We start from the raw sequence: 72089 nt of genomic DNA on the forward strand, positions 1-72089 counted from the left end.
CTCGGTGCACATAAATTTCGTAACTTTCTCTACTCATTCAACAATTTAGCATATAAAGAAGATATGCAAATAAATTAGGTAAACAACTAAGAAAATCACAACTAGAAATGAAATGACCCGATACAAATAGAAATCATAATACGGCTCTAAGGCGCACGTCAAAATCTTAATAACCGAACCAAAAAACTGATATGCCTTCCCAAGGCCCACATCACCTAGAAACACGTTGGTTTCTCACAATCTGTAAGAGGATGACCCTAGGAGGATGGATCCATATCCACACCATTCACGCCACAGTCACATGCAATAATCATAATTCGCCAGGTAGTCACATGCTCAACACCATAATCTGTCTGATGTGGTCACAAGATCAATAATACAATCTGCCTGGCGTGGTCACAGACACAATAACACAATTCGCCTCGAGTGGTCACATGCACAATATCAAAATTTACCCGGTGTGGTCACAGGTACTAATCCAATCAATATCAAACATAAAATAGATATGCAAAAATACATGTACGTGATCAAATTTCATAGTCCTGGAGTGGTATAAGTGACATGCAAAGGTATATGTATGTGCAAAGTTTGCTATCATAGCTCAATCAAGAATGTACATTATGAAAATAGAAGTTATCAGGTTTAATCATGAGGATAACCTCAATGTAACCTTAAATATGGTACAAATAGCTCACAAAGAGGTACAGATAGGAGGAACATCACAACATGAGTCTTAGCAATGAATAAGAACCCTGGTGCACGCATGTGGGCTCAACCCCTCAAATGTGCGCCACTAATAGCACGTAGCCATCACAAATAACTCAGGAAACTAGTGCCTCAATCAAGTTTAGTTAAAATACTTACCTCAAACAAGCCAAAACAATACTCTAGAAGCACCATCCTGCATGAATGAACCTCCGAACGACTAGAAACTAGCCAAAAATAACTCAAAACTAGCCAAAAGCAACTCAAAACCTTCAAATAATACCATAAGAATCAAACCCAAACGATAAATGCTGACTCTTTAATTAAATATTCAAAGTCAGCCCGGATGTGCATCTCGAACCGGACAAAACTCACAAATTCTTACAGCCCATTCAAATACAAGTCTGAACATACTAATTTCACTCAAATCCGACTTCGAATCGATGTTCAGATCTCAAATATTCACTTCAGGAAAGTTAAGACAAAACCCACCAAATTCTCTTTTAGAATCATTACTCAAATGCCAAGATCAAAGATATAATCATGTAACATAAGCAAATCCGATTAAAAAATACTTACCTAAATCCAAATCATGAAAGTCTCCTAAAACATTTCCTAAATCCGAACTCTATATCTCAAAATGTGATAAAATAACTTAACCAAAAAAAAAAATAAGATCTGCCCAGGAATCTTCGTTTTTGAGGACACAAAATTGCACTTGTATACCCGCACATGTGATTTAAAGCTCGCATCTATGACCTCTACTTACCTGACCCAAAATTGCATATGTGTAAAAGACCATGCATCTACGACAACGAAGAAGTGCAAAACTTCCGCAAGAGCGCATAATCACCTCGGGCCGAAATCCCGCATCTGTGACCAATATTCCATAGATGCGACCCCGCACCTACGACCCTGATCCTGCAAAAGCGGAATTCCTGACCATGCCAAACCTCAGAAAAGCGAATCCGCATCGGCGCTCCAAAATGCATAGATGCAAAACTCCAGAACCTGATCTGCCTAAATACATGAAAATGTTGTGAAGCTCATCTGAAACACACCCGAGGCCCCTGAGAGCCCGTCCAAACATATCGTGCAGTCCCTAAACATAGTACAAACCTACTCGAGATCTCAAATCATACAAAGTAACTTCAAAACCATGAATTGTCAATCAAGATCAATCTCTTGAGTCCCTAAACTTAAAACTTCGAACCATGCATCCGATTCAAACCTAACCAATCCAGAATCAAACCAAACTTTTCGCATGAGTCCCAAATGTCAAAACGAACGTATCCTAACTCCCATAATAATAATATGAATCCAATAACATCAAAGTCAACTTCCGGCCAAACCTTTGAACTCTCCCAACCTTTAAATTACAAACTTTTCCCAAATAGTACCAAAACCTTCTAGAAACATCTAAATGCTAATCCGGGCATATGTTCGAGTCCAAAATTATCATACGGACCTAACAGAACTATCAAAGCTCCGATCTATGGTTAGATACACAAAAGTCAAAGTTGTTCAACTCTTACAATTTAAAGCTTTAAAATTGAGAATCATTCTTTCGAATCAATTCCGACCCACTCGAAAACTAAAACCGACCATACATGCAAGTCATAATTCATCATATGAAGCTATTCCACACCTCAAACCACCAAACTGAATGTAAAATCTAAAAACGATCGGTTGGGTCACTGCATAAATGGACTACATAACCATCTATAGAAAAACCATATAACACCTCCACATCATGTAACGTAATGGTGGCCTCGCTGCTAAGGAAATTGAATGTGGGTGTCTCTGGCCTCTTAACACTCAAGCAATCCTATGATTAGCGCCATTGGAATTGTAATTGGCCCACTTCAACGACATGATAAAGACCAGCGATAGATTAACACTCGACAATATAGGGATATTGAGGGAAGTCCTTAATAAGCTCCCAAAAATCATTGATGCACCGCAGAGGAAAGTTGTGATGCAACAATTCCCATTCCAAATAAAAGAAAATTTATGGCCTGCCTGTAGCCTAAGGACATCATGTGTATATGCTCCAACGTGAACAACCGGACGATCCATAAAGATAATATATCTGAACATGAAACGCAACAAATTAACTTTAGGGTATTGTTACAAGAGGATTTAAAGTTCCTTTTTTGATTATTTCTTAATCGCTTCAAGTATTTTTTGTAATTTCTATTTTGGAAGATAAAGCTTCAACGTGTCTGTTATGGGTATTAAAAAAATATTACGAGTGTTCAATATATGGTGATATTAATTTTGTATTTTAATTTTAAAATCCATCTTTTAGTTTTGAATGTTAATTATTTTAAATTTATTACTAATTATTTTTTGGAGTGTAGAAAATATCATGGTCCTAATTTATGGAGTATTAATTATTTTTGTAATTTATTAGTTTATTTTATACGTTCTTCTATAATTCTTTTACGCTAAAATTTCGGTATAGTCTTCTTTGAATTTAGATCATTCTAATTTTTCAATAGAGTCTCCTTTGTAATTAGGACATTCCAATTATTTTGAACAATCATCAAATTATATCACAAATTATCACAAATCATCCTAACGTATTCACCAAACTTGCCAACTCATCACTTATTCCATAAGAATTTAATACTAACTGCTAAAATAAATATTGGCAGAAATTCAAATAATTTAAAGTTCAATAAAGTTGTATACTAAAAACTAAATTAAATTATATAATTAAGCTATAATAATACATTGTTATACTAAATCAAATAATCTAATTGGTGAACATAAAAATTGGCAGACTATCAAAATTGATAGAAAAATAGAAATCTCAAATTGTGAGAACAAATTACAAATTTGGAATAAATTAAATAAAAAAAAGCAACAAAAATAAAAAAAAAACAAAAAAACAAAAAACTACCGAAAATTCCAAAATTTTCCTGAAAACCTAATTTTTAAAAAATACTAAAACAAATAAGAACAGAAAAATAATGTTAGTATTAGATATATAAAATCTCTAGTTATTATAAGTAAAATCATAGGGATAATACCTAAATTTGAAGTTTTTTTTCCTTATTTTTCAATGTGGACAAACGACTCCATTTTCTCCGAAATTCAAGCAAGATTCTTGTTTATGCCTTGAATATAACTTGAATATTATGTATTATTATAAAAAATTGATTAAGTTTGCATGGTGGGACCTCGGATGCGCTGTTAATGGTGGAATCAATTTTTTTATTTGGGGGGAAGAGGTGGGGGTGGGGTGGGGGGGTGGGGGGGGGTTCTATCGGGAAGAAAATAAAATTTAAAATCAAGACTTATAGCACATGTCATGCATGTGATATACCTCGCTAGGCCGGGTAACAGTCGTTAGCCTAGTCCGTTTGGCCAGAGTGGTATAGTGCATGCATCTCATGCATTATAGGTAACTTTGTTTCCTTTTATTCATGTTAGTTTGGTTCTTCAAGTCCAATTTTACGTTACTTTGATTCCGAATTTGGCTAAAACCTGCAGAGAAAATGGAATGTCGAGCCGCACAATACGATATTCCATGCTAATCGCCAGGCTGCACTGCTGTATATGTTGGCTGGTTTCTCAAAACCTCTCCAAATACCCCTAAAATATACCTAAGTCCTCTTAGACCCCTCTAAACCATATCGACAAGTCTAAATACCCAAAATGGACTTATCCAAAGGCTCAAAATACAATATGAAATGGCAGAAATCAAAACAATAACTCAAGTCAACTTAAGGAATCATTAAAGTTTCAACTTCTATGCAATAACGCTAAAATGCTCCCAAGCCCCTTGGGTCCTAATTCGAACATAAGTTGAAATCCTAATACATCATATAAACTTATTGGTAGCTTCAAAACATGCACCAAAGAAATAATACGAGAAACAAAGGGTAATGCCGATGTTTAAGTTCTTTAACATTACTAATAGCAAGATAATATTCTTTTCCGACCCCTTTGGAACCCGAACCACTCATACCCGTAAATCATAAAATACCAAATAATCTTACGAAATATTTCAAATTAGAGAACGGGTTACTAAACTCAAAACGACTAGTTGGATCGTTACAAGTGAAAAACTAGTTGGACCTGTATTATGAATCAATTTTGCATTAATTAGATTTTTGTGACGACCCGATAGGTTGTTTTGAGTACTAGCCTTTATTTTATGTTTTGAGACCTCTCATAGATTCATTTGATTTTATATGACTTGTGTGTGTGGTCCGTGTTAGTTTTTAAAAAGTTTTTACGTGAAATTTTGAAGAAAAGTGATTTTTGACTTAAAATAAAGCTAGAGCTGACTACGGTTGTGGTAAGCGAGATCAGATCGGTTTAAATTAATTCCGGTTGGTTTGTTTGATATTTTTGGATCTATACGCATATTTGGTTGGGGTCCGGGGAGTCTTAAGAACGTTTTGGCGCATTATGTGAAAGATTGTGAAAAATGAGTTTTCAAGTTAAAAATCTAATGTTTTGATGATCGATTCTTGTTATTTGAAGTTATTTTGATGATTTGAGGTAGTGAGCAAGTTCATATGATGTTAATATACTTATGTGCATGTTCGGGTTGGAGCACGGAGGGCTCGAGTGAGTTTCGGATTGGTTTCAAACCATTTTTGGCCTTGTAAATTTGCTAGTTTTCTGTTGGTGTCTTAGTGCTTAGCAATCGCGAAGGGAAAAAAATGGGTTTGGGGCTGGATACACTACACAAACACTAGGGCTTGGGGGAACTACCCTTCGCAAACGCAAAAATCCTCAGTTAAACGCATGGGATTGGAGAGTGTCTGGGGAGGAGAGGCAATTCTTCATCGCGAACGTGACCCATTGGTCACGAATGCGGAGGCCTGGCTAGGGAATAAGCCATCGCAAACACGATCCGGACTTTGTGAGCATGGCAGGTGCTTCACAAATGCGAAAAACACCTGACGGTCAGTTAAATAAAAGATCTAAGTTGGGATTTCATTATCTTTCACCATTTTTGAAATCTAGAGCTCGGACTAGAGATATTTTTGAAGAGATATGCATCCCAACTTCATTGGTAAGTGATTTTCAACCAGTTTTGATATATTTCCATAATCACCCATTGATTCTTAACTTTAAATTTTGTAATTTCAAAGTAGAAATTGAGGGTTTTGGATTGAATTTAGGAAATTGGTGAAATTGATATTTAGATCTCTAATTGAGGTTACATTTTGAAACAATTCGCATTGCCGGACTCGGGGTGAATGAGTAATCGAAATTTGATCTATGTCTCGGATTTTAACCAAGCGGGCCTCGGATTGACTTTTGTTGACTTTTTCGTAGCTTCTAAAGATTGCTTTGAATCATTTAAACTATATTTGGCTAGATTCCATTGTTTTGAAGGTTTATTCTAAATGAAAAGTCGTGGTTGATTATTGACTTGATTTCTAAAAAGGGTAAGTGGCATGATTAACCTTGACTTGAGAGAATTAGGACTTGATTAGACTATTTTCTATTTGATTTATGTGTGGGGACGGCGTATATGCAAGGTAACGAGTGTATATACATTTTCCTGAATTAAGCATGCAGGGTGGGTCTTTAACTGTTTATTTTAACTACATCATGACTTTTACTCTAGGTTACTACTCATATCATGCCCTCGCTGTTACCTGCCTTTATTTGTTAAATACATGCTTTCTTTGTTACACGCCCTCTTTTGTTACTTGATCAATGCATGCATGTTTTTACTTGTTCGTTTCCATTTGTTATCTGCCTTTATTTTCTTCTATTTTGCTCTGGCTTGCTATGTTGGGTTGCTTTAGAGTATTTACTTGCTTTGGTTCTTTTTTATAGTGTTGAGAGATGCGCGATAGTTGTTTGTAGTATTAAATATTATTGATTAGAATCGGGTTGTGCACCGCAACGGATATTGGTATTATTGTTTGAGATCAGATTGCACGCCACAATTGATATTGGTAATATTATATTGGGTTGCACGCTACAACGGATAACAATATTATTATGTGGGATCTTCTGTACTCTGCAATGTATGTTGGTATTACTATTTGGGATCGGATTGTACGCTGCAACGGTATTTGTATATATATTTGTGGATTGGTTTGAAGGCCGCAACGGAGAAACATATTGATTGTGCTTAACTGTTGGTTCTGTATCCGTGTTGTATTGAGAAAAATGAGCATAAATGTTATTCTAGGGCCCAATATTATGTAGTTTACGTTCCTTTTTTCATGTTAATTCTGTTTTCTCTATTATGCTTTTATTTCATTTATATTCATATTATTGTGAGTTGCTTGTAATACCCTCGTCACTACTTCGTCGATGTTAGCCTCGACACTTACCGAGTACATGGGATCAGTTGTACTCATACTATACTTCTGCACATCTTGTGCAAATTCTATTGGTCCCAGTAGCAGATAGTTGAGGTTTGCTTGGACTATCTTCACAAGGAGACTTAAGGTAGAGCTACACGGCGTTCGCACACCCTGAAGTCCCTTTCTTATTTCTTGCACTATTATTTCATTCAAACGGTTATACTTTTATTCAGAGTATTTTGTTTTAGTAGCTCGTGTATTGTTTACATGAGATTTCCGTAGTTGACTAGATGGCGTATTTAGTATTATTATTTCAATTCTGAAGTTCTACAATTTTGTTTCATAAGCTACTTTTAAATATTGTTAAAAAATTAATAATGTGTGGATAATAATGGCTTGCCTAGAAAGTGAATGTTAAGCGCCATCACGTTCCCACGGTTAGGATTTCGAGTCATGATAAGTTGGTATCAGAGCACTAGTTTGCCTAGGTCTCATGAGTCATGAGAAAGCTTAGTAGAGTCTGGAGGATCGGTACGGAGACGTCTGTACTTATCTTCTAGAAGCTATAAGGCTTTAGGAAATTTTACTTCTCTCTTTCTCTATGAAGCAAATTCTATCATTGAGTTTGAATCATTATATTCTTGTTCTTGTGCAAATGGTGAGGACAAGCATAGCTTCCACGATCAATCAGGATCCGGAACCATAGATTGCAACCAGTACTAGGGGTCGGGACCGGAGTCGAAGTAGGGCCAGAGGCATAGGCAGAGATCAGCCTAGAGCACGTGCACCTGCACCTATTACAGAGCCTCAAATCAAACAGGAGGAGGAATTTTGTGTTCAGACTGTGCTAGTTGGACCAGCTCAGGTCTGGATGGATTCATTGCTACCATAGAACTACAGGACGCTCTAATTCGTTTAGTGGGCCTTATGGAGAGTGTGGCCCAAGCCAGTCTATTTCATATGCCACCAGCCGTGTCTCAGGCTGGGGGAGGAGCTCAGATGCCTTCTACTCACACTCTAGAGCAGATAGCTCACAGATATCATACTCCAGCAGTACCACTAGTTATAGCATTTTAGCCTATTAATACTACACAGTCCGGGGAGGGATCTGCTATATTTTCGAGGGGCTGAAGATATTGGACAAGTTTAGCATTATTTCCTACTCAATTTGGTAGTACACCTTCTGAGGACCCACATGATTTCTCAGACCATTGGCAGAGGTATCAAAACTATTGGGTATAATAGAGTCCAATGGAGTCGACTTTATAGTGTTCCAGATGCATGTCTCCGCCAATAGGTGGTGGCACGAGTATGTTTGAGGAACCCATCTGGTTCACCTCTACTTGCTTGGGATCAGTTCTCACAGCTCTTCTTGGAGAAGTTCATTCCCTTTACTCTATGAGAGGACTACCGCAGTTAGTTTGAGTGCCTCTAGTAGGGTAGCATTATTGTCACACAGTACGAGACCGGATTCATGGATTTATCTCGCCATACAGTTGTCTTGATCCTTACTGAGAGGGAAAGGGTGGGGAGATTTATAGATGTCCTTACTTATGGTATCAGGCTACAGATGTCTAGAATCGAGGAAGATATTTCCTTCAATCGGGTTGTGGAGATCACTAGGTGAATCGAGAAGATTCGTGGTAAAGGTAGAGAGGCTGCATATAAGAAGAGGCCACCTCTTTTGGACGTAGGGGTTCATTGGGTAGAGGCTATCTTATCAGGCCGGTTCAATTTTCACTTCAGGCATCAAACAGTGCTTTATGTAGTCTTGGTTCTTACGGGTCTCGTCCCGAGAAGCTAGCCAATAGTACACCTTTAGCTCCCATTTGTACACCACCGATTAAAAGCTATCATAGTGGTTATCCTGACCGTCAAGGTTAGTTCTAGATTCAGCAGCTATGCCAGTCGAGAGAGTAATTTGAGTGTGGAGGTACAAGTCATATCAAGAAGTATTGTCCTAGACTTCAGAGCAGTGTGCCACAGTAGGGTACTTGTGCCAGGATTCTTGCACTGATTGCTCCACCGCATACTCAACCAGATAGAGGTAGGGGTCAGACAGTCCGGGGTGGTTGTTAGGCCATTAGAGGTGGAGGTCAGCTAGGGAGAGGTTGCCCGATAGGTAGAGGTCAAGGTGGTGGGGCTCAGCCCCGTTTTTATACATTCCTAGCTAGACCTGAGGCAGAGTCGTCTGATGCGATCATTACATGTATTGTTCCGGTTTTCCATAAAGATGAATCAGTTTTATTTGATTCGTGTTCCCCTTATTCGTATATGTCATCCTATTTTGCTCCATATTTGGATATGCCTCGTGATCTGAGTGCTCCTGTCTATGTGTCTATGCTTGTTGGGGATTCAATTGTGGTAGACCGTATTTATCGTTCGTGTGTGGTCTTTATCAGGGGTTATGAGACTAGGTTACACCTTCTTTACTCTATATGGTGGACTCTAATGATATTTTGGGCATGAACTAGTTTTTACCATATCATATTCGGGATTGCCACGCTAAGACCATGACAATGGCGATGTCAAGATTGCTGAGATTGGAGTGGATAGGTTCATTGGGTTATGTCCCCAGTAGGGTGGTGTTTGTTTGAAGGAAAAGCGGATGGTTAAGAAGGGGTGCATGGCATACATAGTGTGAGGGATGTTCGTAATGATACTCCTACCATAGAGTCAGTTTTGATAGAGAGAAATTTCCCAAATGTATTTCTAGCAGATCTACCGAGCATGCTGCCTAATAGGGATATTAATTTTGGTATTGACTTGGTGTCGGACACTCAATCTATATGTATTCTACCATATCGCATAGTGCTAGTGGAATTAAGGAATTAAAGGAATTAAAGTACCATCTTCAGGAATTGCTTGATATGGGTTTCAACAGACCGAGTGTTTCGCCTTGAAGTGCTCTAGTTCTATTTGTAAAGAAGAAAGACTTCATAAAGAGGATGTGTATTGACCACAGACAGCTAAACAAGCGTATAGTCGAGAACAAGCACCCACTATCGTTCGTTGACAATTTGTTTGATCAGGTTCAGGGTGCTAAGGTATTTTAGAAGATTAATTTCAGATCGTGGTATCATTAGTTTAAGATTCGGGCTTCAAATATTCCGAAGACGGCTTTCGGGATCCGCTATGGCCACTATGAGTTTTTGGGGATGTCTTTTGGGCTGACCAATGGCCCAACATCCTTTATGCACTTGATTCTTTCATAATCGTGTTCATTGATAACATTTTGGTGTATTGTCACAGTTGGGAGGATCATGAGTAACACTTGAGGATCGTGCTCCAGACCTTAAGGGAGAAGAAGTTATATGTTAAATTCTCCTAAGTGAAAGTTTTGGCTTGATTTGGTGGCATTCTTGGGCCACGTGGTATCTAGTGAGAGAACTAAGGTGGATCCAAAGAAGATTGAGGTAGTTTAGAACTAGCCTAGACCTATATCAGCTACAACAATCCAGAGTTTCCTTGGGTTGACTAGGTATTATTGGTATTTTATAGAAGGTTTTTCATCAATCGCAGCTTATTTGACTAGATTGATCCAGAAGGGTGCTCTTTCTTTTCAGATGGTCCGACAAGTGTGAGGTGAGCTTTCAGAAGCTCAAGACTGCATTGACTACAACTTTAGTGTTGGTGTTGTCTACAGGTTTTGGATCTTGAATCGGGTATTGATAATACATCACGTATTGGGCTTGGCGCGGTGTTGATGTAGGACGTAGGGTTATAGCCTACGCGTCTCGTCAGTTAAAGGTTCATGAGAAGAATTACCCTGCATATGATTTAGCATTGGCAGCCATTGTTCACATATTGAGGATTTGGAGGCTCTATCTATACGGCGCATGTGAGGTCTATATTGATTATCGGAGTCTCCAGCATCTGTTCAAGCAAAAAGACCTTAATTTGCAGCAGTGGAGATGGTTAGAGTTGATGGAAGACAATGCTGTCACCATATTATATCATCCGAGAAAGGACAACGTAGTGGCCGATGCTTTGAGTAGGAAAGCTGTGAGCATGGGCAATTTATTTACCAGTAGTGGAGAGGGTACTAGTTATGTATGTTCAGGCTTTGGCCAATCGGTTCGTGGGGCTGGATGTTTCGGAGCCTAGTCGGGTTCTTTCTTATGATGTGGCATAGTCATCGTTGTTGGAGCGTATGAAGGCTTGCCAGTTTGATGATTGTCAGTTGTTGGTGTTGAGGGACACGATGTAGTGGGGATGTGCTAAGGAGGCTGTGATTAAAATTTATGGGGTTTGACAGCTTCAAGGCCGGATTTGCGTTTCAAATGTTGATGGGCTGAGAGAGTTGATCATCGAGGAGGTTCACAGTTCGCACTATTCCATTTACACAGGTGTCACAAAGATGTACTGTGACTTGAAATAGAACTATTGGTGGCAGAGAATGAAGACAATTTTTTTTGCTTGTGTATCTCAGTGTTTGAATTATCAACAGGTGAACTACGAGAATTAGAAACCGGGTGGGTTGACTCAGAGATTGGAGATAGAAGAGCGGAAGTGGGAGCACATCACTATAGATTTTTTTGGTACGCTTACCACAGACCTTGATGAAATATGATGTGGTCTGGGTTATTGTGGACTGGCTGACTAAGTCCACACACTTCATACTGGTAATGACTTCCTAATCTTCAGAGCGTTTGGTTCATATTTACATGCAGGAGATAATCCGCATGTACGACGTGACCATTTCCATCATTTCTAACCAAGGCACGCAATTTACATCGCATTTTTGGAGAGCCGTGCAACATGAGTTTGGCGTGTAGTCGAGCTGAGTATCGTGTTTCATCCTTAGATGGACAGACAGTCCGAGTGCACTTTTCAGATATTAGAGGACATGTTGCGGGCATGCTTTATAGATTTCTGGGGTAAGTGGGACCAATTTTTACCTCTAGCGGAGTTTGCCTACAACAATAGCTATTAGTCGAGCATCCAGATGGCTTTGTACAAGGCCTTTTATAGGAGGCGATGTCGGTTGGTTTGAGCCTAGAGAGGCTAGATTATTCGGCACTGATTTGGTTTGTGATTCTATGGAGAAGGTTAAGGTGATTCAGGCACGACTTTGTACAGCTTAGTCCAGGTAGAAGTGTTATGCATACCAGAAGGTTTGAGATATGGCTTACATGGTGGATGAGAAGTTTCTTCTCTGAGCATCACCTATGAAGGTCATTATGTGATTTGGGAAGAAGAGAAAGTTGATGTCACGACCCAGATTTCCCACCCTCGAGAGTCGTGATGGCACCTACTAATGTGAGCTAGACAATCCAATCATTTAACTACTTATTTCATTACGCAACTATTTCTTTAGAACAAATATAAGGCGATAACATGAAAACAGCAGAACTTAAATAACTAAGCGGAAGATAACAATTAAATATCTGAAAGCTGCATTTATTACAACTCTTAAAACTTAAAGCACCTAAAACCCGGTGTCACAGACGGCCTAAGATTTACTACATACAAAGTATGAAGAAATAATAATACACTTTTCCGGAATATATGGAAAAAGAAACAGGAAAATAGGTATAAAGGGAGACGCCAGGGCTGCGGACGCCTGCAGGTCTACCTTGGATCTCCGCGTGGACTGAAGGTAGCCTCCACACTACGGTCCAAAAGCTACTCCGGCATCTGCACATAGTGCAGAGTGTAGTATCAGCACAACCGACCCCATATGCTGGTAAGTGTCTAACCTAACCTCGGTGAAGTAGTGACGAGGCTAGGACTAGACTACCAAATAACCTATGCAGTTCAAATACATATACAACAATAACAAAAACAACAACGACCCAGTATAATCCCACAAGTGGGGTCTGGGGAGGGTAATATGTACGCAGACCTTACCTCTACCCCGAAGGGTAGAGAGGCTGTTTCCAGGAGACCCTCGGCTCAAAAAAGCAATAGGAGATGATATATTAGTACCATAAAAATGCGTAATAAAAATAACAACAATATATAAGAGATATGAAATATGAAATACAGAATACGAAATACGAAATACGAAATAGATGGCTGGTATAGTACAACTAGAAGGTAAAGCCCTACATCAATAGACGACCAATGACATTCCTAGTCTAACTCCTAACTGGATAGTCTCACTCTATTTTACTGTAGAAATATTCACACTCTCCCCAAACCTACAACCTTAATGCTCGACCTCCATAATTCTCTATCAGGGGCCATGTCCTTAGTAATCATAAGTCGCGCCATGTCCTGTCTGATCACCTCTCCCCAATACTTCTTAGGTCTTCCTCTACCTCTCCGCGTGCCCACTACAGCCAGTCGCTCACACCTCCTCACCGGTGCATCAGTGCTCCTCCTCTGAATGTGCCCGAACCATCTGAGTCTTACTTCCCGCATCTTGTCCTCCATGGGGGCCACACCCACCTTCTCTCGAATATCTTCATTCCTAATCTTATCCATCCTTGTATGCCCGCACATCCACCTCAACATCCTCATCTCTGCTACTTTCATCTTCTGGATGTGTGAGTTCTTTACCGGCCAACATTCAGTTCCATACAACATGGCAGGCCTAACCACTGCTCTATAAAACTTACCTTTTAGTAACGGTGGCACTTTCTTGTCACACAAGACTCCCGACGCTAACCTCCACTTCATCCACCCCACCCCTATACGGTGTGTGACATCCTCGTCAATCTCCCCGATCCCCTGAATAACCGATCCAAGGTACTTGAAACTACCCCTCTTGGGAATGACTTGAGAGTCAAGCCTCACTTCAACTCCCGCTTCCGTCGGCTCAACTCCAAATTTGCACTCGAGGTATTCCGTCTTCGTCCTACTCAACTTGAAACCTTTAGACTCAAGAGCATGTCTCCAAATCTCTAGCCTCTCGTTGACGCCGCCTCTTGTCTCGTCAATTAGAATAATGTCATCAGCAAATAGCATGCACCATGGAACCTCCCCTTGAATATGATGAGTCAGTGCATCCATCACCAGGGCAAATAGGAATGGGCTGAGCGCAGACCCTTGGTGCAACCCCGTAATAACTGGAAAGTGTTCAGAGTCGCCTCCTACTGTCCTAACCCGAGTCTTAGCTCCATCATACATGTCTTTAATCACCCTAATATAGTTACTCGGGACCCCTTTATCCTCTAAGCAGCTCCATAAGACCTTCCTAGGAACCTTATCGTACGCTTTCTCCAGATCAATAAACACCATGTGGAGATCCTTCTTCTTATCTCTGTACTGTTCCACCATCCTCCTAATAAGGTGGATAGCTTCTGTGGTAGATCGTCCCGGCATGAACCCGAACTGGTTGTCTGAAATAGACACCGTCCTTCGCACTCTCATTTCTACCACTCTCTCCCAAACTTTCATGGTATGACTTAGTAATTTGATGCCCCTATAGTTGTTACAGCTCTGGACATCACCTTTGTTCTTATACAACGGGACCATTGTACTCCACCTCCACTCTTCAGGCATTCTATTAGTCTTGAATATAACACTAAACAATGCAGTAAGCCATTCCAAGCCTGCTCTACCCACACACCTCCACAGTTCAACCGGAATTTCGTCTGGCCCGGTAGCTCTGCCCCTTCTCATCTTACGCATTGCCTCCATGACTTCATCGATCTCAATGTCCCTACAATTACTTACTTCATGGTGACTGTCGGCATTCCTCGATTCCCCAAGTATAATATCCTGATCCCCTTCTTCACTTAGAAGTTTATGAAAGTAGGTCTGCCACCTCCTCTTAATCTGGTCATCTCCCATCAAAACTTTGCCGTCATCATCTTTTATGCACCTCACTTGGTCCAGATCCCGAGTTGTCCTCTCTCTCGCCTTAGCGAGTCGGAATAACTTCTTCTCCCCACCTTTGTTCCTTAGTTCCTCATACAGACGAGCAAAAGCTGTCGTCTTAGCCTCCGTCACTGCCATCTTCGCCTCCTTCCTAGCTACCTTATACCTTTGACTGTTCTCTCTCTTCTCCTCCTCGTCAGTGCTCCCTACTAACCTTAGGTAAGCCGCCTTCTTAGCTTCCACTTTACCTTGGACAACTGCATTCCACCACCAATCTCCTTTGTGTCCACCATAGTGGCCCGTAGATATCCCTAACACCTCTCTCGCCGCCTTTCTTATACAGTCCGCCGTCGTCGACCACATTGTGTTTGCGTCCCCACTACTTCTCCAAGCTCCCATTGCCGATAACCTTCCTTCCAACTCTTTAGCTTTATCCTTAGTTAAGGCGCCCCACCTAATCCTGGGGCGTCCTTGTACTGACCTCTTCTTCCTCCTTATCCTAATACAAATGTCCATCACCAAAAGCCTATGCTGCGTTGAGAGGGTCTCACCTGGGATAACCTTGCAGTCCTCGCACAACCTTCTGTCGCATCTCCTGAGGAGGAGATAGTCAATCTGAGTCTTCGCCACCGAACTTTGGTAAGTAACCAAGTGTTCATCCCGCTTCGTAAAACTCGAGTTTGCAATGACTAGATCGAAAGCCTTGGCAAAGTCCAACAGTGCAATGCCCCCTCCATTCCGCTCTCCGAAACCACATCCGCCATGCACCTCAGTGTACCCACCTGCAGATAACCCAATATGACCATTGAAATCTCCTCCTATGAATAACCTCTCGGAAGGCGGTATACTACGAACAATCTCATCCAACCCCTCCCAAAATTGCCTTTTAATATCCTCATCCAAGCCTGCTTGTGGTGCGTACACGCTAACGACATTTAAAGTACCCTCACCCACCACCAACTTAATAGTCATTAGCCTATCATTCACCCGCCTGACCTCTACGACTGACTCCCTAAGATGGCTATCTACCAGGATACCCACTCCATTCTTACCCCTCAGAACACCAGAGTACCACAACTTATACCCATCCACATTTTTCGCCCTTGATCCGACCCATCTAGTCTCCTGGACACACGCTATATTAATCTTCCTCTTCTGCAGGATTTTCGCCAGCTCTATGGATTTACTCGTTAGTGAACCTATGTTCCATGACCCGATTCTCAACCTATAGGCTCCCTTGCCCCCTCTACCTCCCCTGCTACCCGACCCACCCCCTGAACCCCGCCCCACACTCTGCCCCACCCGGGGACATGCCCTTACTCTATCATCCTAGACTGCAGCCACTACACCTACAACAATCTAGAGAAGACTCGCTAGTGCACAACGTACACAAATCAAACTAGAAGGAAACACGTGGTAACTAGTATCCTAGTTGAAAGGTTTAACTATTGCGAAGTAAAGTAACCGCAATTTAGCTAACACCAAAAGGGAAACAGTAAAACAGGAGGTACCAACTACCGATAACAAAACCTGTGGCTGATTTGCTGTGCTCGATGTAGTTGTACGCTCCCACCCACTTCCTACCACCCTTGCTGACACTCGCCCAGGTTGCTCTCCTTTGCTAGTGCTCGTGCGCCCAACTTGTATCCAATACTCCGAGAATTCCTAAAAACACAGAAAATATCACGACCCAAAAACCAGAAGGAGCTATCACCGCTACCACTAGTAAGCAAAGAAGCAGAGCAAAACAATTGCTCTTTTTCAATTGAAACAGATGCACCACTGCAGAAACGTTGCTCTCTTTCAATTTCAACGGAAACAGAGAACAAATATTGCTCTTTTCAAAACGTATAGCGGCGGGTGGCTGTTATGGGTTCCAGAAAACCAGATCCCTTTTACAGAAGCGAACTGTAATGATAAGCAAAACCCAGAAAAATCTTGAACAGAAACAAGAAATGGAAGCCTAAGAATCACAGAACAAGAGCGATTTTCAGGGGAAAAAGAACTTGGGTTTAGCTACTATAAGACCTGTTAGCTAATGTTAACCTTCTCCTCTTAGTCAACGTAAGTCAGTTCAAATTCAAATATGAGAAAAGTAAAATGCAAGAAGTGTATGTGTGTGTATACTTGCAGACACTGAAGTAGTTACCGGCCGTTGAGAGCTTCGAATATTTTGGCAATGGCGAATGTTCTAGAGAGCTAACTTCCTAGATCTATGCTAATAAAACCTTTGTCAGTACAGCTAAAAGAGGAACCCAAAACCCAGCTGCTAATGTCGGCGTGTGTCTAGCAATCTCGAAACCGACGATTCGCCGGTAAGGAAAATGAGAGATAAAGTTGCTAATGAAACGCAAATACAGAGAAAAAATATATAGGATTTCTTTCAATTTAGCTCCACTGACTATGTAAAAACGTTGTAGGTCAAGTGTTCTTCAGATCAGTAAAGGCGATCTTTTCCAAAAATGATTCTATAAACAAATCTTCAGATCAGTTGAAGATACGGACGATTAACCAAATAAAAGGCGAGGAAAATAGGCTTACCACCAAATAATTATGCTGTAGAGATATTGTCAGGGTATTATGCGGAAGAGTAGAAAGCCCAAAAATTGAAGCAAAAATGGACAAACTACTGAAACCAGAAGTCGGTATAAGGGGCTATTGAATCGTATTTCTTTTCCACCTGGGAGAGTACCTCTTCGACAATAATTGCGGCCCAATAATAGTATCAAGAGTAAGCTAAAAAAGAGATTTTTAGGACAAAATCAAGATAATGGCTTACTCACCTCTAATCTTAAAAACTGACCCTTTATTCAAAATTACAAAATCAACAATTAAAAGGAGAAAGATAAAGATGGGTAATTGCGGAAGAGACCAGCAAGGGAACAAATAAATGGGGGAGAGGGAACAAAGAAACTGATACATATACAGCGGAAAGAAATACAAAAATAACCAGTCATTATGGGAGAGGGAGCAATCTGTGGGGGAGATAACAATTCCGAATAGAAAGACATCAAGTAACAAAAGAAACAGTATAACTCGGATATCAACAAAGAATCAGAAATCAACAAATGCACGGCATCACCCTTTGTGCTTTTACTCTCTTTCCTCACCATATAATCAATATAATCGGCACGGAATGGTACATCGTGCGGCACGACATCATCCTTCGTGCTTTACACTCTTTCCTCACAATTATACACGGTATCACCCTTCGTGCTTTACACTCTTTCTTCACAAAACAAACATTGCATGGCACCACCCTTCGTGCTTTAACTCTCTTCCTCACCCAAACAAAAATCACAAACAAAAGGGCAAGGGAACAAATGAAATTGAAATAAAAATTCCGGCAAGGGAACAACAATTCAACAATTTAATCCCAGCAAGGGAACAACATCAATAACATTAACATCCCGGCAAGGAAGATAACAAATAAATAAACAATAGCCCAGCAAGGGTGACAACATAATGATCTCTTCTCTTTCTCACTTTTGCTTCACTATTCACTTCACAACACGAGCCAATGCTCTAGAGGTTCAATTATGACTTATACCTTCACAATTCATTATACAACTTGAGCCAACGTTCCTCAAAGTTCATAGATCACAATTCCTTCCACAAACATTATACCACAAATAGAAACCACCACTAAGGCATGAAAGATACAACGAAGGCATGATAATCACAAAATAATGACTCACGGGCATGCTAGACACCAACGTATAGATACTTGTCACCATGCCTATACGTCGTACTCCACAATTACCACATAGCAAATAGGACTCAACTCCTAATCCCTCAAGTTAAGGTTAGACCAAACACTTACCTCGATGCCACAAACACAATTCATGATTAAATTATAGCTTTACCCCTTGTTTCCACCACCAATTCGCTCGTATCTAGTCACAAGTCACTTAATTACATCAATAAACGCCAAATAAATCAATTTAAATGCATAAAAATGAGTTTTCCAAAGTTTTTTCCAAAAAGTCAAAAATCGCCCCGGGCCCACATGGTCAAAACCCAAGGTTCGAACCAAAAAACCTGATTACCCATTCCCCCACGAACCCAAATATATAATTTATTATGAAATCGGACCTCAAATTGAGGTCCAAATCCCCAATTTTTGATAAACCTAGGTTCTACCCAACACCTAATTTCCCCCATGAAGACCATTGATTTAAAGTTGAAATCATGTTCAGAGGTTAATTATTGAAGGAAATAAGTTAATACAATCGATTTGGAAGAAGAGTTGTTCTTGAAAAATCGCCCAAAGGAGTTTGTGTTTTGAAAAGATGTGAAAAATGGGTTTAAAATCGTCTAAGTATAAAAGTTGTAGGTCTCAAATGTGGGAATTACGAATAGGGGTTCGCAATTGCGAACCCTGACCACTGCTGGCTTGGGAATTGCGAAGTGAAGCTCGCATTTGCAAATCCTTAGGAAATATAGGCTTTTTCGCATTTGCGAACAAATAGTCGCATTTGCGACTTCAAGCCTTCCCAGCATAAGTCGCATTTGCGAAGGGGATCCTCTCATTTGCGATCATAGAGGATTTAGGCGGGCGTCGCATTTGCGACATATACTTCGCATTTGCGAAGAAGGATGCCCAGGCCACCTCTCGCATTGCGATTCAAGGCTCGCATTTGCCAGCTCGCAAATGCGAAGCCCGCAGGTCTGAAACACCAGCAATTAAAACCTGCAATTTCTATGTTCAAAATGCACCCCGTAGCCTATCCAAAACTAACTCGAGCCCTCGGGGCTCCAAACCAAATATACACACAACCTCAAAAACATTCTACGGACTTGTTCGTGTACTCAAATCACCAAAATAACATCACGAACATCGAATTAAGCCTCAAGATCAATGAAATTTCTCAAAACTCCTTTAAACATCAATTTTTGCAATTTAGGTCCGAATAACCTCAAATGACATCCGTTTCTCACCAAATTTCACAGGATCATCTTAAATAATATATAAGACCTGTACCGGACGCCGAAACCAAAATATGGGCCCGATACCAACATGTTCTAATCAGATTTCATTTCAAATTCCTTTAAACAATTTTAAAAAATAATTTTCTTTAAAAATTCATTTCTCGGGCTTGGGACCTCGGAATTCGATTCCAGGCACATGCCCAAGTCCCATATTTTCCTATAGACCCTCTGAGACCGTCAAATCACGGGTCCGGGTCCGTTTACCCAAAACGTTGACCGAAGTCAAATTAACACATTTTATAGTTAAAATTTATTATTTTTCACAGATTTTCATATTTAGGCTTTCCGGCTATGCGACCGGACTGTGCACACAAATCGAGGTGATGCTAAAAGAGGTTTTTAAGGCCTCAGAATGCAGAATCTCGTTTTAAAACATTCTACACCTCTAAAACAACCATTCGTCCTCGAATGGACAAAAGAAGGAAGTACCTGAGTCGGGGAAAAAGATGGGGATAACGGCTTCGCATGTCGGACTTAGACTCCCAGGTTGATGCCTCAGGAGGCTAACCTCTCCACTGAACACGAACAGAAGGAAAACTCTTCGATCTCAACTGACGAACCTATCGATATAGAATAGCTACTGGCTCCTCCTCATAAGACAAGTCCTTGTCCAACTGGACAGTGCTGAAATCTAACATGTGGGATAGATCTCCGTGATATTTCTGAAGCACGGACACATGAAACACTGGATGCACAGTTGATAAGCTCGGCGGCAATGCAAGTCTATAAGCCACCTTTCCCACTCGATCAAGAATCTCAAACGGGCCAATGAACCTAGGGTTAAGCTTGCCCTTATTCCCAAATCTCATCACACCCTTCATAGGCGATACACGAAGTAATACCCGCTCACCGACCATGAATGCCAAATCACGAACCTTGCAGTCGGCATAACTCTTTTGCCTGGACTGAGCTATACGAAGCCTATACTGAATGATCCTAACCTTTTCCAAGGCATCCCGAACTAGATCTGTACCCAACAACCGAACCTCTCCCGGCTCAAACCATCCAATCGGAGACCGACACCACCTACCATATAAAGCCTCATAAAGATCCATCTGAATACTCGACTGTTAGCTGTTGTTGTAGGAAAACTCTTCTAAAAGCAAAAACTGATCCCACGAGCCTCTAAAATCAATGACACATGCTAGGAGCATGTCCTCCAAAATTTGAATAGTCCGCTCGGACTGCCCGTCCTTATGAGGATGAAATGTTGTGCTCAACTCGACACGTGTGCCCAACTCTCGTTGAACTGCCCTCCAGAAATGTGAGGTAAACTACGTACCTCGGTCTGAAATAATAGACCCAGGCACACCATGAAGGCGACCAATCTCCGGGATATAGATCTCAGCTAACCTCTTAGAAGAATAAGAGATTGCCACAGGAATGAAATGCGCTGACTTGGTCAGCCTATCAATAATAACCCACACTGCATCGAACTTCCTCTGAGTCCGTGGAAGGCCAACAACAAAGTCCATAGTGATACGCTCCCATTTCCACAAGGGAATCTCAATCTTTTGAAATGAACAACCGGGCCTCTGATGCTCGTACTTAACCTGCTGAAAATTCAAACACCGAGCCACATATGCAACGATATCCTTCTTCATTCTCCGCCACCAATAATGCTGCCACAAATCGTGATACATCTTCGTGGTGCCCGGATGAATGGAGTACTTGGAACTATGGGCCTCCTCTAAAATCAACTCTCGAAGCCCATCCACATTAGGCACACAAACTCCATCCTACGATCTCAAAACTCCACCATCACCTAAGGTAACCTGCTTGGCATTGTGAGCACGTGATTTTTGCCTCACGAAAAACTACTCCAAAATAAATCAAAAATAAAATAAATTTCTTTTACTATACAATTTTTGAATTTTTGCGTGATGTTTGTTAAAAATTTGTCTTATATCCGTAAATATTTACTTTGTCATAACAAAATGAAAATAAAATAAAAATATATGTTTCATGCATATCTAGGATTTAATTATGCATTTAATAATTGATTCAAAATAAAATCACAAAAATATGCATTTTTATTTTTATTTTCCGTCATACTAATTGTGTCATTGTGTGATTAATGTTTTATCTACGTGTTAATGGTTATTAAAAGGTAATAGTATTATTGTAATGATAATTTTTTTTGTTTTTATAATTTTGATTAGGATTTTATTAATTAAGAATAAATTTAGGAAATAAAAAATAGGTTGAAAACATAAAAAATATCGGACCTGGATTAAAATCCAAGCCCAAACCAAGTTACCCCCCCCACACAGCCCAAATCAAACGAGCCCAGATCCGGTCCAGTCCAAAGGAGTCAAAACGACAGCGTTTGGTCATAGTTTATCATGGACCGTTGGATCAAATCCAATCAACGGATGAGATCTCATCACCCTAACCCATAATCCTTACCCGATCCAATACCCGGCTCAACCCGTCCCCCCAAACTTAAGCCAAACGACGTCGTTTGGTTAAGTGAGTAGATCCTGGACTTTCATTTTGATTGATCGGACGGTCAATATCAATCCACCATTCCCCTATATAAACCCATAATCCTTACCCCGGCCCCCCTAGCTAAACACCCCCCTCCTCTCCTGTTCATCGTCTTCCCAAACAGACCCCTAACCCTAGCCACCCCTATTCCCCATCACCTGAAACCCGGTGGCATCAATGCCGCTGGTCACCAAAATAACACCCTAGACTCCTCACCACTTCCTCTACACAGATCTGACCTTAGTTTCCTTCGAATCAGACCCCAACTCTTAGAATATTAAATCGAAGGTGGGTCTGAAAACTCAAACCTTTCCAATGGCTTCCAAAATAACGCCACAACATCCCCTAGCCTACCTCGTTATGGATCTAGTGTTGGTTTGGTTCGAATCCCCTCAGAACTCTTCGAATCTTCTTTTGAAGATTCGAATGAAACCTAACCCTACTCAGATTCCTCCCAAATTAACACCAAATGACCTTTAGGCTTCCCTCACCCTTGTGCCATCTTTGGTTTCCCTCGAATCTACCCAGAAGTGTTCGGATTTAAAATCCAAGATCTGAAACCCTAAATTTTCCAATATTGGAATCTTTTTCACTTCAGACGAGAGATTGAGGTTTAATTGACCTTAGTCAAAGTATTTTCAGTAGAAAATACTTCGACTAAGGTCTGTTTGATTTCAAAAAAAGCCCGAACCCAAGTTGAGTTTGAGTCCGGTTGAATTTGAAGGTTCAGAGGTAATTTTTCTGTTTTCTTATGTGTATTCTACATGTATTCTATGTTTGTTTCATTAGTCTGATTAATTTTTCATAATTTTCTAGTCAATTCTGTTATACTGTCTCATACCCGTCTATATGATCAAAATATGAAACTGTTTCTGTTGGTTGTGATTATTTACAATGTGAGTAATCGACTCGATTAAGTTCGTCGATTAGTTATATTATGAATTCTCATTTATGATAATGCTGATTGAAACAGTCTGTTTCTTTTGTTTTAGACTGATTATGGACAAATGTTGTAAATAGTCAACTGATTAATACTCGTCAATTAAATCATGTTTGTTTGCAAATCAGTAAATTCAAATGAATGTTGTGTATATATTGTTTTCTGAACAGGGCATTGTCAGTATATTGACAATGCTCCTGTGTGTGTTGGATCTTGGTTCAATGTTTAAGTCCAGTCTGAATTGTTATAATAATTTCAGTGATATGTTGTTATGATGTTAGTTCTGAATTCAGTATGATTTTTCAAACATTGATTAGATGTAATTATGTTAGAAGGTTACATTCTTAGTTAGGATTCAGTTCAAAACTTTAGGATTGGTTGTAGCTGTCTTAAATCAGATTAATAATCAGGTTTGAACAGATTTTAAAAATCTGTATTGTTAGATTTTATGTTTGACTGCAGTAATAATAGTAATCACAGTAGGATTTCTGAGGGTATTTCTGGGAAAGAATAGTGAGGGTAATATGATAGCATAGTGGGCTGAAAGTGAAATGTTAATGGCTATAGTTTAACATAATAATGGGGAACAAAGGGTAATGGGGCTGCTTAAAATCAGGATAGGATCATTTAAATTATTCAAAAGCAGTTTTTAATGGAACTTTTTGATTTTAAAAGAAGAAGGGGGTCCAAGAAGCACTAAAAGAGTATAGGACCAAACCTGTATAAATACAGGGAGCTGGACAGACCTTAAAGGAGGAGATTTTAAGAGAGAAGAAAAAAGAGAGAGCTTTCAGACAGAAAGAAAGGAAAGAGAGAAAGAAAAAATCTGATCTGGAGGACATATTTTAAAACTGAAGAGAGGAAAAATCAAAAGGAAATTAGGAGAAAAGATCTGATTTTAAGAGAAGAAAACAGATTGAGGAGGAGAAAGATCAGTTTTCAGAGAGATACATTTGAGAAAAACAGAAAGAAAGAAAGAGATAGAAATAGAATCAGAAACAGAAATTTGAAAAGAAAAAGAAACAAAAAGGAACACACACACAGTGAAGCTGAAACAGACACCAGAAAAGAAAAGAAAAATCCGAAATCTTGTTGTTCTTTTTGGAATCTGTCCGGGTCTGTGTATTGATACTATTTGGTTTTAAAATCTGAAATTCTTTAAGAAGCGTTGCTCTTGTGAATCTGGGTTTCTCGGGTCTTATTATTGCTCAAATCTGTGGAAATACTGATATTCTGCCAGTATATTGTTACTGCTGAAACTTACTTCTTCTACCTTCATTTCCAGGTACTTATCTTTTAGATTCTATGTTGGAAAGAGATTCAGCATGACGAATCAATGAAGCTTGAATTGCAATTCTATTTTTATTTTGTCTAAGTTCATTATTTTAAAAGTTCAGTCTTGTTTTGTGTTTGGTTAATATAGTAGTATGTTTGACATGATAATTAGTAGTTGATTATTCTCTTTTAAAACTCATATAAGTGCTGTAATAATATTATCTATACTAGAATTTCTCATTAGTATAGTTATATGTGAGTTGTCAAAACAGGGAGTATGGCATAAAAATGGGTCATTTATTACATCCCATAATACCTTTAGCTAAATGTAAAGTAGAATGGAAGTATTAAGAAGTTACATTAGTAGTATATCTTGTAAAAAAAATATGATTTTGTTTAGATTGATATAAGCTATTATATGGCATGATGACAGGTATATTTATAATCATATGAGTAAGGTGAGTTGGTATAGCTCGTTATGATGTTAAGAATATTATGAATGTTTAGGCGCACAACTATGTTGTATGTAATACAATTTTATTGAATCAATTCGAATAATAACTCCTTTCTCATCAATTTGATTATTTAGCGTTATAAATAAACTAAGCAATTATAATTTTGGATTAAAAACAAGTATGTGAGAATGAGATGATATGTATAAGAACAAATTGCAACACTTTATATCAATGGTAAGTAGAAATAAAACTTGCACTAAATAAAAATAATAAAAATTCTTGAAAAATATTTCTTCCCTTTATAAATCATTTTTAGTTTCATATACAATTCATTCTTTGGCATATATATATATATATGTTGTATTTGTTAAAAATCCTATTTTTATTCTTTTCTTCGAATTTGAATAGCGGGATGAATATAATTTATACTCGGAAGTTATAATCGACGGGAAACATTTAATAGATTGTGAATTCTTTTCAAAGAATTTAAGGGCCTCTAAAATGGGAGTTCTCATGATTTTCACATAAAAATGTATGAATATAATAAACAATTTGTGGAAAATCCATAATACCATTACAAATATTTTGCGCGATTAGGGATGCGTTCGCGTACCCTGATTATATTTTTAAAAAGCAAATTCGGATTATGCGTACGCGCAATTTCGAGCGAATATTTAAGAAAAGGATTTTTCCAAGGATGTTAAAATAATTTCATATAACCCGAGATGTGCAGTTCATTGTCTAAATACAAGGGTGATGATGTTCCTGATTTTATTTTAAATTTCGAACATATGATTTTTTTAATAAAAACTATAACAATTTTATTGTGTACACGTATGCGTGGCACGATCCTCTGTAATTATAAAAGGTATATAATACGAATATACGTATGCGTAATTCGTCATAAACAATAAACAGAAGCGGTGACAAAATCCTGCAATATATATGTAAAAATCAAGATAAGCCAATAATAAAAACAGTTGAGCGACCGTGCTAGAACCACGGAATTCGGAAATGCCTAACACCTTCTTCCGGATTAACAGAATTCCTTACTCAGGATTTCTGGTTCGCAGAATAATAAACAGAGTCATATTCTCCTCGATTCAGGGATTAAAACCGGTGACTTGGGACGCCTTAAAATTCCCAGGTGGCGACTCTGAAATAATTAAATAAATCCCGTTTCGACTGTCCTTCAATTGGAGAAAACTCCCCACGCGCCCCGCGGGCGCGGTAAAAAGGAGGTGCGACAGCTCTGGCGACTCTGCTGGGGATTAGAGCCCAGAATCTCTGGTTCAGGGTTCAAGAATTCGAGCTTAAAATAACTGTTATAGTTGACTTTATTTATTATCTGATTTTTACATGATATATGCTTAATGTGCTAAATGATGTTTTTACCGCTTTAATATTATTTGAATTATGAATATATACAACTGCTACGAAACCCCCTTCTTTCTGAGTCTTCTAAATTTATGGTGCACACGTGCGCGTGGCCCACCTTTCTGTTAAAGTCATACCAAATAAGACGAAGTTGGGACAAGTAACTAGGCCGGGTAGACTTTCGTGCTCCCGGTACGTTGCCCCCGCTTCGGCTCAAACTGTCCGTTTGGGTAAGCCAGGTTTAGAACAATCAACCTCAGGTTTTTCACTTAGAATAACTCAGCCATGTACCGGATCCCTAGTAGGAACGTATATTTGCATCATGTACATTTGGCCTTGGAGACTCAACACAGGGGTTGGGTCTGTCTAGGACAGGTGAACCCGAAATAAAAAGACCATCATGATGCATCCTACTTGCTACTTGTGCATTCATTTGCCTCGAACATGCTTGTTGACCAGCTTAAATGAAATCATGGTGAGAAGAGAGGAATAAAATGGGTTGTTTTAAAAAAAAAATTTTAAAAAAATAGTTTTAAATCTTGAAATAAAGGTATTTAATAAATAAAAAAAATTTGAAAATGATTTTTTTAGTGTATATTTTCAAAATGAGTCTTGACTTTATTAAATTAAATTTCAGATACAAAATGAGCACCACGCAAAACCCCCCATCCACGAATACAGAAGAGTTTCTATTTCAGCTTCAAATGTGGTGGTATGATTTAGGCGAAGCTGGTCAAAAATGGGTCGTCAAGCATTTGGGAAATCTCACGGATATTATGAAAGTTAAACCCCGTGATGATCTGATTGCGGCGTTAGTAACTTTTTGGGACCCTGTTCACAATGTCTTTCGTTTCTCTGACTTCGAGCTTACTCCTACATTAGAGGAGATAGCTGGATATGCTGGTTTTGACGGAAGTCTAAGAAATCAAAGCTTGATATTCACAAAGGCTCCTTCGGTACATCGATTCTTCGGTCTTCTGAACATCAGCAGTCAAATCAGGAAAAACAATGTCATCAATGGATGTTGTTCCTTCAACTTTTTGTATTCAAGGTTCGGAAAGTCAGATGGGTTCGAAATTCATGAGAAAGACCTTACTAACAAGCAAAACAAAGACACTTGGCAAATTCACCGTCGCTTTGCCTTCATGGTGGCTTTTCTAGGAATCATGATCTTCCCAAACAAAGAGCGAACAATTGATATTCGCACCGCAAAAGTTGTGCAAATCCTCACCACCAAAGAAAATCACACCCTTGTCCCCATTCATTCTATCAGACATTTATCGGGCTTTGACTTTATGTAAATCAGGAGCAAAAGTCTTCGAAGGATGCAAAATTTTGTTGCAAATGTGGGTGATTGAACATCTCCAACAACAGCCCAAGATCATACAGTATGGGTCAAACAATGATAATTGCATCGAGAGTTATGAGGAAAGAATAAAAAATTATCAGGCTCCAGAAGGGATAGAAACATGGGTATCTCATCTAAAAGCTTTAACGGCAAATCAGATTGAATGGACTTTGGGATGGCTCCCGATGAGGGAAGTGATACACATGTCAACCTCAAATAGTTATCTGCTACTATTGGGATTGAGAAGCATCCAGCCGTATGCGCCACTAAGAGTCCTAAGACAACTAGGGAGATATCAAGTAGTTCCTGATGATGAAGATTTGAGTATGCAAGTAATCGAATTACACCCAGAAGCCACTATTCCCGAGGCTCTACTTCAGCAGATGTGGAATGGATGTCGATACTTGAAAAGTGATACTCAAGTCCCAGACACTACAAAGGGTGAGATAAATCCTGGATATGCAAGGTGGTTTGAAAAACGGTCTCGCGTGGATGATGTACCAGAGCCTGAGCTAAGAAGGCCAACAAAAAGACCCCATGTTCAAAACTTCAATGATAAAATCCAAGAGCGGTTGATCTGGGGAGAAAAGGAAAAAGGGTACAAAGCAACTATCCATGCCCTAAAAGAAAATCTGAGAAGCCTCAGTTTGGAGAAAGATTTGCAAGCACAAGAAGCCGAAGGCGAGAAGAAGAGTCTAGCTTGTGAGAATGAAAATCTTCATGCTCGATTCCAAAAAATGAAAAGAGTTTCTGAGACACCAAAGAGGAGCTGGAAGGATCAAAAAACCATCGCCAATCTTTTTGAAAGAATGCAAGATTATGATTCCATTCTTGCGGAAAACGAAAGGGCGTTGAGCAAAGCAAAAGAAAGGATCCAACAATTAAACGAAGAGGCCAGATCTAATAAGGAACGCCAAGTAAGGCAATCCGAAGAAGACAGGGCACAATTCAAGAAGGAAAAAGACCATTGGATACGATCAGAAGATCAGCTTCGTGCACAACTAGAAGAGGCAAGAAGATGCAACAGAGAACATCAACAAGCAGACATCGACAGGGAAAGAGCGCAAGCAAGATTAGAGCAGGGCAGACTCCGAGCTCTGTTAGAATCAGCTCTAGATCGTGAAAACCGTTTCAGAGATATAGCCACCACTCGTCAGCAGCAATTGCAGAACCAAGACCAACGTCTCCAAGATTTCAGGGCACAAATCCACGACCTGGCGGTCTACACTTCTCAAAGTTACGTAAACTGCCAAGGAATGGATTATGAAAGGTTTACAGAGCATGCGCCCACTTTTGCTCGTCATCTAGCAATAGAGTTGGAAAGGATGTATCGTACGCTGGGAGGCCATCCAGGTCAAGCCCCACATTGAGCAGATAATCCAATATTAGAGAACAAAAGTGGAAAGTGGGGCATTTTGTGAGATGTTATGAATTGTATCTTTTATTCTGATTTAAGTGTGTGTGTTTCAAGCTATTTTCTTAAAGTTTTCGAATGTAATTCCATCTTTGTGTAATAAATAAACATGATTGACTTTGGTCCGAACTACGCAAGGTCTGATTCATGTTTGACATAATACATAGGCAATCTCTAAGAGTCGACCACCACGATAAAGATATCTATAGTAAATAAAAGCGAATGACAATTTTTCAATTTCAATAAAGCTGGGACGATACAAGCAACCGAGCGAATGCATAATAGAAAGGGATTATTTGTCTAGGAGCATTGCATCTCAACGTGTGATTATATATGTGTTAAACTCTCAAAACTAACAAGTTTGTTCATTTTCAGAATTCAAGCAGTTAGTTTCTCTAAAGAGTATACTGGCATATTATCATTATCACACGAGATCAAAAGGACCAATACACGAAAGTATGTCTATCCCAGATGTTGACACAGGTATGGAGCTAGAGGAAATGGATGTCGGGAAAATGAAAGAAGAGATGTTTAAACTCAAGCAGCAAATGGCTGAGATGTACCAAGCCTGGTCTACAGGACAGTTACCCCCGTCTTACTCAACTAACCCTGCTCCATCAATGACCCAAACTCAGGATAATATTACCACTGAATTATCCCCAAATTTCCCCATTTACCAACACTACCGAGGCACCACCTCTCAGACACCGCAGTCTCCACCTCCGAAACCAGTTCCATATTTTCCTCCACCTATGACTCCTGTTTTCGTAGCACCCCCCCCCCTGCTACATTCCACAAATCTCCTAATGAGCCTACATTCCAGGCCCAGGACAACCAATATTACCCCCGGAGCCCACCCTCAAAGCCTCCGAAATCCATTCAACTGCTCCTCGTTTTGATCTCCCAACCGAAATTGACAAGCCAGCCAAAAATGCTGAACAAGAAGAGATGTTCAGGAAGGTCAAGAGTCTAGAACAATCGTTCAGAGACATGCGAGGATTAGGTGGGCAAGTCAGTGTAGCATACAAAGATTTGTGCTTATTCCCCAATGTACAATTACCAGTCGGCTTCAAGATGCCCAAATTTGACCTATACAACAGGCACGGTGACCCAGTAGCCCACTTAAGGGGTTTCTGTAGCAAGATGCGAGGAGCTGGGGGAAAGGATGAATTATTGATGGCTTACTTCAGTCAAAGTTTAAGCGGATCAGCTTTGGAGTGGTATACACGCCAGGACCATGGGAGATGGTACACCTGGGATGACCTGGCACAGGCATTCGCATACCATTTCCAATACAATCTGGAAATCATCCCAGATCGACTATCTTTGACAAAATTTGAGAAGAAACACAATGAAAGTTTCAGAGAGTATGGTTTCCGGTGGAGAGAACAGGCAGCAAGAGTGGATCCTCCTATGAAGGAGAGTGAAATGGTAGACTACTTCCTCCAAGCCTTGGAACCAACTTACTATGCCCATCTAGTTTCAGCGGTTGGGAAATCATTCAACGAAGTGGTGAAGATGGGAGGTATGGTGGAAGAAGGCCTCAAGACAAATAAAATCATGAGCTATTCAGCGATTAAGGCGACTACTCAAGCCATTCAAGGTGGGGTAGGAGGAATTGGAAGAAAGAAGAGAGAGGAAGCAGCAGTAGTTGATTCAGGAATTTGGTCAGGACCCAGAGCTTCACCGCCTTACTATAATCAACAACGACCTCGCCAATCAACTTACCACCACGATTCATCCCAACACTACTATCACCCTTCGGAGCCTCATTTTTCCATCAACCATACACAGACATACAATCATCCATCGGCACATGCTAACTGGCGTGCCCCTGTCATACCAAGTACTTATCCACGAGCCTATCCTGGACCAGGTTTCAGGCCGAGGCCAACATTCAGGGGAGAAAGGGAACAGAAAAAGAAAACCTACACTCCATTGGGAAAGTCTTACACTAGTCTGTTCCACAGGCTGAGACAGTTGGACATGCTAAGACCAATACAATCCAAGCTACCCAATCCTCCTGCAAAGAATCTGGATTACACCATTAGCTGTGAATATTGCTCCGGTACACCAGGCCATGATACGGAGAAATGCTGGCATTTGAAAAATGTAATACAAGAGTTGATTGATACTAATAAAATCGAGGTTCAAAACCCCGAAGCTCCCAATATCAATAGAAATCCAATGCCAGCCCATCAAGAGGCCAATATGATAGAAATCATACAAGCTGATAGGGAGACAAAGAAGCCGTCACAAACTGTCATGATGATCAAGTCTCATGAAGCCAAGCCAGATAAGCAGTTAACAGAGGAGAAGCCGGTACTTAAGCAGAACAGAAATGGTGATGAACCATCTATGATGGTCGAGGAGGGATCATCGAGCAAAGTTGCCACAAATCAAGAAAGGCCGAAAGTGATAGTACCAGGGGTTGCTAACAAACCCATTGTATTCGTGGAAGGAGCCCGTACAGATCGGGTTATTATCACACCTGTAACCCAGCTTCAAGTCATCAACAACAAAGCCATCCCATGGAACTATGAACGGGTGACTGTAATGTACAAGTGAAAAGAAGTCAAGGAAGAAGTGTGTGAGGTGCAAGGCTTGACTCGTTCAGGAAGATGTTTTACACCCGAAGAGTTAAGAAAAACTAAAAATAATCCAACACCAATAAAGAGAGTTGTGACGGAAGAAGAGGCGGAAGAGTTTTTAAGAAAAATGAAACTCCATGATTATTCTGTTGTGGATCAATTGAAGAAGACGCCCGCTCAAATTTCATTGTTGTCATTACTGATCCATTCAGAGGAGCACCGTCTGGCTTTGATGAAAATCCTGAATGAGGCTCATGTTCCTGAAAAAATCTCTGTAAATCATTTGGGAAGAATAGCCAACAGAATCTTTGAGACAAACAGAATTACATTTGCTGATGATGAATTGCCTGTGGAAGGTACCGAGCACAACAGAGCTCTTTACCTCACCGTGAAATGTGAAAACTCCGTAGTAACCCGGGTATTGGTTGACAATGGGTCAAGTGCAAACATCTGCCCTCTCTCCACTTTAAGCAAATTAAAAATTAAAGAGGAGAGGATCCAGAAGAATAGTATCTGCGTACGGGGGTTTGACGGTGGAAGCAGAGATTCATTTGGCGACATAGTGTTGGAACTAACAATAGGGCCAGTTGAATTCACAATGGAATTTCAAGTGTTGGACATAACTGTTTCTTACAACTTGTTGTTGGGTCGACCATGGATCCATGCTGCTAAAGCAGTCCCGTCAACACTACATCAGGTTGTCAAGTTTGAATGGGATCATCAAGAAATAGTTGTGCATGGGGAGGAAAGTTTAAATGCTCACAGCAATACCATTGTACCGGTCGAGGGAACAGAAAATGACTAGGGACCATGAGTATACCAAGTGTCCGACACAGTGCCGGTAGAGAAAATTCCAGAGGGGAAATGCCTTCTGAATCCAAAGATATCCTCTGCATCAGTCATGGTAGCCTATGAAATGTTAAAAAACGGTTTTATACCCGGCAAAGGTCTGGGCTCATCTTTGCAAGGAATTATACAACCAGTATCTCTCCCCGAGAACTGGGGAACATTCGGTTTAGGGTTCATACCCACTGTCGATGACGTGATAAAGGCCAGAAAGTTGAAACACAAGGCATGGGATCTTCCAAAACCAGTCCCACATCTGTCAAAGTCTTTTGTCAAGACCGGTGCTAAAAATCGCCCGATAACAACAATTCCTAAATCCCGGGTCAATCCTGAGGAGGAATTGATTGAAAGATTCGAGAAATTGTTTGATGATGTGAATATGTTGGAAAGCGGAGAAGGGTGTAAGCAACGCAGAAGTTCAATTCGTTGGGCCAGAAACAAAGCTTAATAATTGGAAAGCCACTCCTCTCCCCATTCGAAAGGAGTCTTGGTAGTTTATTTTGATTTTCTTTCAAGTTTGTTTGGGTTGCTTCAGGGTTGTAATCCCAAAGCTTATCTTACAGTTTGTTTGAAGTGTGCAAAACCTTGTTATCTTTCATCATCCAATAAAAAGCAGTTTCCTTTTTATTATCATTCCTGATAGTTTTCTTTTCTTTTTCTTCTTTCCTGTACAGTTCTTTTTACGCTGGCTCTAGTGATATGGCATGCATGAGGAATCCTCAGCCCAGTCTTAAAAATCAATCTGGTTCCGAAATATTAATTCAAGAAATATATTGTGATTATGAATCAGAATATGATGAAGATGAGGTTTTTGAAGAGATTAGTAAAGAGTTAATTCACTTTGAGGAAAAAATCAAACCTAACTTGAGTGATACCGAGGACATCAATATAGGGGACACGAGTAATATCCGGGAAACTAAAATAAGTGTCCATCTCGAACCAAAGATCCGAGAAGAGTTAATTAAAGCACTCATAGAATTCAAAGATGTTTTTGCATGGTCATATGACGACATGCCGGGCCTGAGCACTGATTTAGTGGTTCACAAATTGCCCACCGATCCAACGGTGCCTCCTGTCAAGCAGAGGCTGAGAAAATTCAAGCCTGATATGAGTGTGAGAATTAAGGAAGAAATCACCAAACAATTGGAAGCAAAGGTCATTCGAGTCACTCGATATCCTGTTTGGTTGGCTAATATCGTTCCTGTACCAAAGAAAGACGGCAAAATTAGAGTATGCGTCGACTATCGCAATCTCAACAAAGCAAGTCCAAAGGATAATTTCCCATTACCCAATATCCATATTTTGATCGACAATTGTGCCAAGCATGATATAGGGTCTTTCGTGGATTGTTATGCCGGGTATCATCAAATTCTAATGGATGAAGAAGATGCAGAAAAGACGGCATTCATCACACCATGGGGAACTTATTGCTACCGGGTAATGCCATTCGGTTTGAAGAACGCCGGAGCAACCTACATGAGAGCGATGACCACAGTGTTTCATGATATGATACACAAGGAGATTGAGGTATACGTGGACGATGTGATCATAAAATCAAAGCATCAGGCCGACCACGTTGGGGATTTGAGGAAATTTTTCTTAAGACTTCGCAGGTACAACCTCAAGCTTAACCCTTGCCAAATGCGCATTTGGAGTTCCATCTGGAAAATTGCTGGGATTCATAGTCAGTCGACGAGGTATCGAGCTAGACCCATCAAAAATCAAAGCCATCCAAGAATTGCCACCTCCAAAGAACAAAACTGAAGTAATGAGTTTGTTGGGAAGGTTAAATTACATCAGCAGGTTTATTGCTCAGCTCACAACAACCTGTGAGCCAATTTTCAAATTGTTGAAAAAGGATGTTGCGGTCAAATGGACCGATGAGTGTCAAGAAGCGTTCAATAAGATAAAAGGGTACTTATCGAACCCACCCGTATTGGTCCCGCCAGAGCCAGGAAGACCTTTGATTCTTTACTTGACGGTCTTGGAAAATTCATTTGGTTGTGTATTGGGGCAACATGACCTCACTAGCAGAAAAGAACATGCCATCTACTACCTTAGCAAGAAATTCACAACTTATGAGGTTAAGTATACTCATCTAGAGAAGACATGTTGCGCCCTGACTTGGGTAGCTCAAAAATTGAAACACTATTTGTCATCTTACACTACTTACCTCATTTCTCGTCTGGATCCATTGAAATATATTTTTCAAAAGCCTATGCCAACGGGAAGACTTGCAAAGTGGCAGATATTGCTCACAGAATTTGACATCATCTATGTGACTCGAACCTGCAATGAAGGCCCAAGCACTGGCCGATCATTTAGCCGAAAACCCGGTCGATGAGGAATACGAACCATTGAAAACCTATTTTCCTGATGAAGAAATAATGCACATCGACGAGGTGGAGCGAATTGAAAAACCTGGCTGGAAACTTTTCTTTGATGGAGCCGCTAACATGAAAGGAGTCGGGATAGGAGCTGTAATCATCTCTGAAACAGGGCATCACTATCCTGTTACGGCTCAACTGCGATTTTATTGCACCAATAATATGGCTGAATATGAAGCTTGTATTATGGGTTTAAGGCTAGCCGCAGACATGGGTATCCAAGAAATCTTAGTCATGGGAGATTCGGATCTTCTGGTACATCAAATTCAAGGAGAATGGGAAACCCGAGACTTAAAGCTCATACCATACCGACAATGTCTACATGATCTTTGTCAGCGGTTTCAATCAGTGGAATTCCGGCATATTCCAAGGATTCATAATGAGGTTGCCGATGCATTGGCTACTTGGCATCAATGTTGCACCATCCAGACAAAGCTTATGTGGATCCATTACATATTCGAGTCTACGATCAGCACGCTTATTGCAATATGGTTGAAGAAGAATTTGATGGTGAACCATGGTTCCACGACATCAATGAGTATATCAGGATGGGGATATATCCCGCACAAGCCACAGGAGATCAAAAGAGGACCATTAGGCGATTGGCAAATGGATTCCTCTTAAGCGGAGGAGTTTTGTATAAAAGAACACCAGATCTTGGATTATTAAGATGCATAGATGCCAGAAAAGCTACAGCTGTCATGTCTGAAGTACATTCGGGAGTTTGCGGACCCCACATGAGCGGATATGTGTTGGCAAAGAAAATCCTCCGAGCTGGTTACTATTGGCTTACCATGGAGCGAGATTGTATCAGTTTTGTGCGCAAGTGTCATCAATGCCAGATACACGGAGATTTGATTCATTCTCCACCATCCGAGTTGCACACAATGTCGGCACCATGGCCCTTCGTTGCCTGGGGCATGGATGTGATTGGACCAATTGAGCCGGCAGCATCCAATGGGCACAGGTTCATTCTGGTAGCCATTGATTATTTTACCAAATGGGTTGAGGCCAAGACATTCAAATCGGTGACCAAGAAAGCTGTGGTCGATTTTGTCCACTCAAATATCATATGTCGATTCGGAATCCCAAAGGTGATCATCACAGATAACGGTGCTAATCTTAACAGCAACTTAATGAAGGAAGTATGTCAACAGTTTAAGATTACACATAGCAACTCTACCCCATATCGGCCAAAGGCGAATGGAGCAGTCGGGGCAGCCAACAAAAACATAAAGAAGATACTTCGGAAAATGGTTGAAGGTTCAAGACAATGGCATGAAAAATTACCATTTGCATTATTGGGATACCACACTACTGTTCGCACTTCAGTAGGAGCAACTCCTTATTTGTTGGTATATGGCACTGAAGCAGTAATTCCTGCAGAAGTTGAGATTCCTTCCCTTCGGATCATCGCCGAAGCAAAGATTGATGATGATGAATGGGTCAAAACCCGTCTAGAACAGTTAAACTTGATTGATGAAAAACGATTGACCGCAGTATGCCATGGTCAATTATATCAAAGAAGAATAGCAAGAGCATACAACAAAAAAGTGCGTCCACGGAAGTTCGAAGTGGGTCAACATGTGCTGAAACGTATTCTTCCACATCAGGTTGAGGCAAAAGGCAAATTTGCCCCGAATTGGCAAGGACCATTCATTGTGACCAGAGTATTATCGAATGGTGCACTATGCTTAACAGATATTGAAGGCAAATGCATAGACATGGCGATCAATTCTGACGCGGTAAAGAGATATTATGCATAACTTTTTGAATGTTTGTATTTAGCATTATTTCAAAGATTGGAATGACAAAGGCAATTTATTCTGCTATCCAAACACTATACCCTTTTGTTTCCTCTTCGAGCCATATTTGTTTCTTTCTTACCCTCTCTTGGAATCAATGAAAATCAAATATGTAATAAAAAAAAATCACTATCATTGGTGAACTACGTTTGACCTGATTCCTCAAAGAAGGATACGTAGGCACCTCACGGCTCGGTCATAAGGTGCACAATATACATAATGTGCACAAAAAGAAACATCAAGAGACCCCAATCAAGAAACTGGGGCAAAGAATTGTATTGGAAATAAGAAAAAGATTACAAGAGTTGTAATTTTAAACTCATACCAAAGCTATTTAGCTTTTAATACCTTTTCCATTTCCCACCACATACCAAAAAGACCTTTCGACCAATCTTAGAAAAATGCTGAGTCAAACAAATGAAGATGGTTCATAACGCTCTGGTACAAACAAGAAAAGAAGGTAAAAATGAGAGAGTCTTATAGGTGAAAACCCACACGGGCACCATAAGGCGACGAAAGTTGAGAGAAAGTAAAATGAGAGAGTCTTATTAGTGAAAACCTTCGTAGGCACCGTAAGGCGAAAAAGACGTAAGAAATGAACCAATGAGGAAGGTTTATCGGTGAAAACTCTTTGATATATTGCAAGTCCAACAGGTCTGTAAAATGAAAAATGAAGTTGGATTACGGAAATTTTGGGGGAAAACAAAAATGAGACAATTGAAAGGAGATTGATTAAAAGACTGGGTTGATTAATCCAAAATGCATACCCTGATCATTGGCACCAGTGACTCCAATCAGATAAGTTTATTCCTTTTCCAACAGTCATCCAAATTTGGATTTTTGTTTTCATTCTATAATTGTCGAAATCAGCGTGTTTCGTCACTAATAATCTTATTTTTCTAAAGCTTTGAGATAAGTTTTATTCCAAACAAATAAGAAGGAATGTCAAGGTATACTACCAAGATTCAAGGTTATATGATGCAAAATACGGCCATGAAAGGCGGGAGATAAAATAATAAGATATGGGAGGAAGAAAAGTGAAATCAAAAGTGGATCGGTAATGTTAGGAGGGACATATTATTACAGTTAAAAAGGTTTGAAGGAAAACATACAGAGGAGAATCCTATAGTCAAGGATCAATTACAAGGACAAAACAGGCTTTTTCAACCATTCTAAGGCAATAAAACAAGACGAAGAAGAAGCCCCACCATCGGCAAGAGTACCCCAGTTAATCACCCTTCTTTAAACTAACGAAGTTCTTTGATTTAAAACAGGGGCAAAAACAACATTTGTGTCAGGAGACACTTAGTGAAGAACTGAAGAAGTCAGGCGTCCACCTGGAGAATGAGGATGAGAATTGAAGAAATCAGGCGTACACCTGGAGAATGAGGATAAAAATTGAAGAAGTCAGGCGTCCACCTGGAGAACGAGGATGAAGAATTGAAGAAGTCAGGCGTCCACCTGGAGAACGAGGATGAAGAATTGAAGAAATCAGGCGTCCACCTGGAGAATGAGGATGAGAATTAAAGAAATCAGGCATCCACCTGGAGAATGAGGATGAGAATTAAAGAAATCAGGCATCCACCTGGAGAATGAGGATGAGAAAAGAAGAAATCAGGCGTCCACCTGGAGAATGAGGATGAGAATTAAAGAAATCAGGCGTCCACCTGGAGAATAAGGATGAGAAAAGAAGAAGTCAGGCGTCCACCTGGAGAATGAGGATGAAAAGAAAAGAAGTCAGGCGTCCACCTGGAGAATGAGGATGAGAATTAAAGAAATCAGGCGTCCACCTGGAGAACGAGGATGAAGATATAAAGAAGAAATCAGGCGTCCACATGGAGAATGAGGATAAGAATTGAAGAAGTCAGGCGTCCACCTAGAGAATGAGGATGAAGAATTAAAGAAGTCAGGCGTCCACCTAGAGAATGAGGATGAAGAATTGAAGAAGTCAGGCGTCCACCTGGAGAATGAGGATAAGAGTTAAAGAAGTCAGGCGTCCACCTGGAGAATGAGGATGAAAGTTAAAGAAATCAGGCGTCCACCTGGAGAATGAGGATGAGAATTAAAGAAGTCAGGCGTCCACCTGGAGAATGAGGATGAGAATTGAAGAAGTCAGGCGTCCATCTGGAGAATGAGGATGAGAAAGGAAGAAGTCAGGCGTCCACCTAGAGAATGAGGATGAGAAAAGAAGAGGTTAGGCGTCCACCTGGAGAATAAGGATAAGAATTAAAAAGTCAGGCGTCCACCTGGGGAACGAGGATGAGAATTGAAGAAGTCAGGCGTCCACCTGGAGAATGAGGATGAGAATTAAAGAAATCAGGCGTCCACCTGGAGAATGAGGATAAGAATTAAAGAAGTCAGGCGTCCACCTGGAGAATGAGGATAAGAATTAAAAAAGTCAGGCGTCCACCTGGAGAATGAGGATGAGAAAAGAAGAAGTCAGGCGTCCACCTGGAGAACGAGGATGAAGAATTAAAGAAAGAAGTTAGGCGTCCACCTGGAGAATGAGGATGAGAATTGAAGAAGTCAGGCGTCCACCTGGAGAATGAGGATGAAGAATTTGAGAAGAAATCAGGCGTCCACCTGGAGAATAAGGATGAAAGAATTGAAGAAGTCAGGCGTCCACCTGGAGAACGAGGACAAAGAATTGAAGAAGTCAGGTGTCCACCTGGAGAATGAGGATGAATCCGCAGTCAGGCACCCACCCGGAGAACAAGGGAATACAATTGAAGTATTGAAGTCAAAAGCCCGCTAATATGAGAAAGGAGCACACTTAGAATCAATAAAGCAGAGGAGTCCAACAAAATCCCCAGCAAGAAACAACAAGAGTCCCAAACAGATGAAGAAAATACGGGACACAATGAAAAGGAAAACGGAATAAGCCAAATGCCCAAGAGTCACCAAGATATCAAGACAACAAGAAACGCAAGGGCATGATCTAGATAAGATTTTTATAATTCATGTACCATAGTCTAATTTAGCTTTTTGTATTACCTTTGAAGTAAGGTGTAATAAGGAGGTCAGCAAGCAGTAAAAATAGCACGAAGCAGCAGCAACATCACAGTCCCATGGTAGTCCCAGCTACCCAAAACTTCCCGAACTACATTGACCTGATTCCTTTATAGCCAAGGATATGTAGGAAACCTTTGAAGCAGAGGTTCGGTCAAATCTTTCAAAAAATGCTTCCCACGGAGTATTTGAACGGGCAAAAATCGCTCGTATCCGCTCACTTTATCTTTGCACGAAAACTCTTCGAGTTTCCGCACAAAGAGGGGCAGCTGTGAGCACGTGATTTTTGCCTCACGAAAAACTACTCCAAAATAAATCAAAAATAAAATAAATTTCTTTTACTGTGCAATTTTTGAATTTTTGCGTGATGTTTGTTAAAAATTTGTCTTATATCCGTAAATGTTTACTTTGTCATAACAAAATGAAAATAAAATAAAAATATATGTTTCATGCATATCTAGGATTTAATTATGCATTTAATAATTGATTCAAAATAAAATCACAAAAATATGCATTTTTATTTTTATTTTTCGTCATACTAATTGTGTCATTGTGTGATTAATGTTTTATCTACGTGTTAATGGTTATTAAAAAGGTAATTAGTATTATTGTAATGATAATTTTTTTTGTTTTTATAATTTTGATTAGGATTTTATTAATTAAGAATAAATTTAGGAAATAAAAAATAGGTTGAAAACATAAAAAATATCGGACCTGGATTAAAATCCAGGCCCAAACCAAGTTACCCCCCCCACACAGCCCAAATCAAACGAGCCCAGGTCTGGTCCAGTCTAAAGGAGTCAAAACGACAGCGTTTGGTCATAGTTTATCATGGACCGTTGGATCAAATCCAACCAACGGATGAGATCTCATCACCCTAACCCATAATACTTACCCGATCCAATACCCGGTTCAACCCGTCCCCCCAAACTTAAGCCAAACGACGTCGTTTGGTTAAGTGAGTAGATCCTGGCCTTTCATTTTGATTGATCGGACGGTCAATATCAATCCACCATTCCCCTATATAAACCCATAATCCTTACCCCGGCCCCCATAGATAAACACCCCCCCTCCTCTCCTGTTCATCGTCTTCCCAAATAGACCCCTAACCCTAGCCGCCACTATTCCCCATCGCCTGAAACCCGGCGGCATCAACGCCGCCGGTCACCAAAATAACACCCTAGACTCCTCACCACTTCCTCTACACAGATCTGACCTTAGTTTCCTTCGAATCAGACCCCAACTCTTCGAATATTAAATCGAAGGTGGGTCTGAAAACTCAAACCTTTCCAATGGCTTCCAAAATAACACCAAAGCATCCCTTAGCCTACCTCGTTATGGATCTAGTGTTGGTTTGGTTCGAATCCCCTCAGAACTCTTCGAATCTTCTTTTGAAGATTCGAATGAAACCTAACCCTACTCAGATTCCTCCCAAATTAACACCAAATGACCTTTAGGCGTCCCTCACCCTTGTGCCATCTTTGGTTTCCCTCGAATCTACCCAGAAGTGTTCGGATTTAAAATCCAATATCTGAAACCCTAAATTTTCCAATCTTGGCATCTTTTTCACTTCAGACGAAAGATTGAGGTTTAATCGACCTTAGTCAAAGTATTTTCAGTAGAAAATACTTCGACTAAGGTCTTTTTGATTTCAAAAAAAGCCCGAACTCAAGTTGAGTTTGAGTCCGGTTGAATTTGAAGGTTCAGAGGTAATTTTTCTGTTTTCTTATGTGTATTCTACATGTATTCTATGTTTGTTTCATTAGTCTGATTAATTTTTCATAATTTTCTAGTCAATTCTGTTATACTGTCTCATACCCGTCTATATGATCAAAATATGAAACTGTTTCTGTTGGTTGTGATTATTTACAATGTGAGTAATCGACTCGATTAAGTTCGTCGATTAGTTATATTATGAATTCTCATTTATGATAATGCTGATTGAAACAGTCTGTTTCTTTTGTTTTAGACTGATTATGGACAAATGTTGTAAATAGTCAACTGATTAATACTCGTCAATTAAATCATGTTTGTTTGCAAATCAGTAAATTCAAATGAATGTTGTGTATATATTGTTTTCTGAACAGGGCATTGTCAGTATATTGACAATGCTCCTGTGTGTGTTGGATCTTGGTTCAATGTTTAAGTCCAGTCTGAATTGTTATAATAATTTCAGTGATATGTTGTTATGATGTTAGTTCTGAATTCAGTATGATTTTACAAACGTTGATTAGATGTAATTGTGTTAGAAGGTTACATTCTTAGTTAGGATTCAGTCCAAAACTTTAGGATTGGTTGTAGCTGTCTTAAATCAGATTAATAATCAGGTTTGAACAGATTTTAAAAATCTGTATTGTTAGATTTTAAGTTTGACAGCAGTAATAATAGTAATCACAGTAGGATTTCTGAGGGTATTTCTGGGACAGAATAGTGAGGGTAATATGATAGCATAGTGGGCTGAAAGTGAAATGTTAATGGCTATAGTTTAAGATAATAATGGGGAACAAAGGGTAATGGGGCTGCTTAAAATCAGGATAGGATCATTTAAATTATTCAAAAGCAGTTTTTAATGGAACTTTTAGATTTTAAAAGAAGAAGGGGGTCCAAGAAGCACTAAAAGAGTATAGGACCAGACCTGTATAAATACAGGGAGATGGACAGACCTTAAAGGAGGAGATTTTAAGAGAGAAGAAAAAAGAGAGAGCTTTCAGACAGAAAGAAAGGAAAGAGAGAAAGAAAAAATCTGATCTGGAGGACAGATTTTAAAACTGAAGAGAGGAAATATCAAAAGGAAATTAGGAGAAAAGATCTGATTTTAAGAGAAGAAAACATATTTTAGAGGAGTAGAAAGATCCGTTTTCAGAGAGATACATTTGAGAAAAACAGAAAGAAAGAAAGAGATAGAAATAGAATCAGAAACAGAAATTTGAAAAGAAAAAGAAACAAAAAGGAACACACACACAGTGAAGCTGAAACAGACACCAGAAAAGAAAAGAAAAATCCGAAATCTTGTTGTTCTTTTTGGAATCTGTCCGGGTCTGTGTATTGATACTATTTGGTTTTAAAATCTGAAATTCTTTAAGAAGCGTTGCTCTTGTGAATCTGGGTTTCTCGGGTCTTATTATTGCTCAATTCTGTGGAAATACTGATATTCTGCCAGTATATTGTTACTGCTGAAACTTACTTCTTCTACCTTCATTTCCAGGTACTTATCTTTTAGATTCTATGTTGGAAAGAGATTCAGCATGACGAATCAATGAAGCTTGAATTGCAATTCTATTTTTATTTTGTCTAAGTTCATTATTTTAAAAGTTCAGTCTTGTTTTGTGTTTGGTTAATATAGTAGTATGTTTGACATGATAATTAGTAGTTGATTATTCTCTTTTAAAACTCATATAAGTGCTGTAATAATATTATCTATACTAGAATTTCTCATTAGTATAGTTATATGTGAGTTGTCAAAACAGGGAGTATGGCATAAAAATGGGCCATTGATTACATCCCATAATACCTTTAGCTAAATGTAAAGTAGAATGGAAGTATTAAGAAGTTACATTAGTAGTATATCTTGTAAAAAAAATATGATTTTGTTTAGATTGATATAAGCTATTATATGGCATGATGACAGGTATATTTATAATCATATGAGTAAGGTGAGTTGGTATAGCTCGTTATGATGTTAAGAATATTATGAATGTTTAGGCGCACAACTATGTTGTATGTAATACAATTTTATTGAATCAATTCGAATAATAACTCCTTTCTCATCAATTTGATTATTTAGCGTTATAAATAAACTAAGCAATTATAATTTTGGATTAAAAACAAGTATGTGAGAATGAGATGATATGTATAAGAACAAATTGCAACACTTTATATCAATGGTAAGTAGAAATAAAACTTGCACTAAATAAAAATAATAAAAATTCTTGAAAAATATTTCTTCCCTTTATAAATCATTTTTAGTTTCATATACAATTCATTCTTTGGCATATATATATATATATATATATATATGTTGTATTTGTTAAAAATCCTATTTTTATTCTTTTCTTCGAATTTGAATAGCGGGATGAATATAATTTATACTCGGAAGTTATAATCGACGGGCAACATTTAATAGATTGTGAATTCTTTTCAAAGAATTTAAGGGCCTCTAAAATGGGAGTTCTCATGATTTTCACATAAAAATGTATGAATATAATAAACAATTTGTGGAAAATCCATAATACCATTACAAATATTTTGCGTGATTAGGGATGCGTTCGCGTACCCTGGTTATATTTTTAAAAAGCAAATTCGGATTATGCGTACGCGCAATTTCGAGCGAATATTTAAGAAAAGGATTTTTCCAAGGATGTTAAAATAATTTCATATAACCCGAGATGTGCAGTTCATTGTCTAAATACAAGGGTGATGATGTTCCTGATTTTATTTTAAATTTCGAACATATGATTTTTTTTAATAAAAACTATAACAATTTTATTGTGTACACGTATGCGTGGCACGATCCTCTGTAATTATAAAAGGTATATAATATGAATATACGTACGCGTAATTCGTCATAAACAATAAACAGAAGCGGTGACAAAATCCTGCAATATATATGTAAAAATCAAGATAAGCCAATAATAAAAACAGTTGAGCGACCGTGCTAGAACCACAGAATTCGGAAATGCCTAACACCTTCTTCCGGATTAACAGAATTCCTTACTCAGGATTTCTGGTTCGCAGAATAATAAACAGAGTCATATTCTCCTCGATTCAGGGATTAAAACCGGTGACTTGGGACGCCTTAAAATTCCCAGGTGGCGACTCTGAAATAATTAAATAAATCCCGTTTCGACTGTCCTTAAATTGGAGAAAACTCCCCACGCGCCCCGCGGGCGCGGTAAAAAGGAGGTACGACAGGCATCTCCGTGCTGCACCGTGTCTCTAAGGACACACAAATGGGGATCATGATACTACCGATCTCGGATACACTCCAATAATGAAGAGCGAGTGACTGTGCAAGCTAACACACGGCTGGGCTCAGAAACATCCAACCTCACGAACTGATTGGCCAAAGCCTGAACATCCAAAGCAAGTAGTCTCTCACCGACCGGAATATAAGCAAGACTGCCTATACTGGCTGACTTCCTACTCAAATCATCGGCCACCATATTGGCCTTTCCTGGGTGATATAAGATAGTGATATCATAATCTTTTAGTAACTACAACTACCTCTGTTGCCTCAAGTTCTACTCCTTTTGCTTGAACAAATACTGAAGACTCTGGTGATCCGTGAACACCTCACATGCCACGCCATACAGATAATGCCTCCCAATCTTCAACACATGAACAATAGCTGCCAACTCCAAATCGTTAACCGGATAGTTCTTCTCATGAATATTTAACTGCCGCGAAGCATAGGCAATGACCTTGCCATCCTGCATCAACACTGTTCCAAGCCCAATACGAGATGCATCACAATAAACTGTATAAGGCCCTGATCTTGTGGGCAAAACCAACATCGGTGCCGTAGTCAGAGATGTTTTGAGCTTCTGAAAGCCCGCCTCACACTCGTCCGACCATCTGAACTGGGCACCCTTTTGGGTCAACTGGTCATTGGGGCTGCGATAGATGAAAACCCCTCCAAAACCGATGATAGTAGCCTGCCAATCTCAATAAACTCCGAATCTATAGCTGATGCTAGTCAAGGCCAAATCTTGACCGCCTCAATCTTCTTCGGATCAACCTAAATACCCTTTCCTGATACAACATGACCCAGAAATGCAACTGAACTCAACCAGAACTCACACTTCGAGAACTTAGCATATAACTGACTATCCCTCAAGGTCAGAATAACCACTCTAAGATGCTGCTCGTGCTCCTCCCGGCTGCGGTAATATATCAAAATATCATCAATGAAGACTATCACGAGCGAATCCAAATAAGGATTAAACACTCAGTTCGTCAAATCCATAAAAGTTGTTGGGGCATTTGTCAACCCGAATGACATCACCAAGAACTCATAATGCCCGTACCGAGTGCAAAAAGCTGTCTTAGGGACATCGGATGCCCTAATCCTCAACTGATGGTAGCCAGATCGCAAGTCAATCTTCGAAAATATCTTGGTACCCTGAAGCTGATCAAACAAATCATCAATCCTCGACAATGGATACTTATTCTTGAATGTAACCTTATTCAACTGCCGGTAATCAATACGCATTCTCATCGATCCGTCCTTTTTCTTAACAAACAACACCGGCGCACCTCAAGGCGAAACACTCAGCCTAATGAAACCCTTCTCAAGCAAGTCTTGCAACTGTTCCTTCAACTCTTTCAACTCAGACGAGGCCATATGATACGGCAGGATAATAATGGGCTGAGTGCCCGGAGCCAAATCAATGCAAAAGCCAATATCACTGTCGGGTGGCATACCTGGCAAGTCTGAAGGAAAAACCTCAGGAAACTCACGAACAACGGGCACAGAATCAATACAAGGAACCTCCGCACTAGAATCACGTACATATGCCAAATAGGCCAAACACCCCTTCTCGGCCATACACGAGCCATCACATAAGAGATAACACTATGAGTAGAATGACTAGAAGTCCCTCTCCACTTTAAATGAGGCAAACCCGGCAAAGCTAAGGTCACAGTCTTGGCATGACAGTCCAAGATAGCGTGGTAAGGTGATAACCAGTCCATCCCCAATATTACACCGAAATCAAACATGTCCAGAAGATGCAAATCTATGCGAGTCTCAAGACCCCCAATCACAACTACACATGAACGATGGACTCAATCTACCACAATAGAATCACCCAACGGTGTAGACACATAAACATGAGCACTCAAAGAATCACTAGGCATGACCAGATATAATGCAAAATAAGATGACACATATGAGTATGTAGACCCTGGATAAAATAACACTGAAGCATCTCTATCACAAACCAGAATCGTACCTATAATAACCGCATCTGAAGCCTCAGCCTCGGGCCTGGCTGGAACAGTATAACATCGGGGCTGGGCCCCACCACCGTGGACTACATCTCTAGGACGGCCTGCTGCTAGCTGGCCTCCACCTCTAATGTCCTAAGCTCCACTTCTAATACCTCTACCTCCACCTCTAGCACCTCTACCCCCACCTCTAGCTAGATGGGCGGGCTGTGGGACACTTGGTGCCTGAATCATGACACGGGAACCTTGATGCTTAGAGCTACTCGGTGTTCGAGGGCAAAACCTAGCAATGTGACCCATATCACCACAAGTGTAGCAAGCCCTCGACTGCTGAGACTGCTGGCCCTGATGACCTGAATGACCACCCCAAAAACTCTGAAGCAGCGATGCACTAATAGGAGCAGGTGGTGCACTATAGGGTTGCTGATCAGAATACTACATTAGAGGACCACGACCACATGAAGTACAGTGAGAAACCTGAAGTGCTGACTCAAAAAGCCTAGGAGGATGGCCTCTACCATATGAATCCCTACCTCCAGATGAGGTACCACAGAATCAGCCTGAATGACGGAGCCTCTTGTCTGACCCATGACCACCTCCCTGTGACAGAACCATCTCCACTCTCCTGGCCACATTGGCCGCCTCCTGGAAAGATATCTCACTCCCTGCCTCCCTAGCCATCTGAAGACGAATCGGCTGAATAAGCCCATCAATGAACCTCCCCACCCTCTTTCTCTCGGTGGGAAGTATGATAATAGCATGACGAGCCAAGTCGATGAATCTGGTCTCATACTGGGTAATAGTTATAGAACCCTGTTGGAGATGCTCAAACTGCCTCCGATAGGCCTCTCTCTGAGTGATAGGGAGAAACTTCTCTAAAAATAGCTGCGTTAACTGCTCCCAAGTCAAGGCTGGCGATCCGACTGGTCTAGATAATGAATAATCTCTCCACCAAGTCTTGGTGGATCCAGATAAGCGAAAAGTAGCAAAATTGACCCCATTGGTCTCAACTATCCCATGTTCCTAAGAACCTCGTGACAGCTGTCTAGATAATCCTGGGGATCCTCAGTAGATGCACCGCCAAAAGTAGTAGTGGAGAGCTTGGTGAACCTATCCAACCTCCACAAAGCATCGGTAGACATAGTTTCTCCCTCACCGGTCTGAGCTACCACACCCAGCTAAACTGCTCCAAATGGATAAACCGTTAGAGTCTAAAACTAGGAATCTCGCATTTGCGAACTCTTAGGAAATTTGGGGTTTTTCACATTTGCGAACAAATAGTCGCATTTGCGACTACATGACCTCTCAGCATACGTCGCATTTGCAAAGGGGATTCTCGCATTTGCGATCATAGAGGACTTAGGCGGGCGTCGCATTTGCAACATATACATTGCATTTCCGAAGAAGGCTACCCAGGCCACCTCTCGCATTATGATGCAAGGCTCACATTTGTGAGCTCTCATTTGCGAGCTCGCATATGCGATGCAGGTCTGAAACACCAGCAATAAAAACCTGCAATTTCTAAGTTCAAAATGCACACTGTGGCCTATCCAAAACTCACCCAGGCCCTCGGGGTTCTAAACCAAATATACACACAACCTCAAAAATATCCTACGGAGTTGTTCGTGTACTCAAATCACAAAAATAACATCATGAACATCGAATTAAACCTCAAGATCAATGAAATTTCTCAAAACTCATTTAAACATTAATTTTTGCAATTTAGGTCTGAATCACGTCAAATGATATCCGTTTCTCACCAAATTTCACAGGATTGTCTTAAATCATATATAAGACTTTTACCGGGCATCGGAACTAAAATACGGGCCTGATACCAACATGTTCTTATTAGATTTCATTTCAAATTCCTATAAACAATTTTAGAAAATAATTTTCTTTAAAAATTCATTTCTTGGGCTTGGGACCTCGGAATTCGATTTCGAGCACACGCCTAAGTCCCATATTTTCCTACGGACCCTCCAAGACTGTCAAATCATGGCTCCGAGTCTGTTTACCTTGAACGTTGACCAAAGTCAAATTAACTCATTTTATAGTAAAGATTTATAATTTTTCACAGATTTTCGTAGATAGGCTTTCCGGCTATGCGCCTAGACTGCATATGCAAATCGAGGTGATGACCTTGGAACATAGAATATCATTTTAAGATCATGGAAAGAGTTGGGGAGGCTTCTTACATGCTTGCATTGCCTCCTATACTAGCAGGGGTACATCATGTATTTAATATTTCTATGGTTCAGAAGTACAGGTAGGATAGATCACATGTTTTGGACTTCACCACGGTGCAGCTTGATGAGAATTAGACCTTTGAGAAGGAGCCAATGGCTATTGTAGACCGACGAGTTTGAAAGTTGAGATCCAAGAGTTTTCCTTCTGTGAAAGTGCAGTGGAGAGGTCAGCTGATTAAGGAGGCTATGTGGGAGTCCAAGTCTGATATGCGGGGTAGATAACCACATCTTTTTACCAATCTAGGTACCTTTGTATTTCTATTCGAGGATGAACATTTCTTTTAGAGGTGGATAATGTGACGGCTTGATAGGTCATTCTGAGTACTAGCCTTTATTTCAGTATTCTAAGACCTCTCATAGCTTCATTTAGCTTAATTTGATGTTATATGACATGCATGTGTGGTATGTGTTGTTTTTCAAAAGATTTGACATTAAATTTTGATAAAAAGTTGTATTTGACTTAAAATAAGGTTAGATTTGACCACAGTCAATGTTTTGTGGGTAAAAGACCTCAGATCAAAATTTTGACTATTTTGGTAGGTTCGTATAATATTTTTTGACTTGTATACATATTTGGTTGGGGTGTGGGGTGGCCCGAGCATGTTTCAGCACATTATATGAAAGATTGTAAAAATGAGTTTTCAAGTAAAAAATCTTAAGTTTCGATGATTGATTCTTGTTATTTGATGTTATTTTGATGATTTGAGGTAGCGAGGAAGATTATATGATGTTATTACACTTGCGTGCATGCTTGAAAGTGAGTCCGGGGGGCTCAGGAGAGTTTCTGATTGGTTTTCGGCCATTTTTGGCCTTGTGAGTTTGCTGGTTTTCTGTTGGTTTCTCAGTACTTCACAATCGTGTTGCCACTCTCACGATCGCGAAAGGGAAAAATTGGGGCTGGGGATGGATACACTAAACCAATGCGAGAGGTGGATCATGAACGCGAGGGCTTGGGGGGCTGTCTTTCACGAACGCGTAGGCTTGGGGAGTGTTTGAGGAGGAGAGACGGTTCTTCAACGCAAACGCGACCCACTGATCGCGAATGTGGAGGCTTGGCTAGAGAATAAGATTTCCCGAACGTGATGGGAACTTTGCAAACGCAAAGGTTAATGGTCCTGTGTGAGTCGAGAATATGGCAGGTACTTTACGAACTCAAAGAACACTTGACAACCAGTTAAATAAGAGAACTAAGTTGGGATTTCATTATCTTTCACCATTTTTGAAAGTTAGAGCTCGGACTAGAGAGATTTTTGAAGAGATTTTCATCTCAACGTCATTGGTAAGTGATTTTCAACTATTTTAAATGTATTTCCATACTCACCCATTGATTTTTTACCTTAAATTTAGTGATTTCAAAGTAGAATTTGGAGGTTTTGGGTAGAATTTATGAAATTGGTAAAATTGAGCTTTATACCTAGAATTCAGGTCGGATTTCGAAACAAATCACATAACTAGACTTGGGAGTGAATAGGTAATCGGAATCTAGTTCGAATCTCAAATTTTGACCAAGCGAGCCTAGGGTTGACTTTTGTTGACTTTTGAAATTTAGTTAAAGATTTAATCTTTTTCACTCGTGGACAGTTTTTAAAGATTCTTTTGAATTAGTCGAACTATATTTGACTAGACTTGATTTGTTTGGAGGCTTGTTCTAAAGAAAAAGTCGTGGTAGTTTATTGACTTGTTTCCAAAAAGAGGTAAGCATCGTGGTTAACCTTGACTTGAGGGAATTAGGACTTTATTGGACTATTTGCTATTTTATTTATGTGTGGAAACGACATATTTATAAGATGACAAGTGTATATACATTGTCATGGGCTAATCATGCGAGGTGGGTCTTTACTATATATTTTAACTACATCATGCCTTTTACTCTGTGTTACTACTCATATCATGCCCTCGTTGTTAATTGCCTTATTTGTTAAGTACATGTTTTCTTTGTTACATTCCCTCTCTTGTTAGTTGATCCGTGCATCCATGTTTTTACTTGTTGTTCTCTTCCATTTATTATACACCTTTAATTGTTTATTTTCCTTTATTTCCTTCTAGTTCGCTATAGTTTTTTATATTGGGTTGCTTTAGAGTATTTGTTTGCTTTGGTTCCTTTATCTATGTTGAGAGATACAGCGTAGTTATTTGTAGTATTTAATATTATTGATTGTGGTTGGGTTGTGTGCCGCAATAGATACTGATATTATTGTTTGGTATCGGGTTGCATTCCACAATGATATTATAATTTTGGATCGAGTTGCGTGCTACGACGAATATTGGTATTATTATGTCGGATCGGGTTGCACACTGCAACGGATGTTGGTAGTATTATTTTGGATCAGGTTGCATGCCGCAATAGAGTGTGTGTGTGTGTATTTGGATCCGGTTATGCGCCGCAAAGAAGAAGACATATGGACTGTTCTTAACTATTGGTTTTGTATTCGTGTTGTGTTGAGAAAATTAAGCATAGATGTTATTCTGGGGCCCTCTATTATGTACTTTATGTTTCCGATTTTAATGTTAATTCTGTATTCTTTATTCTGCTATTATTTTATTTATACTCTCACAATTTTATAGTGAGTGTGTTGTTATAGCCTCGTCACTACTTCGTCGAGGTTAGACTTGATACTTATGGAGTACATGGTGCCAGTTGTAGTAATACTACAGTTATGCACTTCTATTACAGATTCTTGTGTTGGTCCCCACAGCGACTTAGTGGAGGCTCACTCGGAATATCTTCACATGCAGACTTGAGGTAGAGCTGCACAACATTCGCAGCCTACACATAGCATTAGCGCACAGGTCATCATATCCCTTTTCTACCCAATTATCCTCCCCTTAGTGGTTATATAAGCGATTCATAAGAATAACTTTAATATTTTATTGGGTGAAAACTACTAGGAAATGTGTTCTAATTAAATGTACTCTATGCGTGCATTACCCGTCCCTTACTTATGGTCCTGGAGGTGTTTAGGACATCTAGTTAAGGTGGATCTTGACTCTCCTATAGTGCTTAAAAGGATAAAATCTAAGCGACAAGAAAACAAATAAGACTGTCAGATAAGGGAACAGTTAAAGGCTCACATTTAGCTCTACAAAAAAGCAGACAATTGCATGTCTCAAACAACAGTATATCAGACACTTTAAAAATCCAATAGCAGGATATCTAGGTGAGCACAAAGTAGAACATATGCAGTGTTTTTTTTATTTAAAGCAAGGCAGAAGATACTTAATCAGTTTGCCTACTAATTTTAGGACTTGCTGAATCTGGGCAGTTCACAAACAATTAAACAAAGCATAATTTTATAATTTAGAGATTTTAGTCATCTTACAGGCTTGCCTAGCATGGATCAGATATGTCCTATAAACATGATATCTAATGGTTAATCAGAACCGCAATAAACCAGTAAATGATTTTAAGCAGGCAGTTTGGTTCATTAGGTCCTATAAGCATGATGTCTAGGTGCTGAAAATAGTCACAAATGTTACAGAACTAATTTTATATATAAGTCTGATATCTAGGTGTTAGGATTACTTTTATACTTATTTCCTATAGGCATGATTTCTACTGAAGAAACTGATTTTATACGATTTAACTGCAGGTATGATATCGAGGTGAGTGCAATAAAAGTCCTAGAATAAAGTTCCTAATGCACATAGGAGAATTTATGAACATAATTGTTAAGGCTGAATTAACAACAACTTAGAGACAGGATTTCGACCACGGATGTGAACATGCATAAATAGAACTTTAGAGCAAATAACATTATGAACCTATAAGCATGTTTTCTAAAGCACACAACAACCTATAGTCATGGTTTCTAATGCAAGTAGATAATCATAACAGTCCTAATAGCAGGATTTCTACCCGATTTCCCCACAAAACATATATAAAAGTCCCCCCCCCCCACACATTTTACTAATATCCCCAATATCCGTTTTACAAGAATTTTTATTACAGACCAAAAATGAATGAATTACAGAAATGAGACTGCTAAACTATGGGAAGCCTTGATAGGCCCAAAAAGTAAACCTGGAAAAACCAGGCCTTCAACCAAGTGTGAACATGCTAATATTCTCATAGTGCACCCAATGGTATTCTAGTGTGTCCAAGTTCCCAAGGGCTTTAGGGACTCCGGGCAATGCACACACCAGAAGAGTCTTATGGACTCCTAGGCAATGCTCACACCGGAGGGGCAGGCCCCTAGTTGTTCTAAGAGTAGGAGTTAAAAATAGGGGACAGTTTTAAGAAAATAGTTTTGGGATTTTCAGGAGGTAAGGAGCAAACAGAGTCATTCAACACTTAGAAAAAATTCCAGCAATCCAATAGTAGACAAAAATAGGATCACCTCAAGCAAAGTTTCTACTTAGTTTACTAGTAGTTACTTGGTGGGTATATGGGCATGCATTAAACAAATACATAGCATGCTGGGATCAGATTACCAATGAGATAGTCATATACAAATGGGTCGCAGGGATTGGGAGCATGGAAGTTATTAGTCTGTTAGGAGGTGAACACTTAAAATAGGATATAAAGAACACGCTAGTTGAGAAATAAGTAGACATAGGTCTAATTTACATAAAGCAAACATATAAACATGTTGAAAGCTGGAAGCACATAGGCTTAATTAAAACAGAAGTAAACATATTGAAAGTAGGAAACACATAGGTTTAATTAAAACAGAAGTAAACATGATGAAAGCAGGAAACACATAGGTTCAATTAAACAGAAGTAGACATGTTGATTATAAGGAGCACACCGATTTGATCACATAGAAGTTTGAATTGATAGCAAAAGTGAGGCATACCAGTTAAGAGATAACAATAGAAGAGTGATAAACAGGATCCAAAGGTCTAGCCTTGGCTCTCAGCCAGCTAGACAGTGCAACAAACAAAGAGTAGGAAGATTGTTATGGAGGATAAGAGCAAGAACTTTGTGTGTTTCTCTATGAATATGTGCGTGTGTGTTAAAGAAAAAGAGTGAGGCTTATATAACATTGAGTAGAGTAAAGTAAATAAGGTAAAAAAGGTTAAAAGTTTACAAATAAGGAAAAGAAAACAATTAGTCAATCAATTAGGCTTGACAAGGCCAATCAATAGGCAAAAATAATGGGATTATATCCAAAAATAACTCGAAATTGATACCAAAATAAAGTATGTGGTAAGTCTGGTAGCCAATAGAGTCATAACACCAAAAATCCGGCAAGTAATAGGGCAATTAATCACACAAATAAGGTAACACAAGTAAATTAGAGACAAATTTGGGGCTGGTAGGGCAGTTAGCCCATAAATTAAGCTTAATAGGAACAATTAAGGCAAGTAGTACCAATTAGTAGTCCCAAAACAAGGAAAGTAGACAAAAATCACAGGAAGTAATCACCTCAGTGAACAAAGCAAATTTCAAACCCTAGACAGTTTAGGTAATCAACCAATTACTCAAGAATAACGGGCAAATATTGATGCGAGCAATGAAATAAACAAACAAACTAAAACTGGAACGCCGTCATGAAAGAACCAGTGGAAAAAGATAATCAAACACATAGGAAATTTTTAGAAAAGTTTCACAGAAACAGACGAAGTGATACCCTAGTTTTTAGAGAACATTAGGATCGATTAACACCAAGGAAAATAGAAGATCATTAAAGAATAATGTTGTAGGAGCTCGAAATCTTTTCTGATCCAAAGAGATCTGAACAACAAATAACAAGGAAGCAAAACACTAATCTAGAGGGATACTAAAATCGATTAACAATAAAGAGAACAAGATATTTTAAAATAAAACTACTGGGTAAACTCAAAATCACTCCAGATATACAAAGATCTGAATAGATTCACGTTGCAAAGATGAGGGTTTTGAGAAAAGCGGCGGGGTAAAGGAAAAATCTAACCACAGCCACAAAACCAACGATGCTTACAAACGTTGATGAATACCAGGCAATGTTCATAAGGAAACGAAAAGCCTAGGTCGACTCTGAGTCAAACCTCTTCGAGGTTCCCTCAGAAAACAACGAGAATCGAACAACCAGCAAAGTTAATAAGTTAGATATGGTAGCAAAACCACAAATAACCCCATATTTGGTCAGGGATCGAAGGGGTTTGGGACATTTAGGGGTGACGGTGCATCTAGGGTTTGGGTGGTCTTAGAGAGAAGAGAGAATATAGGGATTTAGGGGCGGTGGTTCATGATAAATGACTAGGGTTAGGGGGTCGTTTGGATTAAAAATGGAAAGGGGGAATGTGGACCGTTGATCTCAGATATCAATGGCCATGATTAGAGGAGCTTTGGGTCGGGTAGGGGTTATTTTAATTTGGGCTGGGGCGGATTGGGCTTAGGTTAATTTGAATTGGGCTGGGGGGGGGGGGTCCCAATTTAGATATAACTAAAGGGCTATTTGTTAAATACCCAATTTATTATTTAAAATAATTTATACAAATAGCTAATTAAATGATAAAAATAATTTTTATGCATCAAAGGGATTTAAAATAATTACTTAATATTATAAAAATATAAAAAATTATTTTTGTATAGATAATGTAGTCATGCATATGTATGAGCTATTATTGCAAAATATGCACTTATAGTCTTAAAAATGCAAATGTAATTGTAAAAAATACAATTAAAATGTTTGAACACTTGTATGAACATAAATGATGAATTTATATGACTAAATCATTGTAAAGTAATATGAGGGATAATTATTAAATATTTATATAATTAAAAATGCAGAAATAAATGATTTAAGGTCTTTAAAAATTATAGAAAAATTGTAAAAACACTTGTGCATATTTGTAAATGCATGTACATATGTTGAAAGTATGTATGCATATTTAAAAATATATGAGGGAAAATTTGGGTATCAATAGGGATTTGACTTTTGTTTCGATGACTCCGAAACAGTATTTTGATGACTCTGATAGCTTCGTATGGTGTTTTTGGACTTAGGTATATGTCTGGATTCAAATTTGGAGGTTTGTGGGTTATTTTGGCTTGAATTGGCAAAAGTTGTCAAGTTTGGGAGGTTGATAGGTTTGACCGGGAGTTGACTTTGTTTATATCAAGTTCGGATTGTGGCTCTAAGAGTTGGTATAGGTCCGCCATGTTATTTGGGATTTGCATGCAAAATTTGAGATCATTCCGAGTTGATTTGATGTGGTTCGGTATGAGTTTTGTAAGTTGGAAATTTATTAGTTTTCTTAGGCTTGAATTGAGGTGTGATCCATAATTGTGATGTTGTTTGGTGTGATTTGGGGCTCGAGTAGGTTCGTGTTAGATTGTAGGACTTTTTTTTATGTTTGGACGGGGTCCTGGGGTGTGTTACGATTTGGTTTTGGCTTGTTTTGAGACTTAGTTACATTGCTGAAGTCTGCTGAGATCTAGTGCTTTCGCACCTATGATGATTCGGCCGCAGAAGCGGTTACTTGGATGCAAATGCGGTGATTGGCCAGAGAAGACTGGGTTTGCAGGTGCGGATATGGGAACGCAGATGCACAATCACAGAAGCTGTGCTTCTTTCTGGATGAGCATGAACCGTAGATGCGGTGCATGGTCTGCAGAAGCAAAAGCAGAAGCGTGGGTGTGCACAATGGACTGCAGATGCGGTAAGTCGGCTGATGGAGACTACTCGCATATGCGAGCTAGAGATCGCAAATGCGAAACCGCAGATGCAATTAAGTTACAACATATGTTGAATCACTAGGCTGAAATATCTTGAACGAGGGGTTTATTTTATTTATCATAATTTGAGTTAGAGAGCTCAGTTTCGAGCAATTTTTTAGGGGATTTTCACAAATTGAATTGGCGTAAGTAATTTTGAACTGGATTTGTTATTATTTCGTGATTCCTATCTTGTTTTTCTTGTTTGATTAATGATTTGAATTGGAGAAATTGTGGATTATTGTACAATCTTTTCTAAAATATAAATTGATGATTTGAAGGCCAATTTGAGGTCGAAATAGATGATTTTGGTATGGTTAGACTCGTATTGGAATGAGTGTTCCGAATTTGTGAGTTTTATCGGGGTTTGAGGTGAGGACCTAGGGTTTACTTTTCGATTTTTATTTAAAGATCAAATCTTTATTATCCGAAATTGTTTTCTATGGCTTTTATTAATGATATTAAGTTGTTTGGCTAGATTCAAGTCGTACGAATGTGGATTTGCGGGGGGAAGGGCTTATGAGTGGATTGATTTAGCTTGTTTGAGGTAAGTATCTAGCATAACATTGTGTGAGGGAAACTATCCCATAGGATTTGATCTAATTGCATTATTTCAATTATGGGAAAGACATGTACATGAGATAATGAGTGTGTACATGTGCTTATATGTTGTAATTAACTGGATTAGATTCTCAGGCTATTAACATATTTTTAATTGAAGTTGTTGTTGTATGGAATATCATTCATTTTTGAGTTATTTCCCGTTTCATTTTGTTGTTATTGGGATTCTTGTACACATTGTTGTCGAGCCGAGAGCTATATATTATGGTGATATTGGAATGTTTGTTTTGGCAATGTTGTAGCATGAACACGTGTGGTGCGAGTTGATTATTATGTTGTGATGAGATGTGCATGAGGCGGCATAAGGGTGGTGATATTGATACGCATGTGGCGAGATAAGGGGATTTTATGTGCGTGTTGATAGTAAGGGTAATTAGTTCATTTTAAAGAACACGCGACGAGATAAGGGGGCTAAAGCGCAGGCAGTTATTTTGAAAAAAATATTTTTTAAAATAAATGTAAGGCCCATGCGTGTCACGACGCAAAATCCAAGTAGTCATGATGGCACCTAACCCAACCCGCTAGGTAAGCCAATTAACAACTATCCAATTAATGATATTTATTAAGAGAAGTAATGATAATGCAACTGAACTTTTATACAAAAATTCCAAGAGCTGGAAGTACAAATCATGAGCTAAAATTAGAGTTTATAAAGTTTGTGTGAAATAAGTAAATCATCTGTTCGAAATGTACATAAACAGATTTTTATAAATCTAAAGCTACCGTGGATGAGAGGCAACTACAACTGGAATGCAGGCATGCCTTCAAGTCCAGCTCCCGCCATGCACAGCAACGTCAGCATCCAACATCTGCACACAAGGTGCAGAAATGTAGTATGAGTACAACCGACCACATGTACTCAATAAATAAAAAACTTAACCTTAGGTTGAGAGTAGTGGCGAGTTTGGACAACTGTCAGTGTCCAACACCAATAGCCAATAACAACTCGTAACAATATAAATAAAGCAGTACAAGTAATAACTCAAAGATATGATCCTCAGCTTCACAGTTATGGAAAATAGGGATGCTTCTCAAATAATACAGTAAGAAAAACCAAATCTTTTACTAAAATCACGAAAATATAAGTAAATCTGAGAAACTATAATATTTCCAATAACTTTCAAGAACAAGTAAGATGTTTCATTATCAAATGGCATGAGGAAAGTACATCTCTATGCCATGTCAATGTGTATGTGAAGTCATAAATGACGCAAAATTGTACAACACGGGGAAAATGCATCTATATGCCTGTATGTTAAATGTTCATGTCGAATGCAATGTAACACAGTGATAAAACCATATGCATACTCTTAGAGTATCAATTCACTCAATCCTCCCAGTCACTCAGACATCTCATTCACTCTGTCCTTCCAATCACTCGTCACTCGCGCTCGACACTTGCACTCAGTAGGTACCTATGCTCATTGTGGGTGTGTAGTCTTCGGAGGTGCAGATCCAGTCCAAGCGCTATAATATGCCAATAATGGCATGAATCAATAAAGCTTGATGCGGCGTGCGTCCCAATCCCATAAACATCCTAAAAAGCAGGCCTCGGCCTCACTCAATCATCAACCTCTCCAGTCTCTCGGGCTCACAATATCATGAAAATCAACCCAAAATGGTGATATGATGCATCAATAAATCACAATAGAGACTGAGATATGATATGACAATGAATGAGTATGTAATTTCAATTTAAGCAAATAACTCAATACAAGACATGACCTCAGTGGGTCCCAACAGAATAAGCATGTAGCATAAACATGGTTTCTAACATGGATCATAGCTCAATTACTCTACCACGTAGAGATTTCATGGATACAAATAGGATTTGGTAGCTATACAGTACCACCGAAACAATCGAGTCATAATTCACACGGTGCATGCCCATCACCTAGGATGTACGTCACCTCAACAACAACATATAACACGTATATTCAGGGGTTCATATCCTCAACACCAAGTTTAAAAGTATTACTTACCTTGAACAAGCCGAATCTAATACCGATCAAGCAAAACAATACTCTAGAAATGTCATTCCGCATGTATCGACCTTCTTAAGGCTAAAAACCAGTGAAAAGCAACTCAAGAACATCAAATAATGCCAAAGGAAACAAACCCATTCGATTAAGGTTGAATCTTTAATAAAAAGCCGAAAGTCAACCAAAACGTCAAATACGGGCCCGCACCTCCGAACCCGACAAAACTCACAAAATTCGACTACCCTTCAATTACAAGTCCAACCATACTAGTTTCACTTAAATTCGACTCCGAATCGATGCTCAAATCTCAAAATTTTACTTTATGAAATTTTAGACAAATCCCCCCCCCCCAAATTTAACTTTGAAATTATTTATAAAATGCTAAAAATGAAGATGGATTCATGAAATATAACCAAATCGAGTAGAGATCAATTACCCCAATGCATGTGGTGAAAACCGCCTCCAAAGTTGCCCAAATCCGAGCTCCCCAACTCAAAATATGACCAAATGTATGACCCTCAGTATTATATGTTTCTGCATAGCTGTTCTATCTCGTTTCTCGTGCCAAACAAATCTGAAACTCACTTTTGATGCATCCAATGGATTTTGTGTGAATACCAGTCAAGTTAGGCTTTTCAATCACTTCATTTAACCTTATAATGAAGGAGATATGTTTGTTTCAATATTTGGAAACATCTAACAACCCAATTTTTAGTAAAATGACAATAAATTCCTCATAAGATGTCGAAACATGATCATTCCAATTGCTATGGTTTGAAAATTATGATATGTTTCTAATGCTTCAATCAAAACCGAAAATTGGAGCTCATATCCTTAATGTGGTACTGTTTATGCTTGAAGAAACGACGTCAAAACATCAAAAACGAGCGCAACACAATCGAAACCTATCTGAAACTCACCTGAGCCCCTTGGAACCCTGTCCGAACATACAAACAAATTCCATAGCATAACACAAACTTATTTGAGGCTCAAATAAAGCATAACAACATCAAAACCATGAACTGCACCTCAAATTGAACTTAATGAACTTTGAATCTTTCAACTTCCACAACTTGTGCTGAACCTTATCAAATCAGCTCCGAATGAACTCAAATTTTGCATACAGGCCCCAAATAACATAATGAAGCTATTCCAATTCCTGAAACCATAATACGAGCTAGATATCATCAAAGTCAACTCCCGGTCAAATTTATGAACCTTCCAAACATTCAAATTTCCAACTTTCGTCAAATAGTACCGAAACCTTCTAGAAATATCCAAATGCAAATTCAGGCATAGCCCAAGTCCAAAATTCACCATCCGGACCTAACAATATCATGAAAACTCTAATACGAGGTCAAGCACTAAAAATTCAAACTTGGTCAACTCTTCCAACTTCAAGCTTCCTAGTTGAGAATCATTTTTCCAAATCAATTCAGAATAACCTGAAAACAAAAACGACGATTCATACAAGTCATAATACATCATATGAAGCTAGTCAAGACTTCAAATGTCTGAACGGAATCTCCCCCACTTAAACGTACATTTGTTCTCGAATGTGCCAGAGTCATTCCAAAGCCATCAAATCACCGTATTACCTTACCATGCACATACTCGGGGCGATCCCACGTCACCCTACTCCATATAGGCCCAACAACACAACATAACTGAAGAATATTACTTCAACCTTAGCTCATAATGCCTTAAAACCCAACTCCTAACCTCCTGAATTTCTTACAAGACTCGAATCTCGCACCTACACACTATATAAGTATGAACAAGCTGTCTCAAATCATATCCATAACCCAAGATGTAATCATATGTTATATCACATCTCGTATACTCGTAGCGATAATTTCCACCACAATAACTACTCAAAACGAACCTGGTACCAGTAATAAACCTTATATCAAACAAAACATCATTCAAAGTCTTTGCACACCACCAATGATGAAAGAAAAACACAGAAAATCATAACCACTCATTAGATAAGTCATGAAGCCCTCTCTCGTCTATCAAGAATCAAAGCCAAATCCTAAGCCGACTTCCGATATTATTCCTCCATACATCCTCTAATCAAATCCGACAGTACCCATTCTAGGTACAATGACCTCATCTCCTCAAACACAACCATTCTATTGACATGCCACCCCAATACAACCTAAAGCCACAAACCGTGCAATCTGTGCACCAATAGGCAACAATTCAAATGTGCTCAATTAGGGAAAATGAATAAAATGAGAGAACCGTCCCGCAAGCTCAAAATGTACTACAAAAATGCAATGCTACGAACCCATCACACATAGTAGGACCAAGACACGAATCTAACACAAAGGTTCATATACCAACATAGCCCCGCAGCAATGCTTGATCCATCCAAACACCGGTCAATATGAAATACCTCAAGCTACAATGCTCAAAATCAACAACTACACGAAATCCAACATCAATTACATGAAGTGCATGACCATAACCATGGAGAATCCAATAACACAATATACCACAGTCGGGAAAGAACATAACCAAGGAGAAATCAACCATTGAACACCCCAATAATCATCTGGCTCGAATTTCGCTGCAAGGCACAAATATAATCGCATCATGTGTGCATATAACTAGCAAATCACCACCCTTCACAGCATAGAAAAGTAACACAAAACACATATCAGAACACAAACAAGCTGAACTCTAACCAAATAACTCAACCCTCAACACTAAAAGTTCTGAGTTAGTAAATCCGACCTAATGTAGAATACACGTCCTCATTGGGCCTATCAGTGGGCCCCTAAATCAACTCTTGTCATCCCCAAATAGATAAATGGCCCTCCAAAAGTACACAATGATCTAACCATTGCACGTACTACTAGCTAGCTAACCTTGGTGATATCTTCATAGTCCACAACTACAAAACAATTTGCTTCTGAAGACTCCCAGTCTCCAAATCCATAGAACTCATAAATCACCATAGCTGATCCCAACTCCACCACTGAATGTCTAGAACATCCCCCATACAAAATCATCCCACGAGAAGTTCTTCCATAATTCTTCCATGCCACATAGAAAAATTTGAACATCAGTAGTCGATCAACTAAGCGAGGACCACAATAACAATGAAACATCCGTAAGTGAAAACACAGTGTGCCTTCTGAAATATGTACCTTTCTTATGCAATACCAAGTACTAATAGCATTCATCAAGTCATCTAAAACTGTCCATGTTATATAAGAATTCATGAGCATACCCGATCAGTCAGAAACTTTCCATTTGATCTCATACAGGAGAAAATCACAAAACGCAATATGCTCCTCACGTCGGTAAGAAATATCCACCTCAATCCATGGCAATAGCATTCATCAAGTAATCTAAAACCCTCCATGTTATATAGGAATTTATGAGCATACCCGATCAGTCAAAAACATTCTATTTGATCTCATACAGGAGAAAATCACAAAATGCAATATGCTACTCACGCATGTAGGAAATATCCACCTCAAACCATGGTAGAGACCATCGAGAACTCTTCGAAAGACATTCGCACATAACCAAGACATTAGAACTGAATCTCTCCAACTCAACCAAGACATGCAGGTTGACAAACCTAAGAGTATTACCATAAAACACCTGTAGAGACTCACCACACCATAAGTACCTAAATAACCGATCATATCCATTACTGTGGTGATCCCAACCTATTACCAAGCTGTCCTATTCTCTAAATTCCTTCATAATTACCCTCAAATTGACATTTCTCCTTGCTAGAACACCACGATCCTTACCCAAAGCTCATCACAAGAGTTCCTAAAATAAGACCACATTGTCCTAAAGCCCACAAGCCAATGTATTCCTTATTAAGAACCCCCAAAAGTACCACAACTGAGACACCCACTCTGAAGAGATCTTCTATGAATCAAAAGTTGTTTCCCACCTTCCTGATACTAAAATGTAGAATATATAATGATATTGAAATAACACGAGTCTCGATACCATCCAATGAAAATTTCAGAATCTAGCCATATACAAATTTGGAAATTCTTAATTGCCACATATACATCTTGAATCCATTAGAACCTTCTCGAGAGTCATCCGCTCTGCTCAATCGAGTGAATTTCTACTATATGCGTACTACATCCTTCACGAATAACAACTCAATCATTCCATGATTCTCATATACCCGTAATGTGTAATACACCATGCATCAAGAAATTTTCTTGCTTAAGTAATCCTCAAAACTAGTCTCTGCAACTCATAACTGATCCACATGTCCGCCTCAAAACGAAACCAATACACCACGTAACCATGCAATTAAATCGCCAATAGCAGACTCCCCCACTTGGCTCAAAACCATAGGTCAAAAAACTCGTTAACTAACAATGCCAATACTTTTATACTGTCATAATACCATAGTGAGATTCAACTAAATCCTTCATAAGCTCACATAACACAAATCATACAACACCTCAAATCATCTGCTAAGCTCACATTCATCCTCGTAACAGTCAATCCAACTTCCTCAAGTGATTGAAACTCAAGTTGTAACACATATAATCCACTGATAAGAGAAAAATATCCATAGAAACAACATAGGGATCACACAACCTCAGGACATCCCGTAGGAGATTACTCACCTTCTTAGCCTCAAACTGGCATCTCTTACATCCTACCATATCCATAACCACTAAGCATTCACTAAATCTTCCCGAGTCTAAGCTCGTTAACAGAACATAAGAATCTACTTCATCCCATGAATAAATAACATGACACTTCCCTCAACACGCTCATAACTCGAGATTGTACAACACATCAAGACAGAAATTAAACACCCAATAGTCTTTTTCACATCCCAGACAGACCTTCTCGTCGCATCTAATCCATTTGAACACATCTTGTAGTCACATCATACTCATTATATAACTATCCAACAACTCACCAAGCCATAATCCCCACTTCTAGGGACACTACGAGACATAAAAGTCCAAAAACACATGCTCATACAACTAAAACCACCGAGTCCAAGCTACAGTCAAAACCCAGCCTTAAGTCCTCTAGACTTTCCCAACTCCAAACACAGAAGAATGCATCTTGTACCTTAGCCATGGAACCATAAGCCCTCGATGCACAGCTGATACCAAGCACTCACATATGGATACGAGTGAGTGGAAAGAATTCAAAAAGGTACGCTTCAAGCAGAATCAATCCCGCACAATGAGGAAAGAAATATGAGAGATTTATCCTAAATGCCTTGTAGCCTCTCGAAGATAGGTATGGACGTCATCATACCGATCCACAAGACTCTACTAGACACTGGCTCATAACTCGTAGAACCTATGAATCTAGAGCTTTGCTACCAACTTGTCACAACCCAAAATCCAGTTGGTCCTTATGGCACCTAACCCAACTTACTAGGTAACCCAATTAAAAACTATTCAATTAATGAGATTTACAAAGAGAAGTAATGATAATATAACTGAACTTTATACAAAAATCCCAAAGGCTGGTAGTACAAATCGTGAGCTTCTAAGATTAGAGTTTGTAAAACTGGTATGAATTAAATATATCATATGTTCGAAATGTACATAAATATATTTTATAAATCTAAAGCTACCATAGACAAGAGGCAGCTACAACCGAAATGCAGGTACGTCTTCATATCCAGCTCCTGCCATGCACAACAACATCAACATCTAAAATTTGCACGCAATGTGCAGAAGTGTATTATAAGTACTACTTACCCCATGTACTCAATAAGTAACAAACCTAACATTATGTTGAGAGCAGTGATGAGCTTGTACAACGGTCAGAGTCCAACACCAATAGCAAAGAACAACTCGTAATAATATAAATAAAGCAGTACAAATAATAACTCAAAGATATGATGCTCAACTCGTTCACAGGTATAGAAAATAGGCATGTTTATCAGATATAACCGTAAAGAAACCCAAATCTTTTACTGAAATCACCAAAAAATGAGTAAATCTTAGAAAAAAATGCTTTTTCCCAAAACTTTCAACAACAAGTAAGATATTTCAGTATCAAATGGAACGAGGAAAGTACATCTCTATGACTACATATCAATGTGCATGTGAAGTCATGAATGACGCAATACCATACAACATAAGGAAAATACAACTCTATGCTTGTATGTCAAGTGTGCATGTCGAATTCAATGAAACACAGTGATAAAACCTGCATACTCTTAGAGTACCAATTCACTCAGTCCTCACATTCACTCAGTCCTCCCAATCACTCGGCACTCGCGCTTAGACTCGCACTCGGCACTCGCGCTCAATAGGTACTTGCGCTCACTATGAGTGTGCAGACTACAGAGGGGAAGATCGAGCCCAAGCGCTATAGTAATCCAATCATCGCATGAATTAATAAAGCTTGATGCGGCGTGTAGCTCGATCCCATAAACACCCTCACAATCAGGTCCTCGGCATCACTCAGCCATCAATCTCTCTAGTCTCTCGGACTCACAATGTCATGAAAACCATCTCAAAATTATAATATGATGTATCAATAAATCGCAGCAGAGACTTAGATATGATATGCTAATGAATGAGTATGACTGGGTATGTAGCTGCAATTTAAGCAAATAACGCAATACCAAAAATAACCTCAGTGGGTCCCAACAGAATAAGCATGTATCCTAAACATGGTTTCTAACATGGACACAGCTCAATTGCTCTAGTACATAGAGATTTCATGGATAAAACTATGAATAGGTAGCTATACAGTACCACACAAAAAAACTGAGTCATTATTCACACGGTGCATGCCCACACGCCCGTCACCTAGCATGTGTGTCAACTCAACACCAACACATAACACGTATATTCAGGGGTTTATACCCTTAGCACCAAGTTTAGAAATGTTACTTACCTCGAACAAGCCGAATCCAATACCGAGCAAGCAAAACAATGCTCTAGAAATGCCATCCCGCGTGTATCGATCTCTGAACTACTCAAAACCAGCCAAACGCAACTCAAGAACATCAACTATTGCCAAAGGAAAGAAACACATTCGATAAAGGTTGAATCTTTAATCAAAAGCCTAAAGTCAACGAAAAGTGCACCTCAAAACCCGACGAAACTCTCAAAGTTCGACAACTCATTTAATTACGAGTCCAACCATACTAGTTTCACTCAAATCCGACTCTGAATCAATATTCAAAACTCAAAATTCACTTTATGACATTTTAGACAAAAACCTCCAAATTTCGCTTTGAAATTATGAATCAAATGCAAAAAATGAAGGTGGATCTATAAAATATAACAAAAACCGAGCAAATAATATATACCCCAATCCATGTGGTGAAAATCGCCTCCAATATTTCCCAAATCCGAGCTCTCCAACTCAAAATATGACCAAATAAACAAACTCTCGATATTATATATTTAGGTGTCCTGCCTCATTTCTCAAGCTAAACAATCCTGAAACTCGCCTTTGATGCCTCCAATGGATTCCTTGTGACATCCCAGTCAAGTTAGCCTTTTGAATTACTCCATTTGACTTTATAATGAAAGAGATATGTTGGTTTTAATATTTTGAAATAGTGCAGATTTTTAAATACGTTTTCAGTAGCAATTTCGTAATTAATCTGAAAAAATCTAGCAACCCAATTCTTGGTAAAATGACCATAAATTTCTCATACGATGTCGAAACTTGATGATTCCAGTTTCTATGATTCCAAAATTATGATACGATCTAATGCTTCAATCAAAATAGAAAATGAAACTCATTTGCTTAATGTGGTATCATTTATGCTTGAAGAAACGACATTGAAATATAAAAAAAATGAGTCCAACACAACCCAAACCTATCTGAACTAACCCTAGCCTCTTGGGATCCCACCCGAACATATCAAAAAATTCCATAATATAACACGGACTTATTCGATGCCTCAAATCACGCATAACAATATCAAAATCAAGAATATCCAAATGCAAATCTAGATAGTACTAAAATCTTCTAGAAATATCCAAATGCAAATTCAGGCCCACGCCAACATCCAAAATCACTATCCGGACATAAAAGAACTATCAAAACTCTGATTCGAGGTCAAGTAAAGTCAAACCTCTCTATAACATTATCCCCCATATAACAACACTTCACTATGAAAGCCAAATTTTTCTGGAATTAATTTTTATGTTATGTTATAATATATGTTCTCTATAACAACATTTCGCTATACCATTCAAAAATATTCGGAACAAACTAGGTTAGTGTAGAGAGGTTTGACTGTACTAAATAGTCAAACTTGGTCAATTCTTGCAACTTAAAGCTTCCTAGTTGAGAATCATTTTTCTAAATCAATTCTGAATAGCCTAAAAACCAAAACCGGCGATTCATACAAGCCATAATACATCATATTAAGTTACTCAAGACTTCAAACTACGGAATACAAATATTCAAAACGACCCGTGGGGACATTACAACGCGGCTTATAAGGAAGATTTAAATTTGTGACTTGTCATTGATGATTATGAGGTGTCGTACCTCGTGGTGATTCTTGATGTAAACCCTTGTGTTTAAGCAAATTGTCATTTGGACTGTCATTTACATTCCTTAATTGATTTTACTTGTATTTTAACTATGTCTTAATTATTTTGTTGTTTTATCACATGTTTACACCTTGTTGCCATTTATAGCTTTTATTTTCCATCGTTAGCTTTATATTGATATTCTTTCCTGTGTTAGATTTATATTAATATCCGTTTCCATTGTTAGATTTATATAAATATTCTTTATATTTTTAGCTTTATATTAATATTTTGCACAAGTTTTATATCTAGTGAGTGTCTTGACTTGTACCTCATCACTATTTCACTGAGGTTACTCTTCATACGTACTGGTTACGGTTGTGGTGTACTCATTTAGTCTTTATACGTACTGGTTACGGTTGTGGTGTACTCATACTATATTTTTGTATATTTTTTTGCAGATCCAGGTACCTCTGAGCATGTTTACACCTTGTTGCCATTTATTGCTTTTATTTTCCATTGTTAGCTTTATATTGATATTCTTTCCATTGTTAGCTTTATATTAATATTCATTTCCATTGTTAGCATTATATAAATATTCTTTCTATTTTTAGCTTTATATTAATATTTTGCATAAGTTTTATATCTAGTGAGTGTCTTGACTTGTACCTCGTCACTATTTCACCAAGGTTAGTCTTTATACGTATTGGCTACGGTTGTGGTGTACTCATACTATATTTTTGTATATTTTTTCTGCAGATCCAGGTACCTCTGAGCATGCCGGACGTTAGATAGTTGTTTGAGCTACTGAGGAAACTTCAATGTATACTTGCCACTCCGGTGTCACCTTCTATTGGCTTCATTACTACTGTTTACTGTAAGCACGTGATTTTTGCTCCACGGACAATCACTTCAAAATACAATCATTGACACCTCGCTGTACAATTTTTTGATTTTACGTGATATGTGCCGGTAGTCATTTGTGGTTCTGTCCATTTTTTCATTTTTATCAAGCAAAATACAAAATATGTATGTCATGTTAATTAAGCCATAATTCAGTCATTAAAAGAAAATTCACAAAATATGCGTCTTTTATTTTAGGATGTGATTTAACCATTTAAAGAATTTGTAATATGTGTGTGATAATTGTGTTAAGTGTTGATTAATGTGTGTTTTAAACTCATTTTAATTTCATTGTATTTTAAAATTAGAAAACAAAGGAAAAAAGTGCAAATTGTTTAGAAAATCGGATTGGGCCTATTTGTTTCAAAATTTTAAGGCCCAGAAGCAGCCCAAAACCAGCACCCCGGTCCGATTCAGACCAGGCCTGCCCAAGCATGGACCCCAAACGACGTCGTATCAGCATCCCTGTTGGAACCATTGATCTGATTCAAACAGACGGTCTTGATCAGGCTGCTCATTTACCCAAACAACGCCGTCTTAGGCAATTGATCTGAGCCGTCCAACCCCTTTGATCCAACGGATCCAGGCCTTCCCCTAGACCCGTCAAAATTTGACCCGATCCAGTCCCCCACCCGGTCGCACCTACCACACACCTAAACGACATCGTTCTTCCCAAGTGAATAGATCCTGGCCATAGATCTCACTTGATCCAACGGCCAGGATCTAAACCCTCAATGCATATATAAACCTAACCCTTTTACCCCGCCCCCCTACCCAAACACACACCCTCGTTCCTTCGTCTCTCTCAGAAGGGACCCCAAATCCCCGAAACCCTAGCATCCGCCCTGGTGCCCTTTCAGCATAAATCCGGCGGCCAGGATGCCGGTGGCTACCATAGTTACACCACTGGACCTACGAGCCCCCCTGAACACAAATCCCTAATCACCTAACTTCGAATCACCTCCCAGGTGCTCGAATCTTCGATCAAAGATTCGAGCCAAAACCTTAAGTCACCGGATGAGTCCCAAATTCACCCTAGTCACTCCCCTAACATCCCTCATACCCTAATAAGCTTTGGTTCCGGTCGAATATAAGCAGAACTCTTTGAATCCCAAATCTGAGATCAAGAACCCTAAAAAACCAAACCTGTTTCGTTTGAGGTAAATGTCCTATGTAATCGTCTTTTCTTTCCTCTTGTTTAGGTTTATGCATGTATTTGTGGATTTGTTTTAGATTTGTTTTTGATTATTTTCTGTCCATCTTTAAAGACCCTTTTGTTTGGTCGATTTCTTTTCTCAAATATTAATTGAAGTGCTATAAGACGTTTAGTCGCCTCGATTGATATTGACGACCAGTTAAGTTTCATAAACTCTATGTTAAATGCCCCGAGTTTGGAAATAAATTGGTGCTTTGTTTAGTCTGTGATGCTTGTCGATTAATTGTTACGTATATTAGTTCGTATAATCGACCTGAGTAACGTCGTCAAATAATTAAGTGTTGTAAAGTTCCATTGTTGTCCGAAAAAGGCCTGAGACACTTAGTTTGTTTCTGTTTTAAGTTTAGTCGATTAGCGGCTAATTAGTATACGTTATAACTCGCAAAGTCGACTCGACACATGTTTGATGTTAGTTTCACAGTATTAAATAATAAACGACCTAACTGAGTAATTTAGGTTAGTTTCACAGCCAGTTACTGGCTGATTTTGTTGAATGCTTGTGTTGGACTGATTATAGGTTGGTTTGTTAGCTGTGGGAGGGGGATTCGAACTAGTAACTGGCAGATACAATAGAAGGAAAGGGTGAGGCAAGACAGCAATGATCAAGGGTCTGTGGGATAATTTTGGTTGGGGAAAAGACTGATTAAATATTCAGGATTAATGGGCTATCAGTTGTTTAATCAGAAATACTATTAATCTAGTATTAGTGGGGACAAAACATAAGAGTATGGGAGTTTAATACTTAACTAAACCCATGACCCTTGAATAGGGCAATAGGTCAGGCGTGGGGAACAAAAATGACCTGCATCAAGAAGATGCTTAGGCGTGGGAAATGAAGGGGATGGGCAGTCACTGAGGCTGTGAAGTTCTAGGCAGCCCTTAGGGGTTCCCATTCAGATATAAATAGAGTTGTTTTTAGTTAAGAAAGGGCTGGACTTTTAGTCTTCAGAGAGAAAAAAAGAAGAAATTTCAGAATACTGTGAATGAGTATCATCTGAAAACTGTGTAAGAGTTCAAGTTGGTCAAGCTGTCTTTGCTAATTGCTGTTGGTTGTTTGCTGAGCTTTTGTGGTTATTGAATTTCTGCTGCTAGTGCATTGAACATTCTGGTTTTCTCGGCTGCATTTTACTACTCTTTTTCCTGGGTTTGGTTTGCTTGGTGCTCGACCACTTGTGAGCTTCATCACTGTGGTTGGTTGTTGTTTGCTGTGTTGCTTGCTGTTTGGTTGCCTGTTGCTGATACTTTTCTTCATCTCCTTCTTATTGTTCAAACATCCAGGTACCCATTCTAAATTCATTGATGTAAATGGTGAAGTTTGTAGTTGAATAAGAGCATGAGAAGTATTGCAGTCCAAACACTAGCATAGTTACCACTTTTCTGTTGTTTGTAGTTTAGAATACTTATATGTTCAACATGTAAAGTTTGGTTTTCAAACTATGTAACGAAACAATTTTTAGCCTTATTGAGTTTGGTCTGTAACCTGTTGTTGTATGTAAATCAGAAAAGAGGTTAGCTGGAGAATAGTGATACTCGGCCAACAAGGGTTTCACATAAGGTCTGTTTAAAATAAATACAGTGGTCACATTTGTGTCATCTTAATTCACCAGTAGGTAATGTGTATTTCGAAGGCATATTAGGCCATTTGGATTATAGCAAAAAGAAAAAATAGTATAGCTAAACACATGGCAATACCGTTAAGTCAAACAGGGTTAGTTTCAGTTGTTCCGTTTTTTTAGTGTCAAGCATGTAAGAAGTAATTAACTGAACTTCGTACGTATGCCCGTCAATGAATAAGGTCGAATACGTCCGAATATTTCGCCTAAGAATAATCTGTTTCGATATTATTGTGCGTCAATATCATGTCTCAGTCTCCTTGAGTAATAGAATATAGAACGAAAGCAATCCCTTTTGTACACACTCTGCTGCAAGTTTTCATTTGTGTTAGTCACAAACTAATAACTAACAAATTACGTTTTTTTCAGCATGTAATTAATTAAGAGTTTTCTTTATTTTAGAGACGAACTTAATAGAAAATGTAGTTGCTGTAGGTTTATCCTTAAAATAAAACGAGATGAGCCTTGCCAAATAAAAATGCAAATCGCGGGGCCCTCAATAATTAGTCATAATAAATACTTAGATTTTGGGATAGATCGTTTAGTGAATTTCACCGCCTTCCCCAAAGATAATAACTCGTTATCCTCTTCAGACGCGACTTAATTAAATTACTTTCTTAAACTCGGGTGCACATTTATGTAACCCAAATCCAAATCTCAACGGAGTCGAAATGCGTCTCTAATCACGGGTACATTGATTGTGGCGTGGTCTGAGATCCATTTCCATGACGTTGCAAATTC

This window comes from Nicotiana sylvestris, chromosome 12, assembly GCF_000393655.2.
Source record: "Nicotiana sylvestris chromosome 12, ASM39365v2, whole genome shotgun sequence".
In the NCBI taxonomy this organism is placed as follows: domain Eukaryota; kingdom Viridiplantae; phylum Streptophyta; class Magnoliopsida; order Solanales; family Solanaceae; genus Nicotiana; species Nicotiana sylvestris.